We start from the raw sequence: 72,089 nt of genomic DNA, 5'->3' as shown, positions 1-72,089 counted from the left end.
GCTGGAAATTTATCAGCATTAGGATGCAGTGTGTAACTGGCTAAGACTGGCCATGTTGCTCCCTCATTGCTGAGAGGACAAAGTCTAACCTTTGCTGTTGTGTGTGGGAGGGCACCTTTAAAGCCAATTTATGTGTTCTTGGTATGTTAAAGGTATCTCTATCTCTTCATATGGAATATAATTGGCTGGTATTTTATCCTTGGTGTAGGTGTGAAATAGCTGTCTTATGTTGTCTGCAAAGCAAACACAAGGAGTTGGTGGACAGAGTGCTGAAATTTTACAGACACTCCCCCCCCAGTCACAGATCTGGGGTAACACCCCTCGTCAGCCAGGCTAACTTGAATCCAGTAGCAAAGTGAGCAAGGCACCCACGCCTGGGCGTACCCTGCCAACTTAGAGCGTACAAAGCAAACACAAGGAGATAATTGACAGAGTGTTGAAACTATTCAGACATTCACCCCCAGTCACAGATCTGGATTGAATCCATAACTTTTCTTTAGCTCACTTTGCCACCTCAGTTCATACCCAGCTATATGCAAATCAGTCTTGACCCTGTGCCTCATGGGAACATTCAGAGGCTGACTACATTGTCACTATTATTTGCTGCCTTCTAATTGGCCAGTATTTGTTTTCTGCACTTCCCCTTCGTTCTGCAGGAGCATGGACCAAGTGCTGAAATCTTCAGCTTGAGCTCTGTACTTCCGCTGATTGAGCTGTGATTGAGGACTACTTTTATTTTGTATTATTTCCTATCATCCTTGTTGAACCTCTTGCCATTTGTAGCTTTGTTTTACTATGCTAAACGGACTTCAAAGAAACTCTTTTCTCATTTTAAATGGATATTTATTGCAACAAGTTGTTTTCTTCTTCCAAATGCATTTTCACTAAGACATGGACACGGGCGGAATCACTTTCTGTTTGTGAAAGGGTTTTTTCTAAAATGTCTTTTTTTCTTTTTTTTATGCTTGCGGAGATTTACTGATTTGCTGAGAACCACAGGGCTAGTGGGCAGAGACGTAACAAACACTGGCAAAGCCAATAGGTCTTGCCTTTGAGACCATTGACTTTGCCATTGCCGTTTGTTCATGCTGTAGAGCATGGACATTGCTGACTGTGGCAATGATTTGTAACCATACTGTATAGTGCTGTGCAGCAGGGCTAAAAATAATAATAAAAAACTATGATGCATTTTTTTTTTTTTTTTTTAAATAGGTTTTTATTGCGGATTCTGAACAAAAATCTCAAATCAGGACAGGCAGTACACTTAGAGCATCATTGAATAACCAATCCAAATACAATAATATACACAGCCATTTAGCCCACAACCCGGAGGTCAGGCGGCGTGGAATGTCTCACAGATATGGAAACGCCAGTGTGCCCGCCCTGCAGAAATAGTCAGTTATCTACGATACACAGTTTCCGCTTTTAATCCCCCTAACAACAACTCCCCTTACAACCCATTCACAACGAGATAGTGCCAGGACTAGTCCTAGAGCTGGAACCAATGTGACGGCAACCTATCATATATGGTAAAGGTAACCAACTATAGGACACAGTTCGCGCACCTCCCTGTCCTCTAGGGATAGTCTTCTAGGGTCCCTAAGCTGCAATCTGCCACTAGATCCCAGCACCTAAACACCTTATGGCCCGCATGGTGATCCTAACTACCCCGAGGTGAGTGTGTCTTGCCCTCCCCCCCTTGCCCAGCTGCTGCTAGTGCGAGTGTATATAAATTACAGTAAAACCAGATCACGACATCGCTCAGTAGAATCTACTGTATAGTAATGCTCCATGTAGTCCCTTCCAATTAGCGCTCACCATCATCAGCCTCGCCTCCTACCATATAGTCGCGCAGCGCCTGCACGATCAGTTCCCACGCTCTCGCCATATCCATGCATTTATCAGTGGCACTCCTGGTAGCCTGCCGCATTCTGATGACACTCTCACAGCCCGCCCATTTCAACAGCTCATTCATCCACCGCTTCACCGATGGCCCCTCTTTAGATTTCCAGTGCCAGGTAATCTCCCTCTGGGCCAGCATAAGGCCCAGATCGATAAATTTGCTAGTGAGTTTCGTCCGCTTTGTATGAGGGAACCACAGTAGCAAGCATGCAGCCATATCGAAATCCACCTCCCTGTCTGTAACGGCATTCAGGAGGTCTCCCACGTCACGCCAGTATGACCCCAGTCCCGGGCACCCCCACAGCAAATGATCCAAGTCCGCCTCAGGCGCCAAACATCTCGGGCATACGGCGTCCCGTACCCGAAAATATCTCGCTATCCTCTCCGGGGTCAGGTAAGCCCTATGAATAATGAAAAAATGTATCTGTTGGAATCGGGCATTCCTCGTTCCCTTCCAGGTTCGCTCTAAAACATGGCCCCAGACTACATCCGGAATGGGCCTACCTATACTAGCTTCCCAACTTGCTTTCAGTGCCCCCAGCGGGGCCAGGCCCTCGTGCTGTAGTCTATTATGGAGGCAGGTAACCGCCTTGGTAGTGCCCGCAGCCATAACCACGTATTGACACACCATAGTCGTCTCCGGTTCCACCAGCCCCCCTTTCCAGTGTTTTTGCATCGCCGCGATCACTGCCGCACGCAGCAGGAAATCCCCGTCTGGCAGACCAAACCTGTCCTGCACCTCCCGGAACGGGGCCAGTGTCCCCTCGACGTATAGATCTCCAACTACCTGCAGCCCTAGTTCCTCCCAGTCCGATAGCGGAGACCAGTCGCCCCCATGTGGCAGCGCGGTCAGCATTCCTAGCGGAATCTCCGGCGCGTACGCTCGGGAGATGGCTGCTCTCTTCAGGCTCCTGTTCCAGCAGAGTCTGAGCGTCCTTTCTTCCAGCGTTTGGTCCCTCACCTCCAGTTTCTGTTGCATGATAATGTACGACAAAACATGCCGTTGGATACCCTGCCCCCTAGTAATGTCCGGACCTCTGAATTCCCTGGCCACATGCTGCGTCAGCACCTGCAGTTGAGCTGCCAGATAGTACAGCTCAAAATCTGGCACCGCCATCCCCCCCTCTAGCTTGGGCCTAGTCAGGGTCGTCAACGCTACTCTGCGCCGTTTCTGCCCCCACAGGAATCCGGTCACCAACATCTGCAGGTCCGCAAACATGCGCCGCGGGATCCAGACCGATAATGTCCTAAAGTAGTAAAGTAGCCTCGGGAGTGCCACCATTTTCAAGAGCGCTACACGGCCCAGCACAGATAAGGGGAGAGAGGCCCAGAAGTTTACACAACCCCTCAACGCGCGCACGCATCGCCCCACGTTTCCTTCCAATAGGTTCGTGGCCTCATGGTAAATACGGACACCCAGATATGTGAAGCTGGAAGGCTCCCAGATCACATCCAGCCCAAGGGGGGGGGCTGCGTGTGCCCTCTCGGAGTGGAAATACACAGGTCTTGGACCAGTTTACTTTAAGGCCTGACACTTCACCAAATCGTGAGAGCATGGCTACAGCTCCCTCTAGCGCTTGTCCGGGGTCTGCCAAGTACAGTAATAGATCGTCCGCGTACAGTGATATATAGTGCGCCTTCGCCCTTTGCGTCACCCCCTGAAATTGCACGCCCGTCCTTGCCAGTGCTGCTAAAGGTTCCATGGACAGTGCAAATAGCAGAGGAGAGAGCGAGCATCCCTGCCTCATCCCCCTACGCACCGGGTAAGCTGAAGAGATTGAGGACCCCAGTCGCACCCTAGCCGTGGCCGAGGAGTACAGTACCCTCGTCCATCGCCGGAATCCCTCACCCAGGCCAAATTTCGCCAGTACCTCATCTAGGTATTTCCACTCAAGGCTATCGAAAGCCTTTTCAATGTCGACAGACAACACCACCGGATCATGCTGCGAGCCCCTAGCATCATCCAATATCTGTAATAAGCGGCGCACATTCATAGATGTGTTCCTGGTAGGGATAAACCCTGCCTGGTCGACATGCACCAATCTGGTCATGAGCGGCAGGAGTCTGGCGGCCAAGATACGACTTAGTCCACCGTCAGCATGGATAATGGTCGATAGGACGTTACATCCAGCGCCTCCCTACCAGGCTTCAGCAACGGAACCACCAGCGCCTCTCTCATCGTTTCGGGTAGATGTCCCTGCTGTCCCGCTTCCGAGTACACTACCAACAGCCTAGGTGCCAAAATGTCAACAAATTTCACATAGAATTCTATGGGCAACCCATCGACGCCCGGCGTTTTGTTTTTGGCCATCTGTTTGATGGCCAGTTTAATCTCCGCCAGCGTTATGGGCCCCCCTATATCCTCTGCATCCTCAGCCTCCAGTACCGGCAAAGCAATAGGGTCCAGATACGCACGTATTTCAGGCGCGTCTACCGTTAGTTGGCACTCGTAGAGATCAGTGTAATAGGACGCGAAGCGCGATAAGACCACTGCCTGCGAATAAGCTACGTCCCCCATTTCCGTTCTTACGCTCATTACTGGGCACCCCCGAGGTTCTGGATCAGCAAGCCTGGCCAGGAGCGTACCCACCTTGTCCCTCTCCGTATGCACCTTGACAATATATAGCTTATAATCGTAGCACCGCAGCCGCTCAGTTTCCTTCGCAACCAATTCTTTGGCCTCAAGCAATCGCGCCTGCAATTCCGGTCGCTCCGGTCTACGTTGCTCTAAACCCCGTAGCACACTCTCAGCCTTCGCCAGGTCAGTCAAAAGCGAAGTCCGTACATTAGCAAACCTGCCCATGCACACTCCCCTCACCACCACTTTCATCGCATCCCATTCCACCAGTCTCGTCGCCGCTGTGCCCTCATTCTCCCTGAAATAGTGTGCTATGCCCTGGTGGAGAGCGTCGCTAAACACCGGATCCTCCAGCGTGTGGGGCTGTAGCCTCCATGTGGGAATCGTCGATCTCACCTGTTGCCATTGTACTGATATCAGTAAGGGGTTATGATCCGAAAGTGTCCTAGTTAAGTATTCCGTGTGTCTAACCATTGCGGCCAGGCGATCACTACAGAGTATAGAGTCTATCCTCACATGTAATGCATGTAATGCTGAAAAAAAAGAATAGTCTCTCATTGCAGGGTGTTGTTCTCTCCACACATCTAGTAACCCCCAACTGTCCTGCCACTCCTTCCTCTGGGTAGCTAGCCTGCGCACTGTCGAATCGGTCAATGGCGGATGGGATCTATCCAGGTCCACATTAGTTATCGAATTAAAGTCCCCACCCAAAATGACGGGGCCCGCCAGGTAATGCGCCAATGAGCCCGACAATTTACCAAAAAATAAGGCCTGTTCCGTATTAGGGGCGTACACACTACACAGGGTCACTTCTCGACCATATAGCCTCCCCTCCACTACCACATATCTGCCCTCCGGGTCCACCCGCTTAGAAATGACCTGGAACGGTATCCCAGCTCTAACCCAAATTAACACACCTCTGGCAAACGCTGAGTACGTGGTCCTAAACACCTGCCCCCGCCACCTCCTCTGCAGTGCAGCACATTCTGTTTCAGTCAAGTGGGTTTCCTGCAGCATCGCAATCTGAGTTCCGCGCCGCACTAAGTGGGCATGCACCTTGTGACGTCTCACCATCGTCCTGAGACCACGGACATTCCATGAAATGCATTTTAAATCAGGTAACGTCCCCATAGTAGTCTCTTCTGTACAAAATCAGCACCAGCCCAACACCCCTCACACAGCAGCAGCCGGATCCCCTAGCCCCAACACCCAACAAAACCCCCCAAACCCCTCTCCCCAGGACAGGACTTAATAACCCAGCTTCAGCCCGTTCCAAACTCGCAACATAACACACAGCACGCTACTCTGTGGACTCTACCACAGAAGGCCTTAAGGGCCACTAGAGGGTGGTTCAGCGCCTGACCCAGAAGCAGCGGAGCCCCCACCCCACACCTTAGGTCCCATAGTGTGGCCTCAATCCCACTCCTGAGTGTTCACTGAGCGATCAGAGTGGCCATGCCCATATAAGAGTCATAGTCGGGCTAAGCCCCTGTACCTCACTCATTAAAAAGTTCATCCGATGTCTGTGGAGTGACCTCTGGACCCCTCGTGCCCTCCACTTCCGATTCATCTCTTCCCGTTTTCACTCCATCGTCGTCGGAACCAGTACCCTCCGATGTCCTTTCCTGTTGCGATCCCGTGATGATCGCGGTTGCCGCCAGCGCCCCCTTCGTGTCCGCTTCCATTTGGGCTTTCTGCATCGCCATCTTAAGTCTATTCCGTTTTCGATTGCGCTGAGATTTTCTGATCCGGGGGGGTTGCTGCGCAGTCCTATCACTTTTGCCAGCGCGGTCAGTCCCAACACGGTAGCGCTCAAGCCACGACCATGCCTCGTCCGGAGTCAGAAAGAAGTGAGTCGTGCCATCCAGGATCACCCTCAGCTTGGCCGGGAAAAGCAACGAGTACTGGATCCCTTCATCCCTCAATTCCTTCTTCACCGGCAAGAAGGACGCCCGGCTCCTCTGGACTTCCTGAGTGTAGTCCGGGAAGATCGTAACCTTACTGTTTTCCACCTGAAATGGGCCCTGCGAGCGTGCTCTTTGTATCAGGAAGTCCCGATCCTTATAGTGCAACAACTTTATCACCATAGGTCTGGGAGGTCTACCCAGCTGAGGCGGACGAGCCGGGACCCTATGCGCCCGCTCAAGGGAGAAGAAGGTAGAGAGGCCCTCCGGCGCCACCACCGTGGTAAACCAGTTCTCCATATAGGCCACAGCATCCTCCCCTTCAATTTTCTCCGGAAGGCCTACAACTCGCACATTATTCCTCCTATTGCGACTTTCGGCGTCTTCCGCTCGTCTTTCTAGGGTCTCCAAGTGGCGTAGGACATCAACCAGTTTGTGTTCAGCAGTGACCACTGCCGGTTTCAATTCCTGCAGTAGCTGTTCATTGTCCTTTACCTTGTCAGCGAGCTTCGCATGGTCTGCTTTGAGAAGTCCCAGCCCCGTGGCAACCTGCGCAATATCCTGATGTAGAGATTCTTTCGTCGCAGTGATCGCGTCCAATATACTGTCCAACCGTTCATGCAGCCGCTGTTCCTAAGTTGTCGCGCCAAATGGACCAGGCGCCCCGCCATCTTGGGACCGTGCAAGCACTTCGGGCGTTCCACCAGTAGCGGCCATCTTAGTCCCCACAGCACCGCTCCGAGGTCGTCACCAAACCAATCGCCCTCCCCCGTCGTGTGGCCAGCCGGTCACCAGTGCCACCCAGCTCCTGAAGCCAAAGTTCCTCGGGGGTCCGCCAGACCAACGCACCACTAGAACACGTGGCAGGGTGCAGCCCACAGTTCAAGGCCACAACAGAAGTACTCCAAATGCCAAGGGGACGTGCAGGGCAAACGCGGTCCAATAGTGGAGGTGCCCAACCTGCAGGCGGTGATTCGCCCCAGGCCGGACCTCCTACCCCACACAACCTGCAGGTGTGCCCGGCGCAGGTCCACAGCGGGCTGCGCCGCTATGCAGCAAGGGATATCCCCTGGTCTCTGTACTCCACGGGCAGCATTAGTGCCTCTCAGCAGGCCATTGTTGCCCTTCCGCCTCGCCAACAGCTAGCAGAGTCCCAAGGGGAGCGTGAGACCGGCTCCCCCGCAAAACCGCACCGCGTTCTCCGTCAGGCTGCAGGACCGCCTCCTCTGCTCACACTATCTCGGGGGTCTGCTGGGGGGCCCCAGTTACGGGTCTCCGCCGCGGCCGCCGCCACCTTCGCCAAGCCCTCCGGGCTCCGGGGGCGCCGCGCGCCACCCGTACAGCAGTGCAGGGAGGCGGGGGGAGGGGCTCCGCGCTCGCCCGGCTCCCAGCCGGCAGCAACCACTCGGCCGCCCTAACCAGTGCTGGAGCAGTCCGCCGGCTCACCCCCGCTCTGTCCCCTGCTCCGCACTCTGTTCACCAGCCTGCCTCCGGTCGGAGCCTCGTCACACCCGGCCTGAGCTTCTTCAGTGTCCCGGCGCCGCCATCTTTCTTTGTTGTAGCGCAGCTCCGTCGGGGCTCGGGACCTGCCAGGAATGCAGCGTCCGGGCACCCACCAGGCAGCGATCGGGGTCCCTCGGTCTCGCTACGCCCAGAGCAGCGAAGTTTACCACTCAGGGGGTATTAATCCCGGTGTTTTCAGGAGTTATTGCGGGACCCGGTGCGGAGCCGATCGCTCACGCCGCCATCACGGTCAGCGTCCAAGCCACGCCCCCAAAAACTATGATGCATCCTACGCTAATGCACCTTTTTTTAACGCATTAGTTCTGGCTGCATCATAGCACTTTTTAAAATTAGTTTTACCTATACTGCAAAGCATCCGTGCTCCTGTACAGCATGGCCACAAAACATTGCCAAAGCCAATAGCTCCCTTAGGCGAGACCTATTGGCTTTGTCAAAGCTTGCTTTACTTGTTAGATACCGGCCATTGAGCATGTTAACCTAATTTATTCAGATTACAGGTAAGTGAGGATTAGTGGTAAATAATTTGCCATCCCTCTCCAAGTGCTTCAAATATTTGTGTTTTATTTATTTATACGTACACTAAACAGCTACAAATGTATCTAGGTGCTGAGCCGACAGCAATTGTGGGACCACAAAGTTACAAGGAAGAGAACCAAGCTAAGTCTCCCACCCCCCAACCCCTACAATTTGCATTTTGTGTGGGGGACTATTTGTAGCTTGAGATCAGCTGACCACAGGTAGCCAGGAGGTAGGGATTTAATATTTTTGTCTAATGTACAAGAGTGCCACATGTTGAAGACTCTTGTAAATCAGAGTCCAAATCGTAGTCAATCCTATTTTTCATTGGTTTTCTTAGATCAGTGAGTGATTCCTTTCTTCAGACTCCAAACATGTGGCATATTGTAGCATTTTGTAAGAGCTGCAGTTGTCCCAGTTGGAAATCCCTGAGACCACCATCCAAGGAATTGCCTTTGTCTAGTTTCCAGTGGGTTGGAGCTCCCATTCCTGTTCTTTGGGAATCCACGCTACGAAACCAAAGAGTCTTATCCAGTTATCGAAGCTTACGGCAGCCATCATTGACGACTTTATCAATATGGGCCATGAGACTTGCGGCGAATCACAGATGAAGCTCATATTTCTCACTACCGTTTCAAATTTCACAGGGACATTAACCAGAAAGAGGGGGCGGGAGGACAGAGTATAAATGATATACATAGAAGGTTTGGCCTTAACATGTTAACTTCTGAGTTAAATGTATTACGTTTTTTAAACCACTGAGGGCCTCATGATGGGTAGGAAGGGTGGTATCCCCCTGTAGGATACTGCTCTGTTCGATTACACGCAATTCAGTGTTTCTGGACCCAAAAATATTGGGACAAAGATCACTGGTTGAGGTTTGCATCTGGTGAAACCATAGGTCAAGACGGGCAGGAGCTGCAGGCACAAGCACAGACCTGCTCCCGCCCATACTTCCCACAACAGGGAAAGCAAGCAAAGTTTCGACAGCCTCACACCCCTCACCCCTAGGCTTGCTGCCTTCCTATCCAACACCCCTGGCCTTCACCAACACCCTGCTCTTTGCCACCAACTCACATCTGTTGAATAACAGCAGAATATTCACCAGAACCAGGGAAAACCTCCAGATTTTCATTCATTATTTACTCATAGTTATCTCCCATTCTGGACGCTGTGACTCAGAATAGCCAAATTTAGCTGTGGTCATTACCATTCAAAATCAGAGATTCCCCGCCCCCTGCTCTCCCTGAACCTGACTGTGTCCAAATTGTATCAGAGCCTAAGACTCAAGTAATCTGCTATTTTACATAGACTTGCTTTTACTGCCTCAAATGTATTGGACAGCCCATCTACATGCAGTTACATCAAAGTTTCATTACCATAGGAATTACATTTTAAGCCATCTCTACATTGTGAGAAGTTGGCCTGGCATATGATGTCCACTATTCTAGTGGGCACCTTGCACCAGTCCAAACGACCCTTATTGATGGTAGGTTTAAAGTCAACCTTATAGAAAGCTATCCTAGTGGTAGCTGTGTAGGCTAAATCTTCAAAGGAATGTAAAGCAGCTTGTTTTACCCGATATAATCTCTTGAATGACCAAATGAAAGTACACCACACAAGGTATATATCAAATATATATGTATTTATTCTAAACACAACACCTCTAGTCTCTTTATGAGGCCAGAAGTAAAAGTACAAGTAAAAGTACAATACAATAGCACACAGTAAATAGCACAGTATACGTTTTGCCCTAGGAGCCTCGCAAACCATATACTAAAATAGTGGTATAAGAATCACGTGAGGGATACAGAGCAGGCCTAGAGCCTGTAGAACCGCTGGGGCAACCAGGAATCACCCAAGGTAGGGATGCAGGAGACCCACGGGGTACGCATGCAGTGTCTAAACACAGCCGCGAATCACCATTGACTTTCTAAGGGAAACAAACAAGTTACAATTTTAAAGATTAAGGACACTTAGAGGTGAACTACAATGGAACCCTTTTAGACTTAGACACTTCAAGAATCAAGACCCACGGGAGCACCGGAGTACTCGTGTTACCTCACCCAGGAAAGCCAGGTGCATAGGTGTCTTTTGGTGTCAAGTTTCGTCGTCAATTCCAATGGAGAGCTGCGAAGAAGTGCTGCAGGCGACCAGAGGAAAAGTGTCCGGGTGGATCCAAGGGTGGATTGGAGATCTGAAGATCCTGGAAGCAGAGGTTACAGAGTCTGGGTCACTAGCCAGTGACCAGGATGGCGACAGGGGGATGCCAGCCGATGTTGGGTGCTTTAAGGTGAAAGAGGTGAAGCTTGACTCTTCAGCCACGAGGACCAGGAGGTGACGACGACAACCAGGAGCTGGATTCGAGCTGTCCCACGAAGGATGTCGAGTGCTGCAGCGTCGGAATCCGGATTGGACCCAACAAGCTTTGGCAACAGCAACCCACGCAAGATGACAAGATTGGCTTTGGTGCAGACCAGCAAGGTCTGAGGGACTCACTCTTTGTAGAGGAGTCAGAGGATGTCTAGGGCAACCAGGAAAGCTCAATCAACAAAATATTGTCCTTCGTGGGGACCCACAAGCCAACAGATTAGAGATTGCGAAGAAGCCTCAAGCGGAAATGCAAAGAGTGGACCCACGGAACACTTGTGGAGTGTAGGCCTCTGAGCTTCGTTGCAAAAGGTGCTCGGGGCAGGGGTTTCAAATACCCCAATGCACAACTTCGGGATCCTTTGGGAAGTATGTGCAGTTGCAAAAATGCAGGATGTCCAGGAGTTCCGGTCCCACGTCTCTCGTATCAGCTACAGGTCTCAGCTCTGCTGGGAACTCGTGTCAGATTCCGAGATGTCTGGAAGTCCATGTCCTGTGTCGCAGATTCTTTGGGATCCGGCGGGAGCCTTGAATATGCAGACCGTCTAAGATGCTTCTTGGTGCCTGTTTGAAGAGGGGGGTCACTCCTTGACCTCAAGGGAGATTCTTCAGTCTTTCAGTCGAAAGGAAATGTTGAAGGTCCAGGATTTCTTCTTCAGAGGTTCGTCCAAAGTAATCTAATGTCCCAGGGACTGGTTTCCTATACTTGTACTAAGTTTAGGGGATGGACTAACTCTAGGGTCCCACCTATGGGAGGACCTGCTTCCCCATTGTCCAGTTTTGCGCCAGAGCTGGGGCTGAGTGCTCCAGCAACCGGTTTGAACTGGGAAATGCATGGAGCACCTTGTGTGCCCCAAGCAGTGTCTGAAAAGCATTCACTGAATGCAACCCACCCTGCCCCAATACACTAAAGCCTGTCTGGGGAGGTGCTGGCACCCCCCTGGGTAGGAAACCTATTGTCCAGGCCTCCCCTGCCGGAGTTTCATCCAGCAGCAGGAGGTCAGACTCATGCTTGTGGCAGCAGCATCCATTTTGTGATGCTGAGGCTCTTTTAAACTTTAACCGGGTATACCAGTGTGTACATGTCTTCTCCTTCTAGAAGGGTGGAATGCTAGCCCCACCGCCAGAACTGGTGGGGAGGGGGGGGGGGTAGTATTCCAAAGTGTTTGACACCAAACACAACATGTTTTGATAAAGCCAAACCAAAGTTAGCATTAACCGCGAGGATTATAATGCACTTAAGAGTATATGGTATGGCTATATCATAGAACAGCTATAAGGAGATATTACCGAAAGCGGTAGAGGGGCTCAATCGGGCTCAAATAGGTCACCTCTACCGAAAGCGGTAGAAGTGACCTATTCTTAGGACACCCCCGCGCCACACGGCCACCAGCTGTCGCGTGTGCCCCCCGCCTGCCACTGCTCTCAGCCTCGCGGAAGCCTTCCTTCCTTCTGGCCACGCCCCCCGCAGCCGCTCGTCGTTCTCCCGCATTTGTTTGCTATTGTGCTGTATTGTCCTGTATTGCTTAATGGTATTGTAATTGTATTCATATCCTTTATTTGCCTTTTTCCTGTGTTGTTGCCCCCCCTGTGCAGTTTCCCCCGCTCCCCGCTTCCCGCCGCCGGGAGTGTGGACATGTCCCCTTCCTTCTGTGCCCTCCCCGCTCCCGCCTCCCAGCTGCTCCTCCCTCCCTGCACTTCGCCATAAATGGCGACCGTGCGCACGTGCAGCGTTGACGCGCCGATTGTGCGCCGATTGTGCGCCGAAGGCGCGCCAAAGGTAAGCCCGTCTGCGCCCGTCCGCGCCTGGACCGCGCCTAGTGCCAGGACCCCTGGATCCCGCCGACACCAGCCCACCCGCCGGACCTACGACGCCACCGAACTCTACGCACTCAACGCCGGTCGAATCCCGGGCTGCTATCGAGCCACCCCGAGACGCACCCACGGACCCTTCTGCTGCCACTCCTGCAAGTTCACCTGCACCCGGACCTGCAATACACCAGCACCGACCAAGCCAAACACCAGCAGCAACCACCTCAAGTGCATCCTGCTCAACACCCGCTCCATCCACAGACACGCCTTCGAGCTCTGGAACCTGCTCGACACCACAGCCCCAGACGTCGCCTTCCTCACGGAAACCTGGATGAACACCTCCTCAGCGCCCGACATCGCCATCGCCATCCCGGACGGCTACAAGATCATCCGGAGGGACCGCGTCAACCTGACAGGAGGAGGCATCGCCATCATCCACAGGGACACCATCCGCATCACGACCAACACCGACGACACCCTCGATCCCGCCGAACACCTGCACTTCCAGATTCACATCAACCCCAAGACCACCCTCAGAGGCACCCTCATCTACAGACCCCCGGGACCACGCACACAATTCAGCAAAGACATCGCCGACTTCATCAGCCCGCACGCCCTCCTCTCCGCTGACTACATCCTCCTCGGGGACCTCAACTTCCACCTGGAGAACAACAATGACTGCAACACCACCACCCTGCTGGACAACCTCGCCAACCTCGGTCTCAAGCAGCTGGTGACCACCCCCACCCACTACGCCGGTCACACACTCGACCCCGTGTTCTCATCCAGCAAGGACATCACCTTCAGCCACGCCACCGGACTCCACTGGACGGACCACAGCTGCGTCCACTTCAGCTTCAGAAGGGCCACGATCCACCACCACCAGCAACAGGTTGCACGCAGAAGCTGGAACAAGATCACAGCCGACCAGCTCGCAACCTCCCTGAGCATGAACCCTCCCACCAGCGCAACGAACCCAAGCCAGGCGGCCACCAACCTCGCGAAGTGGATCAGCAACTGCGCAGACGACCTCGCCCCTCTGAAGACCCCGCCTAGCAGACCCGGCAGCAAGAAAGCCCCATGGTTCACCGACGAACTCAAGAGATCCAAGAAGAACTGCCGAGCCCTCGAGAAAACCTGGCGCAGAGACCCAACACCGAACAACATGACTGCCCTCAAGATCGCCACCCGAAAACACCACCAACTGATCCACACCACCAAGAAAACTGCATTCAAGGGACGACTGGACAACAACGCCCACAACAGCAAGGAACTCTTCAACATCGTTAAAGAGCTCTCTAACCCCATCGCCGGAAACAACGACATCACCCCTTCACAAGACCTCTGCAACTCCCTCGCCTCCTACTTCCACAACAAGATCGCAGACATGCACAACAGCTTCAGCACTCAACCGACGCACGCCACGCACTGAACCACCGCCCCCCACCACCACCCTCCACGCCTGGACCCCGATCAGCACCGAAGACACCGTCCGCGCGATGAACTCCATCCACTCCGGATCTCCGACTGACCCCTGCCCTCACCACGTCTTCAACAAGGCCGACGCTGTCATCGCACCCCACCTGCGGGACATCATCAACACCTCCTTCGACACCGCTACCTTCCCGGAGAGCTGGAAGCACGCCAAACTCAGCGCTCTACTAAAGAAGCCATCAGCCGACCCCACCGACCTCAAGAACTACCGCCCCATCTCGCTGCTCCCGTTTCCTGCAAAAGTCATCGAGAAGACCGTCAACAAACAGCTGGCCGCCTTCCTCGAGACGAACGGATCCCTCGACCCCTCGCAATCTGGCTTCCGGGCCAACCACAGCACCGAGACCGCCCTGATCGCAGCCACCGATGACATCCGAGCCCTGCTCGACAACGGAGAAACAGCGGCCCTCATCCTCCTAGACCTCTCCGCGGCCTTCGACACTGTCTGCCATCGTACCCTAGTGCAGCGTCTCAGCAACGTCGGAATCCAGGAGAAGGCACTGGAATGGATCATCTCGTTCCTCGCCGGAAGGACACAGAGAGTCCGCCTCCCCCCGTTCAGATCAGAAGCCACCGAAGTCATCTGCGGCGTTCCTCAAGGCTCCTTGCTCAGCCCAACCCTCTTCAACGTCTACATGAGCCCCCTCGCAGCCATCGCACGCCAACACAACCTCAACATCATCTCCTACGCCGACGACACCCAGCTGATCCTCTCCCTCACCAACGACCCCGCCACCGCCAGAGCCAACCTACACGAAGGGATGACAGACGTAGCCAAGTGGATGATGAACAGCCGCCTGAAACTGAACTCGGACAAGACAGAAGTCCTCATCCTGGGATCTTCACTCTCCGCCTGGGACGACTCCTGGTGGCCCCCCGCCCTGGGCAGCACACCCAAACCAACAGACCACGCACGCAACCTGGGCTTCATCCTGGACTCCTCCCTCTCCATGACCAGACAAGTCAACGCCGTCTCCTCGTCGTGCTTCAACATCCTGCGCATGCTACGTAAGATCTTCCGGTGGATCCCCACCGAGACCAGGAAGACGGTCACCCAGGCCCTCGTCACCAGCCGTCTGGACTACGGCAACTCCCTCTACGCCGGAACCACCGCCAAACTCCAGAAGAGACTCCAGCAGATTCAGAACGCCTCAGCACGACTCGTCCTGGACATCCCCCGTCACAGCCACATCTCCGGACACCTGAGAGATCTGCACTGGCTCCCGGTCAACAAGAGAATCACCTTCCGTCTCCTCACCCACGCACACAAAGCCCTACCCAACCAAGGCCCAGGATACCTCAACAGCCGCCTCAACTTCTACGCTCCCACACGCCAGCTTCGTTCGACCGGCCACGCCCTCGCCGCCGTCCCCCGCATCCGAAGAGCCACCACAGGAGGAAGGTCCTTCTCCTACCTGGCCGCCAAGACTTGGAACTCCCTCCCGACCCACCTCCGCCTGACCCAGGACCACCTTGCCTTCAGGAAGCAGCTCAAGACCTGGCTGTTCGAGCATTAGCGGACCCCCCCTCCCCTAGCGCCTTGAGACCCTCCGGGTGAGTAGTGCGCTATATAAATGCTTTGATTGATTGATTGATTGATTGATTGAGCTTATGCTAGGGCACCCTCTCACACAAAATCAAGCACTTTGCCTTCAGGATTGTCAAGGCCTGCCATAGGAGTGACTTATAGGTTACTATGTGTCTATATGTATGGGAAGATATAGGTATACTATATCTAAGTAAGGGGTGCTTACACCACCTTTCCCAGGCTGCAAGTGCAGACCTGTGGTGTCATTTTGGAAGGCTGCCCATGGGTGGCACAATACATGCTTCAGCCCCTGGTAGACCTCTGGGGTACCTATGACCTGGGTACCTAAGGTACCATGTACAGGGACTCACAAGGGTGACCCAGTAACCAATCTGATATGTACCTAAAGTACATGGTATCAGTTTAGAGAGGGAACAACTAGGCTGTGGTCCTGATTAGCAGGGCCACAGCCAGACTAAAGTCGAAAAACCAGTGAAACACAGCAAAAAGTGGGGATAACCATAGGAAGCAGACCCTACTCTCCTACACAACCCCCCATCCCCCAACACAGGGACATTAAACTAACCTTGACCAGTTGAGTCTTCATGTTCTAAGTGGAAATATCTGGAGAGTCCATCTGCATTGGCATTGTTACTCACAGGTCTATGTTCCACTGTATAGTCCATAGCCTGTAGGGAAATGGACCACCTGAGCAGTTTGGGATTTTCACCCTTCATCTGTTTTAGCCACAAGAGGGGCTTATGGTCTGTCTGAACTGTGAAGTGAGTACCAAACAATTATTGCCTCAGCTTCTCTAGAGCCCAAAACACAGCAAAGGCCTCCCTCTCAATAGCTGACAACGTTTCTCTCTAGGGGTCAGCCTTCTGCTAATAAAAGCTACTGGCTGGTCCTGACCTTCATCATTCAATTGTGATAGCACGGCCCCTACCCCAACTCAGATGCATCTGTTTGGACAATTAATTCTTTGGAGTAGTTAGGACTTTGCAGAATGGGTGCAGTGCACATGGCCTGCTTTATGTCATCAAATGCCTTTTGACAGCTGACTGTCCTCTGAACTTTATTTGGCATTCTTTTAGAAGTTAAGTCATTCAGGGGTGTCACTATGGAACCTTACCCATTGACAAATCTCCTATAGTACCCAGTCAGGCCTAAGAAAGCTCTGACCTGAGTCTGGGTTGTTGGAGCAACCCACTCCATTATGGTCTGGATTTTGCTCTGCAATGGTTGAACCTGGCCTCCACCTACAAGGTGGCCCGGGTACACAACCTGGCTCTGCCATATTTGGCACTTAGTAGCCTTGATAGTTAGGCCTGCTTTTTGCAGTGCCTCCAAAACATTTTTCAGGTGGAGCTAAAGACAGCAATATCATCAAGATAAGCTTCACAGTAGCCTTCCAGGCCTGTTAGGACTGTATTCACCAACCTTTGACATGTGGCAGGTGCATTTTTCAGACCAAAGGGCACTACCACAAATTGATAATTTCCACTACGGGTTGAAAATGCTGTTTTTGGCTTTGCATCATCAGCTAGTCTGATCTGCCAGTAGCCAGCTGTTAGATCAAAGGTACTCAGAAACTTGGCAGAGGCCGTAGTGTCTATGAGCTCATCTGCTCTGGGTATTGGATGGGCATCAATCCTAGTGACTGCATTGAGACCTCTGTAATCTACACAAAATCTCATCTCTCTTTTACCACCCTAGGTGTGAGGTTTTGGTACCAGGACTACTGGACTAGCCCAAGGGCTATCTGAGGGTTCAATAACTCCCAGTTCCAACATTTTCCGGTCTTCTGTCCTGATACAGTCCCTGACATGATCAGGTTGCCTGTAAATCTTACTTTTAACGGGCGGACTGTCTCCAGTGTCCACTTCATGAGTGCACCAGCTAGTCTGACTTGGAGTCTGTGAAAACATATGTCTAAACTTCTGTAGAACTTGTCAGCAGTCAGTTTGCTTTTTCTCAGTGAGGCTGCCTTCCAAGGCTACTCCATCAATTGATCCATCATCACAGTTCTGAGAGAGCAGGTCTGGGAGAGGGCCACTCTCTTCCTTCTGTCCTTCATCAGTAGCCATGAGCAAGCCCATGTCTGCCCTGTCAACATATGGTTTCAGTCTGTTGACATGAATCCCCCTATGGGGGCTCCTGGCAGTTCCAAGATCTACCAAATCGGTGATCTCTCCCTTCTGTTCAACAATAGTGTGGGGTCCCCTCCACTTGTCTTGGAGAGCTGCTCCAACACCTACACTTTCTGTCCTGGCGGGTAAACAGTCAGTACAGCCTTTTGGTCATGCCAGGCTTTCTGTAATTCATGGATGGCCTCAAGGATTTTGGATGCCTTTTTCATGTACTCAGCCATCCTGGAGCTGAGACCAAGTACATAATCCACACTATCCTGTTTAGGGGGTCTGAGAGGTAACTCCCATCCCTCCTTCACCAGACAAAGTGGTCCTCTAACAGGGTGCCCAAACAGAAGTTCAAATGGGCTGTAGCCAACCCTCTTCTGTGGTACCTCCCTGTATGCAAATAACATGCAGGGTAGCAGGATATCCCATCTCTGCCTGAGCTTTTCTGGAAGACCCTTAATCATACCCTTTAAGGTCTTGTTGAACCTTTCAACTAGACCATTGCATTGTGGGTGATAGGGTGTGGTGAACTTGTAGTTCACTCCACACTCCTTCCACATTGCAGTCAAGAAATTAGACATAAAGTTTGCACCTCTGTCAGAAACTACCTCCTTAGGGAAACCCACTCTTGAGAACACTCCCAAGAGGGCTCTTGCCACAACAGGTGGTGTAGTGGTCCTAAGGGGAATTGCCTCTGGGTACCTGGTGGCATGATCCACTACCACCAGGATAAACCTGTGCCCAGATGCAGTTTGGGGATCCATTGGTCCAACAATGTCAATCCCTACACGTTCAAAGGGAACCCCATCACAGGTAGTGGTATAATTGAGGACTTTGTAGTGCCACCTGCTTTGGCACTGGCTTGACAGGCGACATAGGAGCGACAAAACCCCTTTGTGTCTTCAGACATGTGGGGCCAGTGAAAGTGAGGGACAATTCTGTCCCAAGTCTTGTTCTGGCCCAGGTGTCCTACTAAGGGAATATCATGGGCTAGTGTCAATAGGAAGCCCCTGAATGCCAAAGGTATGACCAACCTCCTGGAAGCACCAGGCTTGGGGTCTCTACTCTCTGAATACAGGAGTCCATCATCCCAATAGATTTTATGGGTGCCACTAGCATTCCCAGCAGCCTCAGCAGCAGCTTGCTGTCTGAGAGGTTCAAGAGAAGGTCAGGTCAACTGCGCCTGACTTAGATCTGCCTTTGAAGGGCCCCCTGTCCAAAGAAACTCGACCTGATCAGGCTCAAGCTCTTCTGGGACAGTTCCTTCTTCAGGCTCACAATCAGCTTTCTCAGAAGGTTGATCCTCACTCTGAGTCAGGGGGAAGGTACTACCTTAACCCTACTGCTCCTTTTCTTGGTAGGCTACTGGTCCAGTATTCCAGAATCGAGTGCATGTCCAGTGTTAGACTGTTTGACCTCTGACCTAGTCACTGTAAGGACATGTGCTGAGATGCCTAACATTTCTGCATGTGTCCTAAACTCCACTGCAGACCATGCTGAAGTCTCTAGGTCATTGCCAATCGAGCATTCAACAGGGAGGTCTGCACTGATCACAACCTTTTTAAGGCCAGTTACCCCCCCTCAGGAGAAATTAACAACTGCCATACTATGGGTGGTACTGACGTTGCTGGCATTGGTCACTTGGTAAGTTTCACCAAATATGACTTGTCCAGGGTCCACAAAGTTGGGTGTCACCATTGTGACACTTGCCCGTGTGTCCCTGTAGGCCTGAGCCTTTTTCTCATTTATTAAAAGTGTTGTCTGTACTTGCGCAGATTACTGGGACTCACAGAGGAGGTCATATCCATGCCTCCATCACAGATCAAAACAGCTTGAGTAGGCACTCTGACTAGGCCAGAGTCCATCTCGGCTCCCAGGGTTAACCCTACTACACCCTTCTGCTGGGAACCACCACTTGTAGCTGTACTAGGGGGAACAGTTGCTTATGGGGAAATGGTGGCTGGAGCTGTCTCCTTTTTGGTGCAATCACTAGTCCAGTGAGTATTAACCTTACAAACTTTGCACCATGGTTTTCTTTGGCCTTCTTTCTTTTTAGATTGGGGACCCCCGCCAGTAGAAGCTTTTTGGGGACCTTGTGAAGACTTCTGGTCTTTGCCTTTCTCCCCACCCTTTTGGCATTGCTTCTTTTGGTTACTACCTTGGTTCTGTTCCTTCTGCTTCACCCTGGTTCTGACCCATTTGTCTGCCTTCTTTCCCAATTCTTGGGGAGAGGTCCGATCAGAGTCAACCAAGTGCTGATGCAACAGCTGGTTCTGACAGTTGTTAAGAATTTGTTCTCTCATGATTAGAATATACAATCCTGTATAGTCACACACTTTACTGCCCATTAGCCAGCCCTCCAGAGCTTTAGTAGCACACTCCACAAAATCAACCCAGTCCTGAGTCTGTGCCTTTTGGGTATCTCTGAACTGCAACCTATACTGTTCAGTGGTTAAGCCAAACCCATAAATTAGAGCACTCTTCAGGACCTTGTAATCATCAGCATCCTCTTCTCTAACAGTGAGGAGCTGACCTCTAGCTTTGTCTGCAAAGGAGAGCCACACGATTGCTGCCCACTGCAGCTGGGGTACCTTATGTACTTTGCAGGCCCTTTCCAGTGCAGTAATCCATTTGTGGATGTCATCCCCAGTCTGATAGGCAGGGACAATCTTGTTTAGGTTTCTATGGTCATAAGACCTATCCCTACCACTAGGGATATTGCTGCCACCATGGGGCTCTAGCCCCATCATTTTTCTCTTTCTTTCAAGAGCCAGGGTCTCCTTTTCTAAGGCAATTTCTTGCCTCCTTATCCTAAGCTTGGCTTCTCTCATCCTAGCTTCATGCTCCCTCTTCTCAGGGGAGGTCCTCCTCCTTTGAGAAGAGGCAGAAGACCCCATAGATGTACCAGAATGGTCAGATTTCACTGAAGGTGATCTGTTCCTTCTAGGCACACCACCAACTCTACTTGGGGGGACAGGGCTTGGGCCACTTTGGCCTTCCTAATCTCCAGGTAGAACTGGATTCCCCAGACCTGGGTCATTGTCACCTGTCTGGTTGTCATCCTTGTCAGCGTCCTGGTGAGGTAACTCTCCAGTGTTCTCTTCCTCTGATGCATTCACCCCATCCTCATTGACTAACCTGACAGGGTCTGAAGCTTTTTTCAAGTCATCCAACACCAATATGTCTATCAGGCATTGATTGGTGGTATTCTGTCCTTGCTTTTATTTTCTGATGGCACATAAACCCATTAACTCTTGGAAGGAGAATGTGTCATACTTAGATGTCTGCCTTTGGCTGACATCTGGCATAGACCCACTAGGTCCTGCTTTAAAGCCATGACTAGTGAGGTGTGTTGTGTGCACCTACCTACACTATTTGGTTTCCTACTAAACCTCTCTAGTAGTTGTAGTCAGGGTGTGATAAGCCCTTAACACCTACAACTGCTAAAATCAGTAGAACTTACTGTATTGTAAGCATGATTTATATGTACCTATTGGTACCTTTAGTGATTTTTCAAATGATATTCTCAAGATTATCTGGTAAAACAATGCAAATTGGAATCCCACACACTGCACACCAATGTGAGAAGTTGGCCTGGCATATGATGACCACTATTCGAGTGGGCACCTTGCACCAGTCCAAACGACCCTTATTGATGGTAGGTTTAAAGTCAACCTTATAGAAAGCTATCCTAGTGGTAGCTGTGGAGAGCAGCCTTCAGGCTAAGTCTTCAAAGGAATGTAAAGCAGCTTGTTTTACCCAATATAATCTCTTGAATGACGAAATGAAAGTACACCACACAAGGTATATATCAAATATATATGTATTTATTCTAAACACAACACCTCTAGTCTCTTTATGAGGCCAGAAGTAAAAGTACAATACAGGAACGTTAAATAGCACACAGTAAATAGCACAGTATACGTTTTGCCCTAGGGGCCTCACAAACCATATACTACAATAGTGGTATAAGAACCATGTGAGGGATAGAGAGCAGGCCTAGAGCCTGTAGAACCGCTGGGGCAACCAGGAACCACCCAAGGTAGGGACGCAGGAGACCCACGGGAGACGCGTGCAGTGTCTAAACACAGCCGCAAATTACCATTAACTTTCTATGGGAAACGAACAAGTTACAATTTTAAAGATTAAGGACACTTAGAGGTGAACTACAATGGAACCCATTTAGACTTAGACACTTCGAGAGTCAAGACCCATGGGAGCACCGGAGTAGTCGTGTTACCTCACCCAGGGAAGCCGGGTGCATAGGTGTCTTTTGGTGTCGGGTTTCGTTGTCGATTCCAATGGAGAGCTGCGAAGAAGTGCTGCAGGCGACCAGAGGAAAAGGGTCTGGGTGGATCCAAGGGTGGATCAGAGATCTGAAGAACCTGAAAGCGGAGGGGACAGAGTCTGGGTCACTAGCCAGTGACCAGGATGGCAACAGGAGGATGCCAGCCGATGTCGGGTGCTTTAAGGTGAAAGAGGTGAAGCTTGACTCTTCAGCCACGAGGACCAGGAGGCATCGATGATGACCAGGAGCTGGATTCAAGCTTTCCCACGAAGGATGTTGAGTGTTGCAGCGTTGGAATCCAGATTGGACACAACAAGCCTTGGCAACAGCAACCCATGCACGATGACAAGATTGGCTTCGGTTCAGACCAGCAAGGTCTGAGGGACTCACTCTTTGGAGAGGAGTCAGAGCACATCTGGAGCAACCAGGAAAGCTCAAGGAACAAAGGATTGTCTTTCGTGGGGACCCACTAGCCAATGGACTAGAGATCGCGAAGGCGCCTTGAGTGGAAATGCAAAGAGCGGGCTCACGAAACACTCGTGGAGTGTAAGCCTCTGAGCTTCATTGCAAAAGGTGCTCAGGGCAGGGGCTTCAAATACCCCAATGCACAACATCGGGAAACTTCCGGAAGTAGGTGCAGTTGCAAAAATGCAGGATGTGCAGGAGTTCTGGTCCCATATCTCTTGTATCAGCTACAAGTCTCAGCTCTGCTGGGAACTCGTGCCAGCTTCAGAGATGTCTGGAAGTCCGTGTCCTGTGTCGCAGATTCTTCAGGATCTGGCGGGAGCCTCGAAAATGCAGACCGGCAAAGATGCTTCTTGGTGCCTGTTTGAACAGGGAGGGCACTCCTTGACCTCAAGGGAGATTCTTCAGTCTTTCAGTCGAAATGAAATGTCGAAGGTCCAGGATTCCTTCTTCAGAGGTTCGTCCAGGGTAATCTAAAGTCCTAGGGACTGGGTTCCTATATTTGTACTAAGTTTAGGGGATGGACTCACTCTCGGGTCACACCTATGGGAGGAACTGGGGAGGGGGTGGTTACACCCCTTCCCCTTTGTGCAGTTTCGTGCCAGAGCTGGGGCTGAGTGCCCCAGCAACCGGTTTGAACTGGGAAATGCATGGAGCACCTTGTGTGCCCCAGGCAGTGTCTGAAAAGCATTCACTGAATGCAACCCACCCTGCCCCAATACACTAAAGCCTGTTTGGGGAGGTGCTGGCACCTCCCTGGACAGGAAACCTATTCAGGCCTCCCCTGCCGTAGTTTCATCCAGCAGCAGGAGGTCAGACTCATGCTTGTGGCAGCAGCATCCATTTTGTGATGCTGAGGCTCTTTTAAACTTTAACCGGGTATACCAGTGTGTACATGTCTTCTCCCTCTAGAAGGGTGTAATGCTACCAGAATAGTCAATGCACTTGAGTATGTGGTATGGCTATATCATAGAAAAGCTATAAGGAGATATTTGCGAAAGCTGCAGAGGGGCTCAACTCATGCTAGGGCACCCTCTCACACAAAACCAAGCACTCTGCCTTCAGGATTGTCAAGGCCTGCCATAGGAGTGACTTATAGGTTACTATGGGCCAGATGTAGGTCGGTCGGTAACAGCCGAAAATCGGTATTTTCGGCCGTTACCGACCGGTATTGCAGGAATGGTATGTAGGGCCCTTAATTTTTACAGAATCGGTAAATTTACCAATCGGTAAATTTACCGATTCTGTAAAATACCGAATCGGTATTTTTACCGATTCGGTAAATTTGAGATGTAGGTGGGACTCTTCTGAGTCCCACAAGCCTTACAAAATCGGTATTTTACCATCAAATCCAATTTGATGGTAAAATACCGATTCCGGTGTGCATGCACACCTCTGCCATATGACAGGCACACCTGCCCTTGGGACATGTATGCCTGCCACATGGCACCCGAGCCTGTTTTGGGGGGGCCAGAGGGTGTCAAAGTGACACCCCCTGCACCCTTGAGAAATTCGGTATTTACCGATTCTGTAATTACAGAATCGGTATTGCCCATTGATTCCTATGGGCTTCACAGCCCATAGGAATCAATAGGAAATACCGATTCGGTATTTCCAGATTCGGTAAATACCGAATCTTAAAGATTCGGTATTTACACATCTGGAAATACCTACATCTCCCCCCTTCATATTTACCACTTCTTAAATACCGAATCGGTAAAATTCGGTATTTAAGAAGTGGTAAATGAGAATTACCTACATCGGGCCCCTAGTGTCTATATGTATAGGTATACTATATCTAAGTAAGGTGTGCTTAAACCACCTTACCCAGGCTGCAAGTGCAGACCTGTGGTGTCATTTTGGAAGGCTGCCCAGGGGTGGCACAATACATGCTTCAGCCCCTGGTAGGCCTCTGGGGTACCTATGCCCTAGGTACCTAAGGTACCATATACAGGGACTCACAAGGGTGACCCAGTAACCAATCTGGTATGTACCTAAAGTACATGGTATCAATTTAGAGGGAGAACAGCTAGGCTGTGGTCCTGATTAGCTGGGCCACAGCCAGACTAAAGTAAAAAAAACAGTGAAACACAGCAAAAAGTGGGGGTAACGATAGGAAGCAGACCCTACTCTCCTTCATACATATAAATTGGATTCACTGTCTAATGTAAATGTTAAAAGTAAACATTGAAGGGCAGAGCCTTCCGGCACTCAAAAAGTTATTGCCAGGAGGTTAGAAGAAAACTTCCCAACTTTACCCATTGACCTCAACCAGACGAATTGAGGCAGCCAACACAAGGTCTGCTTGGACACCCCATCAACGTTTCTTAGGCACTGAGCCAGTAGTGATCGACTGATTGTAAGAAAAGCTTCTGTGAGATCCAACTGTATGAAAAGAGATACCACTCCTTCATCTTAGGTAGCAAACGGGTCACTCCACACACCCACTAGTATTGTTTCTATTCCATGTCTTGGTATAAACCATATTGACAATTATTCTGAATGTCTTGTTCTTCCAAAAAATAACAGGCCATTTTCTTCCATGGGACTCCAGCAACTGATATTTGTCCAAATTCTCTCTGTCCAAGAAGTGTCACTGTTGCTTTCTTGAGTATCTCTCGACATCTGGCTGAGGTTAACATGAGTTTAACAACTATAGACGTGAGTCAAGAATTTCAGCAGGGATCCTGGCCATGAAGGATGGAAGGGGATATTTGCATTTTGCATTTGCTTGAATGCTTTAGAGAGTAAAGCAAATCCAGGCAGACGAGTTCCAAAATTTCTTGGAAGTTGAATGTAAAAGGCAAAGAATTGTAGACATCATGTGGTACTCTGGCATTAAGGCTCAGTCAGCAATATTTGGAAAGCTGGAAAGTTGTTATTTTTAGGGTAAAGAGAGAAATTAGTTAATCGCTTCTGTTCTTGCATAGTGCTGTTGTCGATGATGTCAGTGCAGTTGTTATTTGAGCCGGGTCTGGTGATTCAATTGGCTAATGGGTCCACTGCATGGTCTATGTTCGACCTCATGGTCACAGCTTTTAATCCGGACGGGTCAATAAAATGAGTACCGTTGAGTTGGGTAACAATAAACATCTGTTATTCAGTGCCAAAATGCCTACAGGTGAACGTGTGCTTTACAAATACACATGCTATGCTATGTTATGTAATGTTATCAATGATGTCACAGAACTTGTAATGAGTGTTGTAATATGTGAGGTCATAAGCTGTACATTACAAGGGTGTGAGTTATAGTTACTTAAAATAACTATAATTGTTGAATTTCATAGTTTTTTTTGTTTAAAGTTGATTTTTTATTGGCTTGTGTCATGGGGCCAGATTCATCAAGCGAAATGCGCTCGCAAAAGGGCCAGATTCTGAGAATCTGGCCCTTTGCGAGTGCAATTTTTGCATTTGGGATTCATCATCCCAAATGCAAAAATCGCTAATAAAGAATTCGCTAATATGCGAGGATTGGCATTTAAGGAATCTCTATTAGAGGTTCCTTAAATACTATTCATGAAACATTTTAAAATTGCGAATTCGCAATTTAGGACCGCTATTTACCACGAAGTCAAACCTCGTGGTAAATAGCGAAAACTTAGAAAAATGCATTTTAATGCATTTTTCTAAGTTGCATGTTACACACACACACAGTCCTTTGGACATGTATGTGCACAACATCAGTGTAAATTCACATTTCAGGGGTGCTACAGGGTGTCCTTTGGACACCCCTGCACCCTTGAAATCGCATCCTTATTTGCGATTAGCAAATTGCTAATCGCAAATAAGGAATAACTCCCCATTCATTCCTATGGGCCTTTAGATTTTCCTAATCGCAAATAAGGAATGTGTAGGAATCGCAATTTATTTAGCAATTCCTACATGAATCCCGTTTTGCAAGTCCTTAATAGCGATTCCTTATGAATCGCTATTAAAGACTCGCAAAACGGCCCTTTCATGAATCTGGCAGTTGGTCCTTTGTAAATGCTGGCTTCTGATTCGTTAATGGGCTTGTTAGTCCCTTCTTAGTACCGCCTTGTCTTCATTTGTAACCTCCCATAAGTAGTGGCCCTTTTACTTCTGATGTTACACCAAATATCTTATTTAGACTGTAAGATTAACTACTCAAACTCACTACTTCAGGCGCGACATGCCTTCCTGTGCCCTATCCGTGACGGACGGTCGACTGAGATTCATCTCGCTGACATACTACAAGAGTAGATAGGGTGATTGATTCACCACATACCAGATCCACATTTCCTGGTTTATTTGATCATCCTGAATTACCCCTTCAGTGTTTTTGGCATCCCTTACCGCAACAGTGATGCAGACTACCCGCCCCCAGGAACTGGTATCAGGGCCTTTCAACACCAGGCACCTGCAATAGGTTGCCCCTCCTCCATCCCTGTCCTGAGGAAGACCCGCCAGCAGAGGTTTTAAAGCACCCCCTACGCCTCTAGTTGAGTTGAAACGTTGACATCTACCCCTAATAAGGGCCTGTACCATTTGACATACCACCCCATCCCTTGAATAGATTATATTTCTCTGCAACGCTTCATGTGAATTGCCTTGAATTAATGACAAAAATGATGTTTCGTGGACAGGCCACAATCAACTGGTGCTAATGTCACAACCACTTGTATATGCTAAATCACTGTGACTTTCCTTGAACTACCTTTATTCTGTGCCTCTTTCACTTTTATTGCACACGAGCACCATTTTTTTCACCTCCCCTTCTATTTTTTGGAGCAACCACCTGACGATGACATGTTTAGTAATGTTTTACCTTCATTATTGGTACTATGAATAAAATAGACAATTTTTCTTGAATACAGTGGGTATCTACTTTCTCTTTTACAAAGGTGCATAATGTATTAATGACTATATGCTAAATATATTTTTGCATGCAAAGTCTTTTTGAATTATAAACGTTTTTTTACTTAATGTTCGACAAAAGAGTCCAAGGACCAATTATTGTTCTATATCATACGATACCCTGGTCCATGGATCGTGATTGGGTTATCCCATTAGTTTATAATGGTTATTCCTGCAACATTCAGCGCGCCATGTGCGCTTTCACTTTTCAAGCAGTCCAGAACAATGGTGGCTGCTTCTTTAAAATGAAATAGGGCTCGCATTTACAAGAGTTTCAGTTATTGGCATTGTAACCTCATTGCTGCTTCTGACGGCCAACGGCCGTCGCGTGCACTACCTTTGTAGTGCTGCGCACGTCCGTTGGCCGTCGCGGCCCCGCCTGCTCAATAGAACGTTCTGCACTGGCGCGGAACTTTCCAAGCAGTTAAGGGGCTAAATGACAATGCCTTTTATTTATGTGTTATCAAAACAGATAAATAAAAGGCATTGTCCTGGACTGCTTACAATCCAATAGCTTAAACGCCCTCAAATGCGAGACCTATTGCATTGCAACTGCTTTTTTTCCTCTATGTCCCGCAATAAAAGTGCTCCATGCATTGCAGCTAATTCAGCAGGCCCCGCCCCGTCCTGACACTCCGCTGGGGAAGGGGTGACGAAAAATAAAATGGTAATGAATCGTTCCTGGGGTATTTCAGTGGGGGGACGCTACTCCGCTATAACGAAGGAGTCGCCCCTGTCTGAAATACATATGAGACCAAAACACTGGAGAGATTTTTGCTGGTCCAGCTTAGGAACAAGACGTGGAAATAATATTGTAAATAATAAGGCTTTCTCTGATACCTTTTCCTACAAGTTCGGTGTGCCATTTTGTGTGTAAGTCCTTATATTGATATCCAGCAGAGGGAGCCCTTTGCTTTGAAACGAAGTTTGCATTTGAAACTTTTACTAAGTCTAACAGAAACTAGGATAACAAGCATTTACAATGCAATAGGTCTCCCAATAACATTGTTTTGAGCTATTGGCATTGAAAATGTTATTTTGGTTTTTTTCCCCTTCGTGTAGTATTAATCAAGTAATGGCGTTGTAAGCTAAGCATTCATTTCTGATTGTTGATGGACAACAGTGTGTGAATGAAGTCTGGCCTATCTATGTTTTAAGCAATATGGTGTGTGTAAATGGCTGAAACTGTCACAAACAAGTGTGTATCTCAGCTTACTCGTGGGTGTAGGAGAGCAGTGTGGGACAGGTTGGCAGCACAAACCAATATTTGCAAACTATGGAGTGTTATGTGTGTATACAGTTTAAACTACATAAATAGGGCTAAGAAAACGCACAGAAATGATGGGAGGTGCAAACTCAAGAATTCAGGGTGGTGCAAACTCAGGAATACAGGCAGTTACGAAACCCAAGAGTGCATCCAATCCACCCCTAAACACCCACTGCAGAAGGGAAAAATCAAATGAACTTCACAGCACAATAGGGCCTACAGCACCCACAATACTCTCTGCATCAGGTAACAGTGACTTGGGATCAGGAAAGCGGGCAGGCCTTGGAGGGTTCGGTCATTAATTAGAATCATTGCTGAAACCAGATGATACATAGGAAATATATAATGTTTCTTTCTATTTCTTTCTAAATCGTGCCTGATGTTATGCATAATAAGAAAATAAAACAAAGTAACGTTTCTGCCAGATCTGTGCTTTGGCCCTCTCGGGGTGTGGAAAGTGCTACACAAATAAAAAATACTATACAGGAGCATTGCCTTCCTCTATTGCGTTCTGATGGCATCTTGTCTGGTCTGTCTTGTGTTGGAGTTAGCGTGCAGTGAAGTGTCTCTGCTGTGTATTTGTAGACGTGGTGGAGTCTGATATTTGGGCTTCCCATCCCTGCTGGTCTTACACAGACACGTAAAGTATCACACCATGACCCTGATTACAAGTTGCATGGTATTGTTGGGGGTGGGAAAACCCTACACCAGTAATTAGCAGTAATGTGTGTTAACAATCCACCAGTACCATGCAATTATGTCTTAAACCCCAAGGAATGGGGAATTTCTATGTGGACCCTGATTTACCAGGTGATATTCTGCAGGGTACTCCCTTTTCTGTGGGATTTGTTGCACATACGTTAAAAATGTTCAGGGGGCTGTTGTACAGTGCGAGTGAGGGGAGGGGCGAGGAGAGTGAACGGATGAGTGGAGAATGTTGGCTGGTGAGGGCGGCATGAATTGCTCCCCGTGCCTTGACTGAGTTTTGGGTAGCGGTGATGGAAAGAGTTCAGGCTACAGTGCAGTATTTTGCCATAATGAGGTAGAGGCAAATTGCAAAAGAAGAAACGAGCCTTTTTGCCAGGGTGTTGTTTCCTCAAAGAAACATAATTGTGTGCCATTGGTTAACCAGCAAACCTAAAAGCTGCTTGGGAGCCCGAACATGTCTTTAATTGACGTAGGCATTCTAGGCGTTAAGATTATAGGGATTTAGCTTATGGTAGGGGGCCGGTGCAGGTCAAATGGTATTGGATGGGGTTGGGGAGTGCCTTTGGGGCTAGGGGGGCTTGGGTGGTCTCTGGGGGAACATTGTGTTCTCCCCATGTAGTGATAGAGGGTCATGCAGAGTCTAGGCCGCCCCTCAGCCTGCAGGCCCTGTTGCACTGCACCTGTGGTTTTCCAAGTGATGATTCGCATCTGGATAAACTGGAGCTGGTGTTTCCAGACTGGATTATTTCGACAGCTTGTCGTTGTGGGGAACCGCTCCAGACAGCTTGTACTGAGGACCACAGTGGTGAGTGTAAGGTGATTAGTATGCTGCCATAGTCAGAGAATGCAAAGAAGGACTACTGACTGCTGCAACATGCCTCCCTGTGTCAGAGGAGATGCTTTGACATGTCTAGAAGGAGCTTGTAGATGAGAAGTCATAAACCTGGGATGGATTGTAAATAGAGTTCCCCAATGAAAGAGCCCACACCGGTTAATATTGTGGTGACCCATCACATCCAGCGACATTGCAACAGTTCTAAGGTGGCTCTGGATGAGAAACATATATCACAGTTCAATGGGATACTATCTGCAATAGCAACTACTTTGCCAAATTGCCCTTTTATTCATATTGTCATCAATGTATGTCTTAAAAAGCCCCACTATTGGCTTGATGATGCCCAAATGTAACAATTTGTACTCCTCTAACTTTTCATCATGATGCCGCACTTTCACAAGTCATGTAAATAAATGCAATAATTAATAAATATGAATTGATGAGGTACTTTCATCAAGCTTGCTAATGAACGATGATGAATGGGGTCATATGAGTGCAAGAGATTTGAAGTGAAGAACTGGGAGACTATATATTGCTTCCTGATCAGAGAATTATAAAAGTGGAGGTTTGTGAACCAGAAAAAAATAAATTTGTTTAAAAGACCCCCAGTGCGCTGTGTGACAGACTCTTGCACATTTTACTACATTTCCCTTTGGAGGAGGGAGCACCACTCAGGTACTCATCAAGGGATTGGAGAGACATTTCCTGTCTGCTACTTGGATTGGCTCTTGAGGCTGTAGATCAACAAGGAGGCGAAGGACAAAAGAGCACTGTCAGACTGGAAATCAGGCTATTTCTTGAAGCAACCATAGAGTTCGAAGACTGCAACCATAGAGTTCCAAGACTGCAACCATAGAGTTCGAAGACTGCAACCATAGAGTTTGAAGACTGCAACCATAGAGTTCCAAGACGGCAACCATAGAGTTCCAAGACGGCAACCATAGAGTTCAAAGACCAGCTAGAGAGCATTGGCAGGTTTTGGAGCAGAGCAGAACCAGTTGAAAGAAGCTCCTCAGTGGCTAATCTCTCCCTGACCCTCCACACCCTGAGGAGTTGCCTGGAATTTGGTGTTCACAAGAGTCAAGGAAGGACTATACAGTGTGTTCTTGCTCAGCACGAAGCATCCATTCAGCACGTGTGGCCACAGCATGCAGCGAATCTAAATAAGTAACAGCACTGTTTGCTATTTCAGGCTGCCAGTACCAGATCCTGCTCTCCAGCTTCACCAACACTTGGCATCCTTGTTTGTTGGCTCAGTCAAAGGCGTGAGTATGAGCACGTGGTCACCGATGTGCTCAGTAACTCAAAGGGGGTGCAAGCCTGGGACAGAACCCAGGGGCATATTTATGAGAACAAAGCAAACACAAGGAGAGCTAGCCTGGCTGATGAGGGGTGTTACCCCGAAACTGGTCCCAGGATGCTTGTTTCCAGTGGAGGGAAGACCTGGCTTGGCAGTTCAGGCTGGACTGTTCCGATGAGGCACAGGGTCAAGACTGATTTGCATATGTCTGGGTCTGAACTGAGGTGGCGAAGTGAGCTAAAGAACAATGGGGTGAGCGTCTGAAAAGTTTCAACGCTCCATCCATCATCTCCTTGTGTTTGCATATTTAGGAGAGCCTTGCATCACTTTTGCGCCATGTAAAGTGTTAAATACGTGACCTAAGGCTCTCGGTCAGATTTATGAAGCCACGCAAAGCTACCCTGCGTAGCTTTGAGTGACCTCATAAATCTTGACAAAGCCAAAGCATCACGAATCGTTGCATCGCCTCACTCTGCGCTCGGGAGGCTTTCCATGGGCGTTGCAGTGGCCATATCAATGGATTTTGACGCTGCCCCAGATTTACAAGAGCATGTAAACCCGGGGTAGAGCCAAATCCTTATGCCTCCTGAGGTGAGGTGTAACGAGGAGAAAGATCTTTACTTTGCCTTGTTTTTTTTCCCTATCTATGTGTGTTGCATTCTGCAGCACACATAGAAACAGGAAAATGCCTCTTAGGATTGTTACTTTGCAGGAAGGTGTCCCTTCCTGCACGTAAACAATGCTGCATGCAACGGAGGCACCCTGGCACAGTAGTGCAAGGGTGCCCGTGTTGTTGCAAGGCTGCCAAAACGGTGCCAGCACAGGGAGAAAGGACAGGAATGCACTGTATTGCTTAAATACAGTGCAGTCCTGCCCTTTTTTTTGGCGTAGGGGAGCGCAGCAAGGTGAATTGCTGCCTTGCCCTACGCCAAATGCCTGTAAATGAGGGCCCCTGAATCTGATGGATGCCTAGTTACCCTGTCATACACCTACATCGTTGGCCTGTAAATAATTGTCATAACTATTTTTGTTTTGTTTTTCCTGAATGACATAAATAAATGGTGCTTTGTTAAGCATGACTAGACATTGAGCCCGTTGTTTGAAACGTACTTTAAGCAGGCCACCCAAAAGAGTATCTATTTCTCTCTTACCTTACTAAATGTCCATCTTCAAACATAAAGTTGCACTAAGTTCACATACCTACTTTGCCTCCGCTGGTGTACTTGCATTGTAATTGTAAATGTAATTGTGAATGTAAATATATTTATATAGTGCTTATGACCCCTGCTGAAGCATTGAAGCGCTTTTTCTGTGAACCCAAGATTAGTATATAGTAGATTAGTACAATTATTTATTGTTTGTTTTGTCTTGTGCATAAGTTGTGTTATGATTGTGCTCTTGATTTCTTGAGCTTTTAGTGGAGTCTGTGGTAGGGATAGAATGATGGAAGTGGATTTGAAAAAGGGAAGTAGTGAGTTGTTTTGTAAGTAATGGTTGTGTGTGCCTGTTAGTTGGGTGGCATGGGTAAAAAGGAGGGGTGAAAGATTGAGAAGGATGCTTGGGAGTTCATAAGAGTCAGAAAGTTTGGGATGAGTCAAAGGGAGAAAGGATGGGAAGGACGGAGGATTGTGATTGTGTTTTTTTATTATAGCAAAATATAAATCATTTATAATCCAATTGGGACTCATGTACATCTCAAAAGTCCACTGAATCATCCCACATTAAGTTCTTTACCTCATAGATGCTTTGCATACTGAGAATGAGAATAATAATAATCTTTATTCGGCAGTAGTCACAGCCATAAAAGAGACATTAAAAGAATAAAAAGACAGAATCAAATTGATTTGTTAGCAGCATATCACTTAAGTGTGCAAAGATCGTAAGTTGGCCAAGTAAATATCAATGATCACCCTCAATCAGGTACAAATAGAAATACAAATCAAGATGAACAAGTGTACAGTAATCCAAACCATAAAAGAAACCACAGTTAAAAACCCCATAAAATTCATTTATACGAGCCTGTCCCCTAGACTGACCAATAACGCAGATCCCCCTATACTCTCCAGTCACATCTAGAGTATCCTGATTTTAGTGCTGCTCTTAAAAAGTTAATAACACTAAAAAGCGTGCGAGCATTCTGCAGAAGTTGTAAATACAGTACAGCTACACGGGCATGCTTAAATTTCATTTCTTTTAAAACTGAGAGTAATCACTTTGGTTTTGGTTTTTGTATCATTGCTATAGCTGGGCACTCACTAATCTTGATCCTCTTTAGTCAGTCATGTGCCTGCTTGCTCTCCTGATCCATTCTAGTGGCTTCACTCTTAGGGCACCATTACGCACCACCGTAACGGTATGCGGGACCCTGCGCCAGGGGTACGGCGGTTCCACACCTGCAATTATGATGCCACTGCCACCGTGGCGGTGGCATCCCCCATTCCCAGTATTGTGGCGGGCGGTGCTCACAGCACCGCCCGCCACAATGCTGGGAATGCACGTTGTGCATTGGCATGCGCAAGGTGACAGGCACCGCGCGGTGCCTGCCACCTTGTCCATGCCAATGTAGGGGGGTATCACAGGTACCCCCCAAGTGCACCCCCCAACACCCTGGGGGCCTGCAACGGGCCCTCAATAGCAGAAACCGCATGTTATTTAATGGCAGCAACGCTGCCATGAAAAGGCCGCTCACCGCCATGATCATAATATGGATGGCGATGTCTCGCAGACACCGCCACCATATTCAACACATTTTCCACCTGGTCAACGAGTCGACCAGCCGAAAAGCAGCGGACGGTCTTTCCGTCCACCGCGGACCCCCCAGCCATCCTAATGTGGCCGGGGGGTCGTCACCGCCAGGTTGGCGGTGGCAATCCGCCCGCCATCCTAACGGGCCCCTTATTATGAACCTCCTGACCATCAATAACGCCAGAAGACTCTGATTAGGCTCCCCTTGTGTCCTTGATCCACACTTACCTAGTTACTGATGTTCTCATTCTCTCTATATAAGATCTTCCAAAGGGCATCATTGGGAAGGGTGATACGAGAAGGACAGTTTCCTCTTTGATCACCAGTAGGGCCAGACTCGACTATTCTATATCCTGTCCTACAGCCAATCCCTGTAAAATGTACTGATGTTGCTCTACCTTCATCTTTGTGGTGTGTTGATGAGCAGTAGGTTTGTCTCTTCCCTCGCTGTATATCGCCACTGGGTCTGAGCAGCCCTGAATACTTTTCTTCTAACCCGTCCTTGCCACTATTCACCCTGATTCCCTGAATGTAGGGTGCTGTGCAATAAAACTACAATTAGACGTGATTCATTTCTATCATTAAAGTTGCAAATTTTGAGGCACAGAAACATGGCTTAGTCATATGAATTGTTTATTCTAGTCCTGGGTGGGAATTCAATTATGCCGGAGTAATTTTGGTGTTTCTGTGTTACTATTTGACGTGGAATTACTGATAATAAACATGATTGTGCCTGCTTAGAGTAATTTGGAGGGGGGGGGGGGGGGGAATCCTACCACAACAGCACATTTAGCAAGTGTGAGCTGCTGCTCATGCTGCTTTATATTTTCGATTGCATTTAGTACTTTTTTTTACCCAAAATTAATCCTTGTGTCTATTTTGGATGCCAGAGAACATTTTGCACTGAGAACCTAGCGCTAAATGCAGTTGTAAGTTGGGGGATATCCTACCCCAAGTGCACATTTAGCGTGCACAAGCAGCTGCCTGCTGTTGCTATTTCTGTTCTGTTCTATTAAGCACTAGTTCTTAGCGCAAATTGCATCCTTGCGTCCTTTGTGTTCACGAGTAGGCATTTTTAGCCTGAGAAAATAGTGCTAAATGCATAATTCTTCTTCTCATGTAGCTATGTGTAATGTTGCTGGATTTTGGCTACACTGAATTACACGCGTTAGGCCAACCCCTAGCTTATTCTCGCCTGTTTATTAAAATTCTTCTGCTCCTTTTCCTTCTATCCACGACAATGAAGCAGTAGTGGTGGCATGAGGGATGTTGAGCCTCAGCGGAACTCTTGAGGCCCCGACCTCGCCACTCAGCTGATCATTCTTTTTCTATGCACTATCCGTCCCTACCAGTCCTGCGTGTGAAGCAAGCTAGCACCACTGGTCCTAGGCTGCATCGCGCCTGCGTGTGGGAGTAGCCATATGGCTGCCCTATGTACTGCATTGAATGGACACTCTAGGCTGATACGCCCGGGTCCCTGAATCGATCCTAGACTGTAGGGCAGTTTTCGCCTCCCTTAGGCCCTGGACAGATTTGCATTCCATTTAAGTAATGCTGGGCTCCAGCTTTACAGCCATCACCAGGGCTTCAAGTGGGCTGGGTCTCACCGGGTCTGAGCACAGGCAGTTTTTTTAAGGGGGCCTCGAAACGGGTCTCTTTCGGGTTATGTTTTGTGCCTGATGTCACTGCAGTCTGTTTTTTATCCTGACTGCAGAGACTCCAGGCACATCGATATGTGCAGGTGCTGACACTGCTCCCTACTCACTAGTGGAGAAGTTACGGCATGACGTCGTGCCAGGTGAGCGTTCAAGGAGAAGGGAAATCCTTTAAAGAGACTCATTTAATCTGAATTTCCCTTCTGTTTTTGAAACTCAGGAGCAGCAACACTGTCCTGGAGTCACCAAGTCTCTTAGTGGAAGCTTTTTCAAAATTATATACAACAAGCCATAGTTGCTGCTTATTTATCGAATGCAACTAACAACCATTGACAAAGCCAACAGTCCTGACTGTTGTAGGTATGATGTTACTTGTTGTATCATATATCTAGATGCAATGAAAGAAAGAGCAAAATACAAGTCGGGCGGCACACTATGCTAAGCACAGATTTTTAGCTTATGTATTTTTAAGCCACACCCTTAATTACATTGGCCACCCCCCTTTGAGAGACCCTCCAGTTTTTGCATCACACTTAAAGCCCTGGCCATCAATATCATATGGGTATTGTCAGGGCTTTAAGTGGGATGAAAAAACTTGGGGCTCTTTCAAAGGGGCGTGGCCAATGTAATTAATGGTGAGGCTTAAAAACACATAAGCTAAAAATCTGTGCTTAACATAGTGTGCCCCCTGACTTGTATTTTCCTGTTTCTGTTATTACATCCATATATATGATACAACAACTAGCACTATACCTACAACAAGTCAGGACTATGGGATTTGTCAATGGTTGTTAGTTGCATAAGATAAATAAGCAGCAACTACGGCTTGTTACATATAATTTGAAAAAGCTTCCATTCAAAGCCCTCGTGACACATCGACAATGTTGCTGCTCCTGAGATTCAAAAACAGAAGGGAAATCCAGAGAGAAAATGAATTTCTTTAAAGGATTTCCCTTTCCCTATAACGCTCACCTAGCATGACGTCATGCCGTAACTTCTCCACTAGTGAGAAGTGAGCAGTGTGAGCAGCGCACATCCATGTGCCTGCTGTCACTGCGGTCCGAAAAAAACAGACCGCCTGTGCCAGGCCACAAAACAGAGCCCGATAGAGACCCGTTTCGACGCCCCCTCTAAGAAATTCCCGGTGCTTAGCACTGGTGAGACGGCCCACTGAAAGCCCTGGGTATTGTAACTAGAATTTTTTTATTTTATTTATTATGTCGTACTTTGATGGGTTTTGTGTTAATAAATCGCTATGGGTCTGCTCTATGGGTAACCTTAATGGTTTCACATATTCTTTTGATTGTTGCATCTTTGTGGTACTTTCCTGTGTGTATTTCAATGGGTTTGGTTCACTCTCTGTGTGATGCAGTGTGTGTTTTGTGTCTGAGGTTCAAGTCTGAGATTGAGAGACAGTCTACCCTAGGGTGGAATGCACTGCGAGTTCTTCTGTGCCTATCTAGACAGATTAATTTCTCTCCTTGGTGCAATAAACTACGTAACTGCCAGCACCCTTCCGGTTATCACCGGCGCATCCAACTACTGAAAGTGACAAAGTGATTTTAAACAACGCACTGTATGAATGTATTTAATACGTTTCCGTGTAGGTGTCTACGCGGCGCTGCACACTTTTGCACTGCGCCCATGGGCGTCCGCAGGGGGGGGCAAGAGGGGGCGCTTGCCCCCCCCTGGATTCAGGCCCGGTTCTGGAGGATGGGCCCACATACCTGGGCCGATTTTCCTACCTGAAAGGCTGCTACAGCGCCGAGTGTGACTCTCAGCAGGTCACAGAGTGAGGCCGGTTCATTGTCATGGGCAGAATGACAATGGGCCGGCAGAGGAGGCACAGCATGGAGCATCTCCGTCCATCCCAGGCCTCAGGAGGTGAGCAGCACAATTAGCAAATCTTAGGCAGGGGACGGGAGCTTTAGTCTCCCACAGCAGGCCACAACAATCAGATAAAAAGCTACGGGGCGCGGGTGGGGGCGTTTGGGGAGAGGGGTTAGTGCTAACATTCTCAGTTTAAAAACTGTGAAGTGACAGACCGGATTGAAATTTAAACGATTATTAAATTCCATCCGTTTGTGCAATAGGGAGAATGCTGTATACAGCTAACAGTGAAAAAACTCTGCAAAAAACACTAAGGACTGAAATAACAACATTTAAAGAACAATATGACTAAAAATAGAAAAAAAATGAAAATTCTATTTTGACAATGTTGTAGTGAAAAATGTAATTTCTCCTCCATGTTGTGGCCAAGGGAGACGTAAGAGCAGAGGAGAGATAAAGAGAGAGACAGAGCCAAAAGGAAAAATAAGAGACGTAGTGGGGAGTAGAGACAAACGGAGAGGGGGAAAGGAAAGAGGGAGAAATGATTGACGAGAGAAGATAGGAAAAGAGGCGAGAAGGGGTGACATAATTATAGATAAACACAATGAGGGAAGGAGACGGAGGGAGACAGAGGGCGACAGACAGAGGGAGAAAGACAGAGGGAAGGGGGCGACAGAGGGAGGGAGACAGATAGAGGGAGATACAGGGTGGGATACAGACAGAGACAGACAGAGGGAGGGAGACAGAGAGAGAGGGAAAGAGAGTGAGACAGAGAGAGAGGGAGACAGAGAGAGGGAGACAGAGAGAGGGAGACAGACAGAGCGAGGGAGACCGAGAGAGAGGGAGACAGAGGGAGGGAGACAGAGGGAGGGAGACAGAGGGAGGGAGACCGAGGGAAGGAGACCAAGGGAGGGAGACAGAGACAGACAGAGGGAGACAGAGAGAGAGGGAGACAGATAGGCGGGAGACAGAGGAATAGAGAGAGAGAGAGGGTGGGAGCCAGAAGGAGGAAAACAGAGGGCGACAGTAAGAGGTAGGGGGGTGACAGAGGGATGGAGACAGATAGAGGGAGACAGACAGACAGAGGGAGGGAGACAGAGAGAGAGGGAAAGACGGAGACAGAGAGAGAGAGGAAGACAGAGAGAGGGAGACAGAGGGAGGGAGGCAGAGGGAGACAGAGAGAGAGGGAGACAGAGACAGAGAGGGAGACAGGGAGACAGGGAGACAGAGAGAGAGGGAGACAGAGAGGGAGGGAGGCAGCGGGAGGGAGGCGGAGGTGTAGTGTAGCTCCTATTTTCCCAATAGGCTCTGCGCATTGGAATAGTACCTACAGCAGTAAAGGCCTAGGCCAGACGTTAACTAGGTCTACTACCGTCGATACTAGACTTAATTTTTGGGTTTGCCAGCTAAGCTCAGAGTTCGCTAGAAACTTTCTCGAATGTTCAAGGAAGGAATTAACTCCCCTGATTAGACAAGAAGGGATTTAGTTTCTGACAACCATAGAACATGACAACTTTGCTCTCCCCTAATCAAGAGTCAATCTCGAGAGTCGTTTGAGCACAAGGCAATTATTTTACTCAGTCAGTACGTGCATTCTTAGTCTCATCAGAATGTAGAGAAAAGGAAGAGACGGGCGTGTTCAATAAAAGATGTTATTTATTGATCAGTCTCTTTTCTCGTACAAGAGAAATGGATCGATATTATTGCAATACTTATAGTTAAGTAAAGTGCATACATTAAAAGCAATAGTATAAAATAATACTGTAAAAACATTGATATGGTTTCTGAGCCATATGATGTTTAAAATGATTAAAATATATTTACATACACATATACATTTTGACTAAACGTGCTCAACTGGTGTTTCTAAATACGCCTACCCCGTGTACCTGACCTAAGTCTAATGCGTGGGCGGGAATAGAAAGTTACAGTTTAAGTTAAGTTTGTTTTTGCCAAGTGAATAACTAAAGAATTCTCTGTGAGGGGTTATTCAGTTCTGTACCTGGAAGTTAGGATGAATGAGGAATGGTATCTCTTTCTCTGCTCTCGATATCCCAGGCTGCCTGCGAGGGCTGCCCAGAAACGCCGGTGCTGGGTCTCTCGGCTTGAGATAGCAGCGCGTCTCTCAGCGCGTCAGGAAGGCGGGGCTGCTGCCAGCGGGGTCTGCTTCTGCTCTCGGCTTCGGCAAGTATGGCTGCTCCGTCTTGTCACCACGCGTGTGTTTGCATAGGGCAAGATCGGCAATATTTATACCTTAAAGGTGCCGAGATTGACGTAAGGATGGACATAGATACGTCAATAAAGATGTCATACGATTTGCTCGTTAGCACATTCTTTACTAAAGTTCTCTGTGAAATCAAAACAATGGCCGCACGGATTTTCCAGGTTGTCATAGGTTTGATTTGTTATGAGAACGTCGTATGCCTTATCAGGGGCTGGAGGAATGTCGCTTGTCTAATTAGATCTCAAGCGTTATGACCTAATCAGATAACACGTTCCTGTGCCGTAGTGTGACTGCGTCAGATAACGGTATCTGCATCATGGGGGTTTTCTTGCCTCATGGGCTGACTGTTAGTTAACTTGATAGTTAGTTTAACCAGAATAGGGTCAGGAATAGGGGGATCGATTCAGAACCTATAGAAATACACGACACCCACTCCACGCTAACTATGGTCATATCTACTAATCTATGCATAGTATAACATAGTACAATATACTATAGAGTATAGTGTATACCTTACCACCCCAAAATACATAAATGCATTTCGAAATTTTCAAATATACTGAAAAATTGCAGTCATATATATTGTATGCACTTAAGCTATGAATTAAATGCAAAAGTAAACACGCATTGTTATGCATTATTGCTTATTGGTATATGAGAAATACACATGAAATGGCTCTTAATATAACTATACAGAAAGGAAGTTCGAGACCATCTCATCACATAATAAAATATTTGTGAACATCCCAGCGGGTAACTAAAGTTTATAAAGTATCTAAAAATAGAAATCTTAGTTCTCTAGGAATAGTTTCTTACTTTAAGCAGAAGATAAGTGTCCCGAAAAATTTGTAAAAAATAATTTGGGGCTGCTAAAAAACTTGTTGTCCGTGAACTGGTGGGAAGAATTGTTCATGTGACTTTATTTTTAAAGTTGAAGGCCGAATTCAGGGAACGCCGTGTGCGAGCTTGCTCAAAAGTCTCTATTTCTGTTCTGGAGAGAACATCATATCATTCAGGCTTTCGAAAAAACTGTCAACAGCTTCATGGGAAAGTTCCACTAAGTCGGAAATAGGGGTAACCATGCATTCGTGCGCATGATTGTCTGCATTGACATTCTGATTCGCATTGCTGACAGAAGGTCGTACCTGTTCGATGCTGCTTTCATCTTGAACTTCACTACTCTTCAATCGCAGTGGTGAAGATTCCAGGAATGCCGTCATCAGGATTGGCAGCCTTTGAGGGCAGCACAAAGCGTGAACCTTGGTAGGAACCAACAGTGTATCTGCATCCACTGGCGCATCCGATTGTAGCGTCAGACAGGTGTCTAACACGCATTCTTCTCCGCATAGCAGACACCTTAGTACAGGTAAAACACATCTTTGCCACATTGGTCGAAATGATAGAAACCAAGTCATGTTCAGGTCTCTAAGCCGGGAGAGTCCCAGGATTTTTGATATCCGGTCCCGGTATCCAATGGCTAGGATCGTATCTTCCATTGTCGCGAGAGTTTGATCTGTGACATGGGTTGCCATAACGAAAAATAAGGACTAGGAATAGGATTCCTGCAATTAGTCCCAGGATCAGGGGAAGTCCGCCAAAAATCGAATGGACGAAATCTGGAAAAATACCCAGTATGGCTTTGAATGGTGTTAATGCCATCGAAAATACTGTCTTAAATACCCCTGAGATCCCATTGGTATCAGAAATATTTAAGATTTCGCTCAGGATTTCCGCGAAATGTACGGGGGAATTAGTTGATAATAATGTATGTATCTCTGCAGTCGTCCTTGCGACTTGTAGATCATACGTTTCTTTTGATGACGTGAGCCTTGTAGGCGTCTGAAGAAGCACTGTTTTCATTCTGCTTAAAGTATCTATTCGAATAGAAGTAATTTTCAAATTGGGCCATGCCCTTGCCTCCCTGTCTGGAAAGGAGCTGGGGAATAAAGAGCGTCCACAGCACTTGACCTTCGCCGTCGTAGTGACTAGATAAGGAGTCCCGGGCCTAAGACTACAACATCTGCGGTCTACAATAAGAATGTAACTCCCATTATAGAGTCTTTGAAAGAATGGTTCTATTTCAGTTGCAGGTGCGCCTTGCTGGTGACATGAAAGGTTGTATGAATTCCCTTCACAGGCTCCGTGCAAACTAATACCGTTACACAGAAGCGTGCCGCTTAGTGACATAGCACAATTGTTGCCACTAAGAAACACTTTCTGTCCTTTATTACTGACACATGCATGTGAATAGGGCAGGTTCCAAGTTGTTTTAAGGTACCCCTTTCCCAATTTCTCGTACATGCCAGCCTGTATATATTTTTGGCAGTATTGAAACCTGAAGGTTGAGATTGGAATATTTATGATTCCGTGGATTATCCATTCACTGACAGGTCGTTCTGACATTGACATTGGTAATCTTTCTAGTTTTTCAATGCTCAAGATTGTATAATCAGCACCCTTTTGCGCCATACCGATTTGTCTATCAGTAAGGTTAAAGATTTGGAATAGTGACGTTGTGTTGATTAAACGCCAAGGCACATAGCCTGAACGCAGATTTTGTAACGCCCAGCCAAGCTGTACAATAGAACGCAATTGTGACTGACCATGTTGTAATAACAGTAAGTCTTGCGATAATATATCGATTGCTGAAGACACAATGCTGTCCAATGAAAAAATTCTGGAGGACAGAGTCATTAACCCATTGTCCACTACAGAAAGTGATTTTTCCAAATTAATATGGTCAATTTCCCGTATTCTTTCTGCTGTCTCAATTTGAGTAACCTTCCAGGCCTCATTGTATGCTGCATATACAGAGGCTGCTATGAAACGCTTTTGACGCTGTTTGCGTGGTCCCATTATGAAATCACGCAAGTCAGCACCATCAGTAAGTAAAGTTAGGTGTTGCTTAATTTCAGGCAGTGTGGAGGTCTGTAGCCATTGAAGGCATAATTTGCCCACACTGTAGGTTGTTATTATCCCTGGGTGATGTCTTTGGGGATATCTAGGGTCTGGCCTGGTCATTTTGAAACCCTGTGTTTTATTCAGGAATCTATCTTGACAGTTATTTGTATCTGTGGGCCAGATCAACCATTGTTTCCAATCAGGATGTGTTCTGTTTTGGTTTAATATATGGTTTACGTCTATCTCTTCATCTGTATCAGAGCTATTGCTAAACATTCTTGGCTTTGGAATAGACGGTTTAATTAAATCTTTGATTTTTGCTAAGCCAAGACAGGTGGTTTGTTGAACAGTGTCATTTAAAAATATCATTTGTTCTGGGATCATGCAGGCTCTAAACAAAGCTTCTATACCCTGTACTTGCCATTCTTTTGTACCCCAAACACTTTTCAAATCAACATTTTTGTCCCAATAACTAAATCCAAATGTATTCATTTTTCCAAAGAATGAATCTGAATATATCAATTTTGTGTTGGTTATCATGGTTTTCATCCCTGTCTTGTTTGACAATTTAAAATAAAATGGTTCAGCATTACTTATGTTAAAACCTGAAAAATATGAATATTTGTCGTAAACGGTTCTTGAGCTCCCTTTTGGAGGTGTAGCACAGTGTTCCCATTGATTGTAATTCAAAACATTTCTAGGTTGTGCAGATTTATGTAAAAAATGGTTACCATAGTGGTTATAGCAATACATACTGTCATAATTTGTAGAACCTTGCAAATAATCATGTTTTGTAAATTTAGCAGACATTACTAAGTCAGACATCATGTTGTTAATACTTTCGAAGTCCCAATCATCAGCAAATGAGTTTGGTTTTGCAAAGTCACTCAAGGAGATCTTGATTTGGTGTGGATATTTCAGGATCTCGACCGGACCATAAATTTCATAGTCAGTGTTGTCCCAGGCTACCCCACCAGGTATAGGATTGGCTGTGAAGTTGGCTGAAGAAAGTTCTCTTTTCTTGACGTGTGAAGATGTGTGTGGTTTGAGGACCAAGTTGATGTTCTGGCTTGCTGTGTCCATTTTAGCATATTTTCCCTCAATGAAGCGTCCCAAAGTAAATACCATGATGAGCCAAAGTATGAGGATAAATGCACCAAAACCCACCCAAAATTCAATCCATGGAGAAACCAGATATGTTTCTTTCAGATGTTTCAAAAGTTCCTTAGCTTTGTCTTTAAAGGATTTTGATGATGGCTGTGTCTTTGATTCACTGAAGCCGTCAGAGGAATCATCGAAGTTGATGAAGTAACCGGATGCAGTTCTGTCAATTGTTCCAATTGGTTCAGGATTTCTGTTTTTTGCATTGTCACTTGGCACTTCATTGTAGATTGGTGTGTCACTGCTAAATGTCTTTATTTGGGTTTTAAGAGGTCTGAGTTCTATTGCATTGTTGCATAGTCCTTCTTGTTTTTCTTTAGGCGTTTCGAATGTGATGAGCCTTTTTGTTAGGACCTCTGTGCTGGTAGCAAACCTTGGTGTTCTGCTACTTATTGGGAGTCCACTTGGCCTACTGTTTGTTATCGGCCACATGTTGTGGTTTTACCAGGTCGATGGATACAACTCGGTTCTCCTTTTTACCAGCAAGTGGCGGTAGTACAACTGATCTTGTCCCGTTGACAGACAAGACAGGAACTGCTTTTCTGTAAGAAGGCCCAAATTCCTTCTTTACCGCGATCTTTTCCCTGACTAGATCCCCGACTTTTGGAATCCAGACAGGTCTTGCTGGGACAGGTGGTGATTCTTCAGTGGTTGTTGGCTGTTGTTTCAACTGTATGTTGCTCAGGTCTTTTCTTGTTTTGTTTAAGTCCTGCAAAATAGCCAAACGGTCTTTGACATCAAAGGTTTTTTCTATTACCACTGAAGTCTGACTATCAAGGTCAGAGATCAACATCCTAGTTCCGAATAATAATTCGTACGGACTGAATCCCTTCAGAGAATTTCTTGGCAAGTTATTTAGACTACGTTGGACACTTATTAGATGTTTCACCCACCCAGCTCCCGAACCTAATATCCTTTCTATTATAGATTGCTTTCTGCCTTGGTTTTTTCTTTACACCATCCCGTACCCTCAGGAAGGAAGTGAGAAGAATCCCGCTGGACTGTGCTCATTTGGCCATGTTTCCCCCCAGGCTGGTTTGCCTGAGTGAAAACAATGGTCAAACGTAACATGCTCTTAGCGTATATGCCAATTAGACTCGCAAATCTTGTATAATAGTCCGGACGTCAGCCGAGTGCTGGTGATCTACATTATAAGTGGAAACTAGCCTGTATATGTTAATCGCAAGCCATTCTTTTTGCTGGTAATATTATCTGCCTTGATACGACGAGGTATTAAACTGCTTCTCTCCCCACTGCGATCTCTGTTGCAGTTTGGGCAGTTTTTTACAAACATGGTGTAGTGCAGGCTCATGCCTGGCCACCAGTACCGTGATTGTAATTCTTCCAGAGAATCTTTTAATTTAAGGTGTCTGAGACCCTCGCCCATGTGTGCGTCTGCGATTAACAAGTTTCTCCTGTCCATGTTTGGAATCACTCTATCCCCCACTCCAGGGATTCGAGCAAAAGGGACGGAGTTTGCATCGATTATGTATGTATAATTGAGTGGATAGTTGATCGGTAACGCTGAACAGTCGCCTTTTGATGACGTTTTCACCGCCAGCATTGTTTCACCGTCAATGTATTTTAATGTACGCTTTTTTCGATCTACGGGAGCCGGTTTAGTGGCTGCTGCTGCGGCTGTTTCAGCCAATGAATTCCCCACAACGTGAACGCCATCACGCTGATGACTCAGTGAGTGTGTCACGTGAGTCTTTGGTAGTTCTTTTTTCAAAAGAGCTACTTGTTCCCAGAGCAGTCTCTGCTTTATTGGTGCATCTGTGTCATCTTTGTAACCGTTCTGAATCCATGTCTGCAAATCCTTGTTATATGCTTTGACGCAGTAATATCAATCTGACACTATAAGCGTCGGGAATTCGCGATCCGCATTATCTAGCGCCATTTTCAAAGCTATTATTTCAGTTTGTAGTTCTGAATTAGTTTCTACTGAGTGTGATTTTGTTAATAGAGGTCTTAGTTTACCTCCGCGCCACACTTCTTTTGTAATCTCACATGTGGGATTGTATGCATGTTCTCCCCAAACGGAGGGTTGAGCATGTCCGTCTGTATAGATTACACAGGCGTAATGTCGTAGAGGAAGAATGTCGATTGGCAGAGGATACGTCTTTTCATATTTTAGATTTTTTTATTCTTCAAGTTCTTAGAAAATTGTCAACCATGCTATACTTGATAATTCATATCCTACGTACAGGACTGTCAGATGGGCAATTCTGGACTTTTTAAAGTTGAATTTGTAACCCTCTGCAGCGAACCCAAGTATTATGGTGTTCACCCTTTTCAAGTGAGTCTCCAAGTCATCATCTGTTAAGTAAATGTCATCGACATAAGATAATGCTTCATCATCATATAGTTGTAGTAATTCTGTTACTCTCGCTGAGAATACCCCCGGGCTGTTCTTGTACCCCTGGGCTAACCGACAGAATTGTTTTTGAGTGCCATTTACTGAGAATGCAGTTAAATATCTGCTCTCTGGTGCTATGTTTTGACAAAAGAATCCATTGGAGATGTCCAAGGTTGTTTTGTATTTTTTGCGCACTATGTTATTCATTAGTGCAGCACTGTGTGAGTTTTGCACTGCAAAGGTTTTGCAACATGTGTTAAGGTGTCGGTAATCCAAAACTAGACGATATGAATTGTCTGGTTTGGAGACTGGAAACAAAGGGTTGTTCATTTGTGAGGTGCAAGTTTCAATCACCCCCTGGTATTCTAGCTGATCTAGTATTTCATTTACTTGTTTTTTAGCTTCTTGCTTAATTGGGTACTGCCTTTGTGCAGTAGGTTGTGATTTTAACTGGATTTTGTGAAGAGGAGAATCCTCATCCCATCCTACATGATTTTTATATAAAGCAGGTGCTAAGGCCACTGCCCACTTTCTAGCAAGTGTGTATTTTTTATGAATCGGTATTTGATTCGAGAAGGCAGGCATAATTACTTCTTCGCCATGAGGGCACTCCCTGACAAACTCTGGTGGCCAGTCTTTTTCAGCTAGAAGGATGTCATAACCCTTTGAGAGGTTATCCCAAAATAGTCCCCTAATTTTCCTAGTCTTATCTCCCTCTATACGTAATGTTATCTCGTATATCTTGTGGGGCTTGCTAACTCTGGTGTCTGCAGTTTCCACTTGAAGGTATTCATTCGTGTCCACTGTCTCCAGATGATTCATAAGGACTTTGCGAGCTATGCTCACCTCTGCTGCGCTGTCTAGCATTGTCTGAGCCCATTCTCCGTTTTTCAGTTGTGTCCTCAGTATTCTCGGCATTTTTAACTACCTTGATACTGGCTACCTTCTTTTTTGGAAATTGTAATTTCTTTTTTGGCTGAGCAGGTTCCTTGTCTTTGGACTTGGCGTGCTCTTCTGATCGTCCTCTTCTTTCCGATTTCTGCGAGGAAGTCTGAAAAGATTGAGAGGGACGTGTATCAATGTCTTGATATCTATCAGGTTTTTTAATATTATCCCTATTTCTAAGGTTATATCTATTCCCAGAGGGGTCACTCTGCGGTGACCTTTGTCTTTGGTTTGGAGATTTCTCTCTTCGCCTAGGAGACCTTCCTCGGGACTGGAATTTCTTTTCTTTAGGATTGGATTGTTTGTTTCCATCCCAGTTCTTTTTTGGTGAATTATTATTAAAAAATATTTTTTCTGGACTTGTAGTCAGTTGCGGTTTTACTGGTATTCCACCTAGACTATCTCTGCCTAGTTCTTCATAGGATTTTTCTATGATTCTGGCAATTTCAGCTGGTTGGTCTGCTATATCTGTCTCTTTTAACCTCTGGCGGATCGCCACGTTTGCTGCTTCACCTTTTATGTTGGCTAATAATATAGCCGAGACCTGCTTGAAGTCTTTTAGTAATTTCATACCAAGAGTTAAAGCAGGTTCTGGACCGTATTCATCTTGAATTTGTTTTAGCACATCTGGTATTACCGAAATGGATGGAACACCGTGCGTTTTTGTGTAGATGGAAGCAAAGACTGTACCCCAAGTGTCACAGTCCTCAATGTGTGGTGCGATTCCCATTGGGAGACATATAGTCAGAATCCTGTGTTTTTCCAGCGGGTGGTGTCAGGAAACACCGCCTCTATTTGGGTGATTTTCTGTGCCAACCAGAATGGTATTTGTTCCCGTTTAGCTGGAACTTTACCTAGGCAGGATTGGATGTTCTGTGGTGTAATTTTATTTGTGTTCCCCTGGTGAGGGGTCAGCTGTGGAAGTTTAATCGCTGGCTGAATTGTTGAAGTCCGCATTACATACTGAACTAATTGTCTATGAATTTTTAGTAGTTGTTTTAGCTGTATTAACAGCTCTGCTGCAGGCATTCTATCGATGTCTGGATGCGGTGTGTATCCGGCTAAGACCGGCCACGTTGCTCCTGGTCTTCCTAAAGGACCGAGTCTTGTAATGTGATTGTTATGTATTAGGGCGCCATCAAATAAGAGCAAATGCTCTTGGAATTTGAGTGGTACTTCCACCTCCTCGAAAGGAGTGTACGTTTCAGGAGGTTCCTCTACTTTGTAATAGTGGAAGTACTTTGTTACAGCATTTGCTGCTGGAAAATGTATCCATGAATAGTATACCTCTGTCTGCCGATATTCGTGTGCCTCGATTACGAATATGACTGTGCCACCTCTAGGTGTCAGTCCATTTTCTATAAGTTTTAAGGTTATAGATCTCCTTTTAATGACCGGAATGAGTGTTATATTCGGGTCTGCTGCTTGCATGGTAGCATCAGCATCTGCGAGTTCAGTTGCTAATCTAACTGCCTCTCTTTCATCATCACTCTCTGCCATTTTACAGACAGGATGGTATTATGTTTGTTTGCAGATCAGGTTTCTTTATGGAAACAGAGATTAGATGCACAATATTTTGGGAATGTTTTTATCCTTCAACGTTGACTATACCAAGAACCATACATAGGAGTTCCCTCCTGCGAGGTTTTGGAGGATATTACCTTTCACCCACTCCAGACGTCTTTGGAGTATAATGGAAAAAGGGGTCTGAGTGAGAACGCACGACTGAGTTACTCTAAATGTCTTACGTTAGTTTTATCGCCCTTTCCAAACGCGTTGGGCGCCATGTAGTGTAGCTCCTATTTTCCCAATAGGCTCTGCGCATTGGAATAGTACCTACAGCAGTAAAGGCCTAGGCCAGACGTTAACTAGGTCTACTACTGTCGATACTAGACTTAATTTTTGGGTTTGCCAGCTAAGCTCAGAGTTCGCTAGAAACTTTCTCGAATGTTCAAGGAAGGAATTAACTCCCCTGATTAGACAAGAAGGGATTTAGTTTCTGACAACCATAGAACATGACAACTTTGCTCTCCCCTAATCAAGAGTCAATCTCGAGAGTCGTGTGAGCACAAGGCAATTATTTTACTCAGTCAGTACGTGCATTCTTAGTCTCATCAGAATGTAGAGAAAAGGAAGAGACGGGCGTGTTCAATAAAAGATGTTATTTATTGATCAGTCTCTTTTCTCGTACAAGAGAAATGGATCGATATTATTGCAATACTTATAGTTAAGTAAAGTGCATACATTAAAAGCAATAGTATAAAATAATACTGTAAAAACATTGATATGGTTTCTGAGCCATATGATGTTTAAAATGATTAAAATATATTTACATACACATATACATTTTGACTAAACGTGCTCAACTGGTGTTTCTAAATACGCCTACCCCGTGTACCTGACCTAAGTCTAATGCGTGGGCGGGAATAGAAAGTTACAGTTTAAGTTAAGTTTGTTTTTGCCAAGTGAATAACTAAAGAATTCTCTGTGAGGGGTTATTCAGTTCTGTACCTGGAAGTTAGGATGAATGAGGAATGGTATCTCTTTCTCTGCTCTCGATATCCCAGGCTGCCTGCGAGGGCTGCCCAGAAACGCCGGTGCTGGGTCTCTCGGCTTGAGATAGCAGCGCGTCTCTCAGCGCGTCAGGAAGGCGGGGCTGCTGCCAGCGGGGTCTGCTTCTGCTCTCGGCTTCGGCAAGTATGGCTGCTCCGTCTTGTCACCACGCGTGTGTTTGCATAGGGCAAGATCGGCAATATTTATACCTTAAAGGTGCCGAGATTGACGTAAGGATGGACATAGATACGTCAATAAAGATGTCATACGATTTGCTCGTTAGCACATTCTTTACTAAAGTTCTCTGTGAAATCAAAACAATGGCCGCACGGATTTTCCAGGTTGTCATAGGTTTGATTTGTTATGAGAACGTCGTATGCCTTATCAGGGGCTGGAGGAATGTCGCTTGTCTAATTAGATCTCAAGCGTTATGACCTAATCAGATAACACGTTCCTGTGCCGTAGTGTGACTGCGTCAGATAACGGTATCTGCATCATGGGGGTTTTCTTGCCTCATGGGCTGACTGTTAGTTAACTTGATAGTTAGTTTAACCAGAATAGGGTCAGGAATAGGGGGATCGATTCAGAACCTATAGAAATACACGACAGAGGGAGACTGAGGGACAAAGACTGAGGGAGGGAGACAGAGGGAGGGAGGGAGGGAGACAGAGAGAGGGAGACAGAGAGAGAGAGGGAGACAGACAGAGTGAGTGAGACAGAGGGATACAGAGGGAGACGGAGAGAGAGAGAGAGCGAGGGAGAGCGAGAGAGCGAGGGAGAGCGAGAGAGCGAGGGAGTCAGAGAGGGAGGGAGAGAGAGGGAGGGAGGGAGACATAGACAGATAGAGACAGACAGAGACAGATGGAGGCAGAGACAGAGACAGGGGAAGACACGCAGAGACAGACAGAGAGACGGAGAGGGAGACAGAGGGAGGGAAACAGGGACAGATAGAGACAGACAGATAGAGGCAGAAACAGGGACAGACAGGTAGGGGCAGAGACTAAGACAGACAGAGAGACATAGAGGGAGACGGAGGGAGAGAGGGAGGGAACAGAGGGTGACAGAGGGAGACAGAGAGGGAGACAGAGAGAGGGAGATAGAGGGAGAGAGAAAGACAGAGGGAGACAGAGAGGGAGACAGAGAGGGTGACAAAGGGAGGTAGACAGAGGGAGGGAGACAGAGGGATGGAGACAGAGGGATGGAGACAGGAAGAGGGAGACAGACAGAGGGAGACAGTCAGAGGAAGACAGTCAGAGGGCGACAGACAGAGGGAGAGAGACAGACAGAGGGAGAGAGACAGACAGGGGGAGGGAGACAGAGGGAGAGAGTGAGAGGGAAAGGGAGGGAGAGAGAGATAGGGAGAGAGGAAGGGAGACCGTGAGACAGACAGAGAGAGAGAGATAGAGAGAGAGAGAGGGAGGGAGACAGAGAAAGAGGGAGGGAGAGATAGACAGAGTGAGTGAGACAGAGAAGACAGGGAGAGAGAGGTAGACAGAGAGATAGAGAGAGGGAGGGAGACTAAGAGAGAGGGAGGGAGGGAGACAGAGAGACAGACAGAGAGAGAGAGAGAGAGAGAGAGCGAGAGAGAGAGAGAGAGAGAGAGAGAAAGAAAGAAAGATGTGTGTATGCCGGGTCTGGTGGCTACGTTGACGAAGGCGTCCGCTGCAGGGACCTGGGTTCAACCTCATGGTCATAGTTTTTTTTGTTGCTCTAGCCTCTCCCCCCTGCCCCCCTGCCCCACTGACCCCTCCTCCACCGGTGCAGCCCTCGGCCACAAACCACACTTTAAATTTGGCCCCTGAGAGAAAGTTTGTGAGTACCCATGCTCTAGAACCGCATCAACCTGATTTAAAATGTTTTTGGTTTTTTCCGGTCATTTTTAGTTTTTCCCTCTGTTTTATTGTAGTTGCCAGGTAGTCTGCTGTGGTGCCTCACAAGATTTTTCTCTTCCCCCTATGGGTTTCTTTGTTTATTTAAGCTCTTTGTCTTAATAGATTTTTTTAATGTATTTAATACTTGTGCTCAATCATGTCGGAGGATGGTGAAGAAGTTAAAATGTTGCCCCCCCCCCCCCCCTGGAAACATTTCTGCGGATGCCCATCACTGCGCCTGCGGGGTTTTATAATGGTTAGTAAATCAACGAGATGCTTTGCGTCACTTTACGCCACGTTACGACACACAAGGCCCGAGCAAAACATTAGTCAATATTGACCTATGAGAATGCATAGCGAAAGGGCACTCGTTTGACCTGTGCTGTGTACGTGTTTGGGGACATACACCACATACACGGGCCTTGCTCCGTCTCCGGTAGATGCACAGACTCTTCTGTCCGCCAGGGGGCAGCAGTTCACCATGCAGATGTTACAGATGGCGCCAAAATACGTTCGCATCTTCCCTCAAGCCAATCATAATAAGAAAAGTGTTTTAGTTATCTCAAAGTCTTCAGGCATGACGTCTGCGACTGAGGCACAGAGGCTAATGCAGACAGACAGGGCTGCTGTTTGTTTACGTCGGTGACGGCCTGGTGGGGACCCTGGAAGGGACAGCGGCGGTGGCGTGTGAAGAAGCATTGCTTTCACGCAGACCAAAACAAAAGCAGGGAATGTAAATTGGACATAGTGGAATAAATGCCCACAGGTGTGCCAGCCAGACCAGAAGTGACAACATCTGATTCTGAAGAAGCAAGAAGTTTATGTAAAAAGCCCTGCGCCAAGTTAAAAAGAACATCGCCCTATTCACCCTATTATTGCCTGGGGGCTGACTGCCACCTTCCTTGGCTGAAATTGTTTCAAAGTGTTGGAAATCTGGGTTGAAATCGGGACGGGCTGACACCTTAAACCGAGTGAGGAAAGTCTTTCTACGGCAACACGTGGTGTTCAGGTTTTAAAGCATATTTGGAAATACAAAATATGTTAATTTAGTTTGTTTGTGTTAAAAGAATTAGGCTGCTAAAACTAATTTACTGGGCCTTTTGCTGCATCACCGAAGAAACGTGACTTTTAAAAGTTGCTTTGCGTACACGATTTCTTACTTTTGTGTTTTTCGTTTTCATAAAATAGCAGAACATTGAACTTTTCCGTGCTGTTGTTTATTCGTACTGTGTCAATTAATGTGCTTTGGAGGAAGCCTGTCGGATGTGTTGTTCTATGTTACTAAAATCAAGATTGTTGCTGCCTGCAGCCACAACTGTATTGTTTATTCACATTGAATGGTTTTATTGTCAATCACAGTGTCATTTCCCCTCGTATGTAGGGTAAAATGAATAATTATTAATAATTTGGGTGGTCTAGAGCGTAGTCTGTTTTAAGTAACACAGTTTCTACAATTTTGATTGGTTTGTGTCATGTAACTTTATTAGTTCATCCTATGTTAGTTACCACCTCGCGTTTAGTCGAGGGCATAATTCTCTACTCCTATGAACCTATAAAAAGTGCTTTTTCGGGGATGTGTGCCAGATCTTTTTCCTTATTCTTGCTCAGTATTAACTATACAGCATTGGCATTTAACTCTATATTAGGACTTTTTCTCTTGCCTTATGAATTAATATAATACTGATTTAAACGAACTACTTTTTGTTTTCTGTAGTGATTCTGAATTTTAACCCCTTCTATGCTGATGACGGCCCCCGGCCGTCATGCATCACGGTGAGCGTGTGCTGATGACGGCTGGGGGCCGTCATTAACCCGCCCACTGTTTAAAAGTGCCGCACAGGCGCAGAATCGTGGCCGCGCCCAAGGGGTTAAATAAACTCTTATGGTTTTGACTTTGAATATTGTGCTGCAAAGGTTTTCTTTAATTGCCATCATCCTTTAGAACTTGCAATGCCCTTGTCCTGCATATCAGACCTCAAAAATGTATTCGTTCAAAGTGCTGACATAGACTTCCATCAATTGAATCTAGTTGCCATCTGTAAAGTGGTGGACATTACATGTGGTCATGGGACCCACATCAAATCTTCTAATACCCTTAGTGTAGAGTTCCTGATGCACAATTCGTAATCTTGTAAACATCTTCAAGTGTGGCATGCCTTAGAGGCCCACAAACTGGAGAGGAAGAGGTGTGGTGCAGCGGCCAGGGTGCCTGATTACGGACCACCGGGTTCACAGTTCGATCCCTGGTGAGGGCGGTAGGTTAGCCTAGCACCATGTGACTCTGGGCAATCTTTACGACGGCCCCGGCGCCTTGACACCCTTGGGTAATTGTGTGCTTTACAAATACTGGATTTCATTTTATTTCACTTTGCAAATTTTGTCCACCTGATGCCAAGTTGGTGAGTGACCTTCTCAAGGCTAAAAGAATCTTGCAGGTTGCTGGATGCTGGTTGGAACCAGTTCACAAAGATCGGCTGCCTTTAAACTTAGGCGGGAGGACAACATATGTGCAGTGTGCATTGCACATATGTTGTCCTCCCGCCTAAGTTTAAAGGCAGCCGATTGTTGTGAGCTGGTTGCAACCAGCATCCAGTAACCTACAAGATGAATGGCAGGTGGCAAGCAGGGCTCCTCGGGAGCTGGCTATTTCCGCCAGGCTAAGTTTACTCTAGTTCAAATACTTCTGCTGGGTGTACTATTCGCCAGTGCACCTTTAGTGGATGGGCAGGTCTTCAATTGCACAATATCTCATATACTCGTCACAAAATGGGGATTTCTTCCATGTGATGTGGGGATTTCTGTTCATACAGAGTACTGGCAAGAGATAGCCCACAAATAATCAGCTATACTTGGGTTGCAACTTTCCCCAAACTAATACTTATGGTGGGAGCCACAGTCCCTTGTAGGCTCGGGATTCCACCCGCTGTGCAAGACACAGCTAGGTACTGGCGCTCATGGGCACCTCCAACTATACAGGATTGGCTAAGGGGATTAGATTGATGCTCCTTGTGTGAAGAAGCAATATGTGGTCACAGAAAACATCAAAAGATCATGGGCCATTGGTTGGAATAATACAGATAGCCACAGGACTTTATATGAATGGGTATACTTAAATACTTGTCCTGTACATCACTGCCTAATTACTTGTAAAGATTGTTCAATGATTATACCTTCTCTTGCTTTGAATCGTATGTGTTGCTATTTATTCGACATGAGATCATGTCACCGCAAATAAATGGCAGTAAAATAATTTATATACAAAAAGAACATAACCCACCAGCACTCCTTGTGCTCCATTTAACACACGCTTACAGGGGTCGTGATGACGGGGAATGATGTCACAATAGATCTCAAAACCCAAGCACACATCATTAAATAAAGGAACATTCTGGTTGGTCTTAGTTAATGATTCATAGCTGTGTAAATAAAATGTTTTTTTCTATTCTCTGGATGCCCCCTTCAAACTCACCAGCTACAGTGCCAAACAGAGCGGTGTTATTAACAGGTGAGAAGTGAGGGTGTTGCTGAATGCCTGAGAAGCTTCAGCACATTTTGAGCAGGTGAGAAGGGTCAGGATCAGATTTCTGCTGTGTGAGTGTAGGAAATCTGCATATTCTGCATGATCACACAGGATCTTTCACCTTTTGCTGCTCTCCCTTTTTGTTGTTTTCAAAACTCTGGGTAATTTACCCCTTCTAACCTGTGGTAAAGTGCCTGTGCTCCCCACTCAATATGGTTAAAATGGCATACTCCTAATTATCATACTTAACGTGCCTATAAGTCCCTGGTATATGGTACAAACTGCATGGAAGGTAAATGCCAATAGTGGACTATGCAAACATGGATTTAGGCCTAACATTGTAGCCTGACTGAAGCAGTGTAAAAAAAGCAGTTCGACCTGTAAAAATAGACCCGATAGACAGGTCATTACCTCACTTTTAAATATTAATAAGTCAAGTATAGCAGCAGCATCTCCTCAGATCTGTTTGAGCTGGAGACAGCGCCCTATGTGGAGAGCATTGCCATGTGGCGTCTCTGCTGGTTGTATGACTTAATCACTACTGCTTGAACCACGACTGCCTGAACCACGACCTCCTAAACCACGAAAGTTTAAACATCGATCTTTTCATTACAACTACTTTTTTTTAGTGCGACTTTCTGTACAACGAAAATCCTTTTTTTAGTCATTATTTGTGGGGGGAAAACCCCCCACATCCCCCAAATCTCCGTTATTAATGTTTTGCTTGAAGTGTAAGTTTTTATACGTTATTTTAAATACTAATGTTAATTAACTCATTTTTTAAATAATACTTCAAATAATAATTATATGTTTTTAAAATTACTTTCATTTTAAGTTATGACCTACCTTTGAATGTCTTAGAATTCCATGTTCTATGCTCTTACAACTGTTTACGCCAACCAGGGTGCATTCTAAACGATGCCATTTTCATTTTTTTTCTCTAAACCTTTTGAGTTAGACAAATGTTTCTGATTGGGCAGAGATGAGTGACGTTTTACTCCAACAAAGCCCAATCGTATTGAGCGTAAAGGGATTGTAGGCGGAAGACATCTTTGACAAGTGACGTGGGCGTCAAGTCGTGGTTCCGGCCGTCGTGGTTCCGTCCGTCGATGTTGAGCAGTCTTCGTTGTTCTTTCCTCGTTGTTCGGGTGAGTCGTTGCTCGAACATCGTGGTTTAGGATGTTTCCCGTCTCTGCTGCCCTCCCGTCCTCAACAAGGTTTATAGTTGGGATCAGCGTTCAGCTGCTAGTCTTCGCTCCTGCCAAACTCCACACAAGTGTTCTCTACAAGTCTCCCAAGCTGATCAATCGGTGAGTATGCACCTCTGGGGCAACTCCATACTTACTAGGCCATTGAGAGGACTTTTATATCTAGGAAAATGCGTGTATATGGTGCTGCTGACAGCAAAGCAATTCAAACACGGCCATCTTCCTCCCTGCCATGCTCGATGCCACCTTCCTATATGCTTTCAGTGTACATACATGATTGTTATGGGTGCTCAAGTGAAAAATCAAAAGTTCACAAGGACTTGCATTAAAGGGAGCTAAAGGCCTGCCTGCATGCTCTTCTGAGCCATGCAGAGCAAATTACTGCCTCAACACATTGTTACACATGTCCAGGTTTTAACTATGGCAGTAGGAGATATGACTCTTTCTGTAAACATTCACCCCACCCATCTGATTTTCAAATAGGTCGTAGGTGTTCATAGCACCACCTTAAGTGGCTGTAGGCACCCCTCAGCCAGGCATAGCCCCACTTCCCTGAAATCCATCTCTAAATGTGGCAGTGGAGGCCTCCAGCTGCCTCGATCCCTCAGGCCTTTTGATTCCCCCAGGCCAGGACCCCGGGGAAGATAGCACAGTAGTAGGTCGCCTGTGGGCCACTGCTGGTCGTGTAACTGTCTGCACGGCATGCAGATATAATATTGAGTTGCAAATGTCGACTTGCACTAATATCGAGTGAAAAATATCATAGTACAAAAATATCGACTGTCAGAATATCGTTGTCAAGAATATTGAGTTGAAGGTAAGTAATATCGTTTTTCAAAATATTGAAGTAATTAATATTGTTTTTGTAAAAATATTGTTGTTAAAAATATTTTTGTTTTATTTAGTGTTATGTATTTTAGTGTGTATTTTAAATGTATGTGTTCTATTTTTTTGTGTAAGTATTGCATTTGTTTTTTAATATATGTGTTCAATTTTTTGAAATTCTTTTTTTTTAAGTTATTTTTGCGTTTTAGTTCCGTAGCGGGTTGTGGGTTTATAGGGGAATAAGGTGGGAAGTAATTTAATTATAAAACATTTAATAATCATTTTTAGAAGTATGAATTTTTTTTAATTAAATGTTGTGTTTTTGTTCCGTAGCGGGTTGTGGGTCTATATGGGAATAGGGTGGGAAGTAATTTAATTATAATTACTTTATTAATAGTTTTTTTTATTCATTAATATTTATGTATTTAATATTTTATATTGTTAATTGTGGTAATTAATTATCATTAATTAGTTAATAATTGGTTGTTAATTATTAATAATTATTTGGTAAATATCATAATTGCTTTCATTATTAAGGAGCGGGCTTTGGGTTTACAGGGGAGTAGGGTGGGAGGTAATTTATTAATAATTTTAATGTATATTTTTTATGATTTACTATTTATGTATTTTACATTTTATATTGTTAATTGTGATAAATAATGTATTGTTAATTATGCATTCATTGGTTATTAATAATTAATAATTAATAATTATGTTACTTGTGTTCTTTTTTTAAGGGCGGTTTTGGGTTGATAGTGGAGTAGACTGTGAAGAAAATTAATTTTAATATATAATTTTTTTATTATAAAATGTATTTTAAGTTGTTTTATAGTGTTAATTGTGTGAATTAATTTTATTGATGTTTTTAAATTGCTTGTTAACTATTATTAATTAATTAATTAATGATTAGTTAATTATGTTAATTGTGTTATGTTTCACAACATTGGTGGTGTCATTTATAGGGGAATATGGTGGGAGGTACATTATTTTTAATGAATTATTTGTTTGTTAATTAATGTTAATTATTTTGCTAGAGTGGGAATAGTAAATTATTCCCCTCCTCTAGCCAACACTTTTCCTACTGTTGCCCTCGCTGGAGTTGGAATAGTAAATTATTCCCCTCTGCTATCCAACACTTTTCCAACTGTTGCACTCGCTGGAGTGGGAATAGATGTTTTTACCCCTACGCTTTCCAACACTTTCCCTCCTGTTGCACTCGCTGGAGTAGGAATAGTAATTTTATCTCCTCCGCTATCCAACACTTTCCCTACTGTTGCACTAGCTGGAGTGGGAATAGTAATGTTATCCCCTCCGCTATCCAACACTTTCCCTACTGTTGCAATCCCTGGAGTGGGTACAGTAAATTATTCCCCTCCGCTGTCCAACACTTTTCCTACTGTTCTACCTGCTGGAGTGGGATTAGTAAATTATTCCCCTCCGCTATCCAACACTTTCCCTACTGTTGTAGTTGCTGGAGTGGGAATAGTAAATGATTCCCTTCGCTATCCAACACTTTCCCGACTGTTGCATTTGCTGGAGTGGGAATAGTAATTTTATCCCCTCTTCTATCCAACACTTTCCCTACTGTTGCACTCTGGAGTCGGAATAGTTATGTTTACCCCTTTGCTATCCAACACTTTCCCTAAGGTTGCACTCTATGGAGTGGGAGTAGTAAATTGTATCCCCTCTGCTATCCAACACTTTCCCTATTGTTGCACTTTCTGATGTGGGAATAGTAAACGCTATCCCCTCTGATATCCAACACATTCCCTACTGTTGCACTCCTTTGAGTGGGAATAGTAAATTATTCCCCTCTGCTTCATAAAACTTTCCCTACTGTTGCACTCCCTGGAGTGGGAATAGTAAATTATTCCCCTATGCTATCCATCACTTTCCCTACTGTTGTACTTGCTGGAGTGGTAATAGTAAATTATTCCCCCCCGCTATTCAACACTGTCCCTACTGTTGCACTCCCTGGAGTGGGAATAGTAATTTTTACCCCGCCGCTATCCAACACTTTCCCTATTGTTGCACTCTCTGATGTGGGAATAGTAATTTTTACCCCTCCCCTATCCAACACTTTCCCTACTGTTACACTCCCTTGAGTGGGAATAGTAAATTATTCCCCTCCGCTGTATAAAACTTTCCCTACTGTTGCACTCCCTGGAGTGGGAATAGTAAACTATTCCCCTATGCTATCCATCACTTTCCCTACTGTTGTACTTTCTGGAGTGGTAATAGTAAATTATTCCCCTCCGCTATTCAACACTGTCCCTACTGTTGCACTCCCTAGAGTGGCAATAGTAATTTTATCCCCTCCGCTATCCAACATTTCCCCTACTATTGCAGTTAATGAAGTGTCAAATGAAATTGTAAAAAAAAATATAATAATAATATTTTAATTTATTATATATATATATATATATATATATATATATATATATATATATATATATATATATATATATATATATATATATATATATATATACATATATATATATATATAATTTTTATTTTACTGGTGTATGTACATATATTTATTTATAATTTGTGATGTTTCTAACCTTTTATAATTTATTAAAATAATTATTTATTAATATTAAGTAAATGTATATATTATATTTTATATATATATGTATGTTTAATTTATTTTTACATTATATGTAGTACTTATAATTTTAAACATTTTCTAATAATTCTACCTATCTTTTTTAAATGATATATATTATTTACTTTATTTTCCTTTTTTTTCACATTTTAAAACAACTATATTTTTAACATGATATTTTTAACAACAATATTTTTTTTAATATTTTTGTACTTACTGTTATGAAGATAGGACTTTGATATTTTTGACAATAATAGTTTTGTCACAATATTTTTTTAGGTCGACATTTCTGTTGTCAAAATCCTGTCAGTGATCCGAACACAGAACTGCTTTCGTATAAACACAGAAGATTAAGAAAAAGCAAGGCCATGTGGCAAGCACTTGGCCTTGCTTTTAATTGAGAAGCTCCAACTCACTTCTACTCATCCCTCCGAAAATGAAAAAGAAAACCACTCAGTGCCGATCCTTCTCTGGTAATGTACCGAGGATGTGGAATGCACTCCCTAGAGACCTCAGATGCAACCCCCCCTTCTCCTGCTTCAAACGGGAACCGAAACTCCATCTCCTCAGCAAATACTTTACCGACCAATGTCAACTAACCTAGACTTCAATATCCAAAGCGATACAAAAGGGGATGATGGACGGAGCGTTTGAACAAATCAAACACTCACCCCCAGTCAACTGATCTGGGTTTAATCCGCCTTCAAGGGAATTTGTTTATGCAGATTTTAACAGTTTCAATGTGATTCAAAAGGATAAACTAATTGTCCCCATCAGAATTGAATTCAACTCAAAAAAAATTTAAATCAAACAAATAGAACTACATAAATGACAAACATAAACACAAGCCAGGTGTATAGAAAAAAGAAATTTATCAAAAGTTTTTAAAATAAATCATCTGATATACAGAAAAGTACAATAGGACTGCAGGTTGACACTCAATGTATTCACACCCAACTCGACAGAACCTATTAACGCCTATCCCAAAAGCATAATGAAAAAACAGAAAGGATGAGGCGGAGGTCGACGTTTCGGTCTCCTACAGGATACTTAGCGAGACCATCTTCAGGACTGATGTCAAATGAAATCTGTATATTAAAGTGTGTAATATAAAGAATTGCGGTAATTGCAAATTTAATTTGAGCAACTGCGACACGTCAATAAGTTATGGACATAGGACTTCCGGAGAGTTTTTTTAAAATCACAGCCAATCTTTCAATTTAATCGGACTCGTAATTGCAGAGTAACACTTTTGGCAATGCGTCCGTCAAAAGGCGATTCCACAAATGTAATCAAGAAAAGAGGGACTTTGCCGTCAAACTTTAGTTTAACTTGACTTGGGATAACTTCTGCAAGTGCGAAAACGGGGGGCTTTGCCGTCAGACTTTAGTTTGACTTGACTTAGAATAACTTCTGCAAGTGCGAATGGCGTTCTCACGGAAGTGCATAGAGCGGGGTCCTTTACTATCGCAAAGACGGTTTGACGGCAAAGTCCCTCTTTTCTTGATTAAATTTGTGGAATCGCCTTTTGACGGACGCATTACCAAAAGTGTTACTCTGCAATTACGAGTCCGATTAAATTGAAAGATTGGCTGTGATTTAAAAAAAACTCTCCGGAAGTCCTATGTCCATAACTTATTGACGTCTCGCAGTTGCTCAAATTAAATTTGCAATTACCGCAATTCTTTATATTACACACTTTAATATACAGATTTCATTTGACATCAGTCCTGAAGATGGTCTCGCTAAGTATCCTGTAGGAGACCGAAACGTCGACCTCCGCCTCATCCTTTCTGTTTTTTCATTATGCTTTTGGGATAGGCGTTAATAGGTTCTGTCGAGTTGGGTGTGAATACATTGAGTGTCAACCTGCAGTCCTATTGTACTTTTCTGTATATCAGATGATTTATTTTAAAAACTTTTGATAAATTTCTTTTTTCTATACACCTGGCTTGTGTTTATGTTTGTCATTTATGTAGTTCTATTTGTTTGATTTAAATTTTTTTTGAGTTGAATTCAATTCTGATGGGGACAATTAGTTTATCCTTTTGAATCACATTGAAACTGTTAAAATCTGCATAAACAAATTCCCTTGAAGGCAGTTTTACCCTTTCATTTAATCACCCAAGCCCTCAAGGGTAGTCTGGGTCGCTCACTGTTTTGTAAATCAATCTGGGTTTAATCCATCACCATTCTTTAGTTCACTCAGCCACCCCAGTTCAGACATGGCTATATGCAAATCAGTCTGACCCTGTGCCTCATGGCAACAGTGCAGCCCGAACTGCCAAGCCATGTCTTCCCTGGACCAGAAACAAGCATCCTGGGACCGGTTTCGGATTCATAATCCTCATCAGCCAGGCTATCTTGAATCCAGTGGCCAAGTGAACAAGGGACTCACGTCTGAGCATACCCTGCCACACTTAGGGCGAACAAAGCGATACAAAAGGGGATGATGGACGGAGCGTTTGAACAAATCAAACACTCACCCCCAGTCAACTGATCTGGGTTTAATCCATAGTGATGGAATAAACCCAGATCAGTTGACTGGGGGTGAGTGTTTGATTTATACGAACGCTCCGTCCATCATCCCCTTTTGTATCGCTTTGTTCGCCCTAAGTGTGGCAGGGTATGCTCAGACGTGAGTCCCTTGTTCACTTGGCCACTGGATTCAAGATAGCCTGGCTGATGAGGATTATGAATCCGAAACCGGTCCCAGGATGCTTGTTTCCGGTCCAGGGAAGACATGGCTTGGCAGTTCGGGCTGGACTGTTCCCATAAGGCACAGGGTCAGACTGATTTGCATATAGCCATGTCTGAACTGGGGTGGCTGAGTGAACTAAAGAATGGTGATGGATTAAACCCAGATCAGTTGACTGGGGGTGAGTGTTTGATTTATACGAACGCTCCGTCCATCATCCGCTTTTGTATCTCTTTGTTCGCCCTAAGTGTGGCAGGGTATGCTCAGACGTGAGTCCCTTGTTCACTTGGCCACTGGATTCAAGATAGCCTGGCTGATGAGGATTATGAATCCGAAACCGGTCCCAGGATGCTTGTTTCCGGTCCAGGGAAGACATGGCTTGGCAGTTCGGGCTGGACTGTTCCCATAAGGCACAGGGTCAGACTGATTTGCATATAGCCATGTCTAAACTGGGGTGGCTGAGTGAACTAAAGAATGGTGATGGATTAAACCCAGATCAGTTGACTGGGGGTGAGTGTTTGATTTATACGAACGCTCCGTCCATCATCCCCTTTTGTATCGCTTTGTTTGCCCTAAGTGTGGCAGGGTATGCTCAGACGTGAGTCCCTTGTTCACTTGGCCACTGGATTCAAGATAGCCTGGCTGATGAGGATTATGAATCCGAAACCGGTCCCAGGATGCTTGTTTCCGGTCCAGGGAAGACATGGCTTGGAAGTTCGGGCTGGACTGTTCCCATAAGGCACAGGGTCAGACTGATTTGCATATAGCCATGTCTGAACTGGGGTGGCTGAGTGAACTAAAGAATGGTGATGGATTAAACCCAGATCATTTGACTGGGGGTGAGTGTTTGATTTATACGAACGCTCCGTCCATCATCCCCTTTTGTATCGCTTTGTTCGCCCTAAGTGTGGCAGGGTATGCTCAGACGTGAGTCCCTTGTTCACTTGGCCACTGGATTCAAGATAGCCTGGCTGATGAGGATTATGAATCCGAAACCGGTCCCAGGATGCTTGTTTCCTGTCCAGGGAAGACATGGCTTGGCAGTTCGGGCTGGACTGTTCCCATAAGGCACAGGGTCAGACTGATTTGCATATAGCCATGTCTGAACTGGGGTGGCTGAGTGAACTAAAGAATGGTGATGGATTAAACCCAGATCAGTTGACTGGGGGTGAGTGTTTGATTTATACGAACGCTCCGTCCATCATCCCCTTTTGTATCGCTTTGTTCGCCCTAAGTGTGGCAGGGTATGCTCAGACGTGAGTCCCTTGTTCACTTGGCCCCTGGATTCAAGATAGCCTGGCTGATGAGGATTAGGAATCCGAAACCGGTCCCAGGATGCTTGTTTCCGGTCCAGGGAAGACATGGCTTGGCAGTTCGGGCTGGACTGTTCCCATAAGGCACAGGGTCAGACTGATTTGCATATAGCCATGTCTGAACTGGGGTGGCTGAGTGAACTAAAGAATGGTGATGGATTAAACCCAGATCAGTTGACTGGGGGTGAGTGTTTGATTTATACGAACGCTCCGTCCATCATCCCCTTTTGTATCGCTTCAATATCCTAGCGGACTCCTCTCTCACATGACCATTAAGGATCGGTGGTTTTTGTGAATGTGTTTTTTTTGCACCTCCCCTTTTCTGTTGGCCTAATTATTATGTTTTACGGACATCTTCTCTGCTTCCATAGATCCTGCTATGTAATGCATTTCTTTTTTTCTCCTGTGTTTATGTAAAGCTCTTGGATACCCATGGGTCAATCTAGTGCTATATAAAACTTTTTAAATAAAATAAAAATAAATAAACTGGTCAAGAGGCGTCTCATTCATATTTTTGGGCAGTTGTACAGAACGTGGCCTTGTTCCAAGTGGATTTGCACTTTACATGAGCACCAGATTTCGTTACACAAGGTCTACAGCTTCTTTGCTTTTTTTTAAATCAGTAGCATCCTTTCTCCACAAGTTTATCGACCAGAAGAACAGCAATTTCTCCAGCTTCTTGACAAGGTGTTTGCGCTGAGTGCTGTGCAAAGTTACTTTTTTCGGGCCTGTGTTTCACAACACAGTGGGGGTGTCGTGTGCGTCATTGGCAGCCTGTCCTTCGTGTTAGTTTGATGCTTTAAACGAGAAACTCTGACCTGGCATCTTCGTAGATGCAGAGAAGGTGACGCAGCTACAGTCATTTATGTGTGTTCTGCTGAGTGCCAGTAGAAACTGGATTTATTAAATTGCACACATCGCTTTACATTCACTGACACAGGTACAACCGTCCCCTGCATCCATTTTGTTTTTAGTGAGTGGACTTGTAATAACCGCTCCTCGGCCCCTCAGGCTCGTGCGACGTCGTTCAAAGTGGCCGACGCGCTGACGTGCCGTGCGTGCCGTCAACACAGGCCACTTTGAAGATAATACCGGCCTGTGGCCATGGCAAGATGGAAGCGAGGCCGCCGCGCCCTTCACTTCAGAACTCGTAAATCAATTAAACCCAGGGAACGCGTAAAGCGGCGAGAGATGAGGCTTCAAAGCGCTTCGGAGAGGTGTTAATAGCTTGTGGCAATTTTAATCAAGTACTTCGAGATACACGCAGTTCTTGTCCTAATGAGAGCTCGAGGTATGCAAGCGGAAATCTGTTTTCCTTCACGAAGAAAAGGCCTTCAAATGCATATAGAGTGCTTTAATTGGATTGTCAACCCTTAATCCAGGCACAGCCTGGCATTAAACCCCTACAAAATCGTTCTATGGGTTTTCTTTGGGAAAATGAGCATCTTAAAGGAATGTATTGGAAGTCACATCACACCGATGGGTGTCCTAGCTGTTGCTAGCGCCCCCCTACTGATAGATTGCTTTCTTGCAGGCGCGACTACTGCATGACTCCTGGGAGATGGCCCTGTTTCAAACATTGCATAGACTTTTGTTGCTTTTCACCTCCGGGTTGCCCTATGTTTGCTATTTAGTTTGTTTTGTTTTTGATTGCTTTTGCCCGATAGTCACTTGGTAAATTTAGGAAAAGTCTATGAAAAGAAAGATATAGGCATCCATGGGGATCAGAGGGGAAGAAACGCCTGAGAAAAACACTAAAAGGATGAAATGTCTACAGGAAGAAAGAGGAGGCCCGTCCCTGACCATACAGGAGTCTTTAGCAGAGAGGAGAGGAAGACACACTCCCTCTACAACCATTAAAGAGTTCATATCAAATCCCTATGGGGCTGATTCTGAAAAGTATGAGTAAGGCTAGTACCACAGGAGTATTATTCTATGTATTTCTGTATGCCTTTGTAACTCGGCCCAAAAACATTACATTTCCTGTTAGTAAAAGTGCAAAAAGGGCACTTGTATATGCTAATTATATGAATATTTCATTTTGATTGCAATTTTAGGTGTGTTGGCGCCAAATGACAAATGCATGTAAGAGTACATAATCGAGCAATAAAGAATTACTACTTTCCATGCTCCAAAATATCTTTTTGAATAGGCCCCTTTATTGTTGGGTGGCCTGAAGTTGTATGTTACAAATAATTCAGAGGTGAGACAACTGAGTGCCCTGGGAACACAACGGACATGTGCCTGTTTTATGAACCACTTGGGCACTGCAGTATTACAGTAGTGGGGGTGCAGATTCTTGTGTGGCCCCTTCTGTAATACAGACAGCACCAGCGCACATAAAGTGCAGGCACCACCTTAATGGGGCGTTCCCTCATTAGCCTGAGGCTTGGCCATATGCTAATGAAGGATACACTTGTCCAGGAGAGCTGGCGTCGGCAGGCATCGGGTGCTGCGGTGCGAAGTGCAGTGGTGCGGCATGTGATGCCCTCAGGTCGCGGTGCGAAGTGATGCTGTGCTCGTCGCGGTGCTGTCAGATCACTGTGCAAGCAGCGTCGTCGTCGTTGCTGAAGCGCTGTCATCGGCTGACGAACTGGAGTCGATGGCGCCGGCATCAGTAGACCAAGGTTGCGGTGCGGGATGAGGGCAGTGCGTCATGTAACTTTATGAGTGGTGCTCTCGAACCACGGTGCAAGCAGTAGCATCGATTTTGGCGTAGAGCGGCATCACCGGGGATACCAAGGCTGCGCCGTAAAGTGAGGCGATGCGGAGTGTGGTGCCCATAGGTCGCGGTGTGAGCAGCTCGGTGGCGGCATCAGCAGGCGTCATCGGTGAGACCAGGGTCACGGTGCCCTCTGTGGTGCCTTCAAGACACGGGGTAGGCAACGTCATCGTAGACGGCGTTGGGTTGGTTTTTCTTCTGTTGCAGCACAAAACACACAGTCCCCAATGCTGAGGGCAGAAGAACTTGAAGTCTTTGCTGTTCCTGATACTTCTTGAACAGGGGGCAAGCTCTACCCCAAGCCCTTGGAGAAGCTCTCAAAAAGTAGGTTGCAGAAAGTTCAGCCCAGTCCTTTCACTGCCCAAGATAGAAGCAGCCACTGCAGGCCAACACAGCAAAGCACTCAGCAAAGTGGTAGTTCCTCCTCACAGCTTCTCCAGCTCTTCTTCTTGGCAGTCTTCTTGGTCCAAAAGAGTTCTAAAGTTCAGGGGTTTGGGCTCCACTTTGGAGCCCAAAATCCATTGTCCTCTTAGGCAGAGGGTGGCTGTGTGCAGCCAGAACCAGTTCTGCCCTCTCTGGTGTGGCTTCCTGGCAGGAGGTGGAGACAGCATTGTCAAAGGCAGACCAGGCCCATTCAGGTGCAAGGAAATCTCCTCCCCATACTCTAAATGGAGCCCAGGCCCATTCAGCCCTTTCCTGGCCCGCCTAGACTATCTGGAGCCTCTGCTGCTCCCCAGCCACAGTCATCCAAAACCCAGACAGTCAATCCACAAACCCAGCAGAGGTCTGCCGGATGGCTGAGCAAGAAGTTACCTACTTTTGAAAAGTGATATTTTCAAACACAGAATGTAAAAATCATCTTTACTAAAAGATGCAGCTTTAGATTCTGAGTTCAGGCATACTACTCTTTATTTCCCTACCTAGTTCCCAGGGCCAGTAATGTTTATAAGATGTTATAAACAAACTCCCTATTCTGTCCTATGGGGAACAGGTAGCCTTGCAATAGTGAAAAACGAAATGGGCAGTAATTCACTATCAGGACATGCCACACACACCAGGGCATGTCCTACATTTCACAGACACTGCACCCTGCCCACAGGGGTACGTTGGCCTACCTTGAGGTAACTGACATGTAAGAAAAGGGAAGGTTAGGGCCTGGCAAGTGTGTGCACTTGCCAAGTCTACATGGCAGTACCAGACTGCACACCCGCTCTGCAGTGGCAGGCCAGAGTTACATTTACGGGCTGTTTGTGTGGGTATCAAGACACACACAAAGATGCCCCCTTCTCGCACTACTTGCAATATGATTTTTACAATGACCAAATACACAATTAAATTGAATCTGGTCAGGTACATTTATTTATACCTTTTCTTCATATATTTTTAGAAACTACTATACTCCAGAAAATTCCAAATGCAGAAAAAGAATACATATACAGTCTAAATCAGTCAGCAAGTTACTTGTCAAATTCACAAAAAACATTACATTAACACCTAAAGTAACAACATCCACATAAATCAAAAAGTACATCCAACAAACATATACAAAATACAATTTATCAATTTGAAATACATTGAGTTATCTCATTGTTTACATGCTAAAAACAATTCATAGCGAGAGCTGCAAAACTTGAATTATTTAATGAAAACTCTAGATGTAGTATTGGCTCTTGCTGTGTTTGTGTGGGTGGCACAATCCAGTGATGCAGCCTACTAACAGCATTTGATTTACAAGCCCTGGCACACCCAGTGCACTTTACTAGGGACTAGTTGCCTATGACACATAAATCAAATAGGCCAATCATGGAAACACCAATCCATAACACATTTTACCACAGGAGCATTTGCACTTTACCACTGATCAGCAGTGAGAAAAGTGCGCAGAAACACTAAACCAGCAAAAACAGAGTCAAAACCGGGAGGTCAGAAAGCAAAAACTCAGGGGAAACACGCCAAAAGATGCCAAGTCTAACAATAATAATAGTCAAAACAGTGACAGTGAGAACGGTAGCAGTGCTGTGGAGAAAATGCCGAGTGCCAAAACCTAGCTAAGTAGGGGGATGTATTGGAATGTGTAGATATCGCCAGTGGGGGGAGAAGAAAAAAAGAGAAGCGAGGAAAGAACGCATCAAAAAGTAAAAATAAGAGTGAGGGGCGTGTGATGGCTTCTCAAACCGCTGTGGCATGCTATGCATTCAATCACCAGAACTGCTGCAGATACATCTCCATCCACGTCTGTTGCCTCTGTGCGCAGAAAGGGTGTCCATACATCTAGATCGTCATGGTTTTGAGCTACTTCAAGACAGACTAGAAGCTCGTGATCGATCTGTTGACAAGAGTCACTGTGCAAATGGCCCAGATTGAAGGTCAAATGGTGGTTCTTTAGGACCTAAAATTACCCTAATCTACACAGTGGCAGGAGTCTCTGTTGTGTATTCTCAAGAGGATATTATCAATCACTTAACCAGGTTATGGTAAGTCTTGTACCTTATTCTCTGTAAAAACTGTTCCAATTATGTTTACGGGAGTGCCCCCGCAAGAGAAGCAGAAGAAATGCTAATTAGCGTAACAGACGTTGAATGGCATCCACCGTGAGACCTTTCCCTGCTCTGCTTCCTTGGAGGACAAAAACGTGCAAGGTTTACCATAATTTGGTTAAGTGATTGGTAATCTCCTCTTGAGAATACACACCAGAGATTCCTGTCACTGTGTAGTGTCCTAAAGAATTGCCACTTGATCTTTTTAACTATCTCAGGTGAAAAACATGTTGACCCATTAAAAATCCACTTAACTATCCAGGAGCATTATATCCTTCGAGAGTAAACCACCATTTTAACTAGACAAGTGAGCTGATTCATTAAAATCTCTTGTCCCTGAGTCTCATTTGCTCTATCTTAATACATTTTTTTCTTTTTCACATTTAAGTTCTCCAATCTACACCACTAGCCCATACACCCTCACTTAATTAAATGGCAGTTTGTTAAAAGATCTCTGGCAAAGAGCCCATTTGTGGGTTCCCCTCGGGCATTGCTGCGCCGACCTGATGAGAAGCTTGCCCAATGATGAAGCATGACACCCATTTAGATTTGTGAGGGCTCTTTCTCCTATTGGAGCATATCCCCACTCTAATAAACCGTACCCATACACATTCTTTAATGGGAACGACATACTATCATTGGATCATCTCCCCTCGGATCCCCTTGTTTGGGAATCTCATGTACAAGCATAGTCATATCTCCCCCAGCTATTTTGGCTTGCTGTTGACCACCATTGGCAAGACCCATTGTGTGGGGCTGGACACCTTTTCGAAGACCCCCAAGTTTTTCCAGCTTTTTGAGCTCGGCCTCCACTGTGGGTCTTATCTGAAACAGCAACTACCTATGGAAACGTGCCAATGACTTCACAGTCTTGCAGAGGAGCAGTTTTGTGGGTGATGCTTTCATGCACCCTATTTCCTCAGAAAGGTTCCTGAAATCCTTCAAGATCACATGTACTTCATTCACGTGGACACTGAATTTGAATATGAACTTGATGGGGTCTAAAGTCTCAGCCATTGTGCATTGGCTATGCCAGCCAGCGGGAGTGACAAATAATTTGGTGTAGTTTGTGTTCGACCCGTATGCCGGGAATGTGCCAGCAAGTGGTAATGGCTTGAGTCATCTGAAGACAAATATTTTCACATTCGTGGGGCATACTTTTGGTCTTAGTTTCAGTTGTCCATTCTGGCTTTTGCTCATGACTTAGTATCGATGAGTGTTGGTACATCTAATACTTGTATCAACATCCCAGATGTTGGCTGGCTCCTCTTCCTGATTGGGACTTCGTCAACAAATTAAATCAAAAAAGACGTCTTCATTTTCTCCTTTCTCTTGTTCAGCATTGGGGTATTGCCTGCTCCACTGGGGGCGATCTTCCACACTCTTCTCAGTGACCAGGCATACATCTCAGCCTGTAGAATGGTGATTTCCCATACTATTTGTAATTTCCCCCATGTTGACATACTCTGATTTGCGTGCCCACAGTTGAAGCACATTCTACCTCTCTGAGGCCATTCACTGGGTGGGTAGGTAGGTATGCAGACAATCCACAGTCTTTCTGTTCTGTTGCCTTTCTTAGTTCTCTTACTCTTTGCCGGGGGCCTCCAACTTCAGATGATGTCAGATGCTTCCATTCTGATTGGATGTGAATCTTTGGGTTCTTTTTGTAAGGTGACCTTAACCAGAGTTCATTCCATCTGCTCTGCCCTGGTGTTCGAACGATTGTGAGAACTCACAAGAGTTAGAAACTCTTCCAGTAAGCTAACAGGCTTCATGAGGATTAAATGCTGTAGGTTGGTCGACTTTCATCCTTTAATTATTTGTGTCTTTCACCTTCTTGTTTTGGTCCTCCGTGAAGGCACTTGTAAATTCTCTCATCCTTGCATAACATACATTGATTGAATCTCCTTCTGTTTGGCACACTTGCTGCATTTTAAACCTTCAAAGTTGGGATTCATTGGTTGGTTGAAGTGCTTCATTAGGAGCTTCTGTTACTTTGCCATAATCGTGCACTCCTCCTTTGTTTGGAAGATTACTAAAACGTTTGATGATTTCCTCTCCTGCACAGTGGAGTGGGAGAGACTTTATTTCACCATTAGTCTCTTTCATGCCTAGAAGTAATTATTGAATCTTGCAACCAACACATGCCACCATGATGCTCCAGTTCCTGGATCACAAAGTTCACTCAGAGGTGGGTGGGGGTTAATGGTGCTTCCCGCTTGGTGGACTAGTGGGACATTCTGCATTGCCCTGGCTCTTTTGCTGATGGTGCCTGATGTGGGCCAGGGATGACATGGTGCCGGCAGGATTTTTTAAACGGTGGGTGGGGTCAACTTCAGTCATATCTATGGTAGTTGCATGTTTGGTGGGTTCATGGTGGGCACCCTTACCGTTTCATGGGTGTTTTCATGACTATCATCTGTGGTGGTTGAGGCATGTGGTGTGCTTTCACCTGATTACGTGAGGAGACTGTTCTATCAAACAGTCATTTGACTGTCCACATTGTCATAGGTGTTTTATTTTCCTTCCAGGGGCCGTATTATGAAAGTGCCCCGGGGGCGCAAAGGACGTTTGCGCCCGCTTTGCACGCTTCTGGGGTACTTTGGTATTACAGAAGGGGCTGAAGATGCTTGCGCGGCCCCTTCTGTAATACCGATTGTACTGGAACACATAAAGCTACAGTGCTATCTTCAGAGAGTGTTCCCCATGCAAAAGAGGGAATCCCTTGGCCTCTGCGTCCGTGCCGTATTACCGACACAGGCGCAGAGGCAAAGAAGCTCTCAGGATCACCTAAAAGGTGGTACACTGTCAGTGCTCCCCCTGATGGCAGCCCTCTGGACGGAGTGAAGGGGTCCACTTGCCCCCACCTGCAAGGGAATCACTAATCCCCTTTAAAAGTGCAGG

The sequence above is a fragment of the Lissotriton helveticus genome, chromosome 6, assembly GCF_964261635.1.
Source record: "Lissotriton helveticus chromosome 6, aLisHel1.1, whole genome shotgun sequence".
Lineage (NCBI taxonomy): Eukaryota > Metazoa > Chordata > Amphibia > Caudata > Salamandridae > Lissotriton > Lissotriton helveticus.
The sequence above is the reverse complement of the archived record's forward strand: the minus strand, read 5'-3'. Positions refer to the sequence as shown.